The sequence below is a fragment of the Anser anser genome (assembly GCF_964211835.1).
Source record: "Anser anser genome assembly, chromosome: 4".
Lineage (NCBI taxonomy): Eukaryota > Metazoa > Chordata > Aves > Anseriformes > Anatidae > Anser > Anser anser.
The window spans coordinates 67,688,393-67,760,481 of record NC_139724.1 but is presented as its reverse complement, the minus strand read 5'-3'; the positions used below and the strand labels follow the sequence as shown (position 1 = coordinate 67,760,481).

The following is a 72,089-nucleotide window of genomic DNA, read 5'->3' as shown; positions in this document are numbered from 1 at the left end:
GTGATTCTATGATGTGACCCTCTCAACCTGTCCCTCTCTAATTGAAAACAAATATACTGAAAATCCTCTTTCAGTTCAAGGCTCCTTTTCTTTGTTTCCTGGCTCTGGGGTTTTACCAGTAGGACATTTAAAGTGATGCAGGCTTGGCATTGGTGGGATTCCTGCTGAAGTCCCCTGGAGTCAATAGCTATGAGGTGGTGCCCATGCCACCTCAGCTACACTGCGTATGCCTCAGTGCAGCTTCCCTGGCATGGTAGCATTAAGCTGTCTGTACCTTAACTCTTTGCTGGAAACTGCCTTTGATATAGTTTCCCCAAAGAGGCAGACAGAACAGTAGCATCATCCTGTACACATAAGTAAATACTAAAAGGACAAGACATGAAGAAGCTGTCGCAATTTTTCTTTCTCCTTCCACCCACAGTGAGTAGTTAACCAAGGAAGAACTTCCTGAATATCCTGTAAGCATTGAACAACTCCTATCATATTACAGATCTTCCTCATATTAGGAGCTCTGCTGGCACATCGAGCTGAAACTATATCCCCACATTTGAAAACCTAAATACTCACGTGTACACTAGACACCTGTACTGAATGGCAATGGAAGAATAACCATCACAAGAGGGCTTTTTCAAGCATCTTAAAGTAGCTGATGACTTGGGCTAGGAGTATATAAATTGATAGTTTCTATGGCAAGATGTTTTTTTATCCAAGATAAAGGTCAAGCACATCTGGAAGACATAATGGCTGTGTCCTATAGAGACTGCATCAACTATCTTGCTGCCAAAATCTACTATAAACAGGCACAAAGGGCCAATCTGCTGATTTTCCCAGCTGTCACTGGTTTATTTAAGAGGCTAAGTCAGTTTTCAATTATAATTCTGTTAAGAAAAAATGAAATCTATTGTACAAGCTCTGTGCCAAATTACCGTTACTGCATGCTACAATTCCTTGAATTTTGAAGAGCTCTTTTTTCTGTTGTCCTGTTTATCTCCTTGGACTGTATATACTTAAAGGGTCCCAAAAACCTTTTAGCCATTTCACAGAGCAAGACAAAAATATTTCCTTGACATAGCTTTGCATGGGATCTGCTTTAAATAGGACAGCTGTTTACTGTCCCAACCTACACTGTCCATTGCACCTTTTGAACATGCCAATGCTCATTCTGACTTTATTTTTGAAGTGTTAATCTAACTCAGTGTAGTTATGTTACTCAAAACCTCTTAGCACAACTATGGGTGGAAAAGGTATAATATGCAAAAGCACAAACATAAGTATTATAAGCATGTAAATGTGCTTTTATAATATATATGTATCTATTATAAATCGGAATGAGATGGTGCTGTCTTAGCGGAGCACCCTTTTTGAAACAGCATTTCAAATCTGAGCAAAAAGGTGAACCATCTCATCTGCCTGGACATATAAAATGGAACCAAAAATGGCAGAGGAAAGACCAGAAGGAAAGATCCAGAGTGATCTCTGGAAAGATCCAGAGACACTGGAAAGAGCCAGTATCAGTGCCTAAAATTAAGTGTTTGGTGTGTCAGAGATCAGGAATATCCCAGGCAGCAGCGAGGAAGACTCTCCCAACAGGCCCCATGCTCAGGCTGAAGCCTGGCAGGAGGAGTGCCATCAGCTGTGTAAATGCATCACATCTCCTGTGAGGCTACGCTTCCCACCAGGGTCTGCAAGAGCTACTGCAGTTTGAAGAATGATCCGTTTCCTCTAGACTAGAAACTTTCCATGTATTTCAGAAAATTTGGAACAGCCTCAGTCTGATATTTTGTGATTTTCACTGATCACCTGTAAAGTAATGTGTTGCTTGAGCACTTAAGAATTGGCAAAGGATTATTAAATGCAGAGAAGCATTAAAATGGACCGACTTGCAGCAGCTGGGGTGAATGGGCAGGCAGGAGGTGCAGGACAGCATCAGGCATGGCCTTTATTCCTAGAACTAGAGTAAGTGAGAAACTGACGTTGCAGTTGCTTTTTGTCACCAGCAATTTTACATCCTTGGCAGGCAAAGGAAGGAAAGAGATATAAAGAAAATGAGAAAAGAGGAGTCAAATCAACTTGCAATTTCTTCCACTAATTCAATGAAAAGATAACACTTGGTGATAAAGCTTCACCATGTGTTTGCTAAGGATTTACAGCATGTCCCTGTGCAGTTGCTGCCTGCATACTTGCTTGCTCGAGGCCTCAACTAAATTTTAGACTGTTGTCTCCTTAATTGGGCCCTTAGTGAACTTTTCTTTGGCACCAAACTTAATTGATTTACCAGAGTTTTAGGTATATAGGGTATATAGTATGCATGAACACAAAGGATATATACATAAGGAACAAGCTTTCTTCCACTTATTGATCAGCATCTTTGTAGTCTATGGATACACTTTGCTCACTTTGCTGAAGCAGGACAAACTGGCCACGTACGGTATAAAAATCTTTTTATACTTTTTTTTGTTTGTTTTTTTTTTGTTTGTTTTTTTTTTTTTTAGACTAGGGAGATTTAAACATTTGTGAAAATGATTAATCAGCTCATTTATTTACAGAGAATCTCTGTAGATCACCAGAGGTGGAGGATGATTAAATGCTTGCCTTATGAGGTGATTCGGGAAGAATGATTTGTTTTCCTGGGAACACTGGGTTATTGGAAGCAGTAAGGTCTGGACTCACATCCAGGAGAAAGGGGAAGACAGCACCACCAAGCAAGGGGAGAGGCTTTGATGAATCAGCACATCTGAGACAACAGCAAACCAAGACCACAACCAGTACATTAACTGGGGCCTGCTGGAGCAGCAGGTGCACGTTAGTCAGCATCTATCAGGAATATTCACAAACTCGAGTCCCAGCACCTCCAGAATTAATATGCTGCTCTGAGCATGACTCCATCTCCTGAAAAACTGCCAAAACTGCTAATTCTGTGGAAAGAAAAAGGAGGTCTTCCTGAAATACGAGTCAGGGTTGAAGGAAAACTTGGGTTAGGCCTGCAATCTGGACATCGGCCAAAGGGCCCTGAACACACTAGGGTGTGGAGGGACTTCTACAAGAATGAGAAGATTTAATCTCAGATTTTTGTTTTATGGACAGTGTCGGAGCAAGGAAATCACCTAAGTTCTGTAATACCTCTTCAAGGTACAAGATGAACAACCTTCCATGTAGACTTAGCACAGTGATTTGACATCTGATCCAGCCTCTCCTGACCTTAGATATTGATCAAATAGTGTGGCCGAGATGATCTTCTCAACTCCCTTTAGAATTACTGAATAGAAACAGGCACTTAAATGGTATGGTTTGTCACACCTGTTTCAGATTTCTGTGCTGGAGTGAGATGAATAGCACTCCCTGCTGCATATGAAGATCAAAGACACTAAGAAAGGTATTGATTTCTGGACTGGAATATCTGTTAGGTGAAGTACCTCTAAGTCTACATCTACATGTCCCCAGATCTGCTGCACTTGCAGCCAGACAGACCCAGAGAGACCCAGAGACAAGCCTCTGAATATCCACCCACATATCCCACAGATGGAATGAGCTTCCCTCCACTCCTGAAGCACCTTTACTGAGCAAAAATATGAACACGAACCAGAGAGAGAGGAAGAAGATGAAAGCAATTCAGATTAACTCAATCCAAGTATATCTCAAGGCATGAAACTTCAGGTGACAGATCAGGTTATTTGGGTGGGGGTTTATTTGTTTAGTGAAGTCCTATATTGAGTATTGGACTTTTGGGAGTGCAGAACTGCAAGCTTGGTAGGACACAACCTGCTTATCCAGGGTCTAACATAGGAGGGATGAATCAATTCCATTCCTTTTTGAGATGTGTTATCAACAAAAGAAAGAAAGCACACAGAGCCAACCTGTAGCTGCCAGCAAAAGGCGCTATTGCAGACTCTGTTGCACCTCTGCTAGTAAATTAAGCAAGTTCAGAGAGCTGTCAGGCACCCAAGCCAGCTGGCACAGAGCAAGCCCTGTCTGCTCGTGTCACCTCCCAGACAGGGCAGCTGCCTGTAGCCACCACCTGCCAGGAACGGCCCCAGGAGCAGCCAGGACATTGCTGGAGAGGACTGCCTGAGGCTGCAAAAAGACATTTCAGCAGAAATTTTCAAAAATGGAGTAGCCAATGGCATATTGACTTATTCTTTGGAAGTGGCAGCACGTAATGAAAATCTCTTGCCTATAGAAAGAAAGAACGCTGTCAAATGCACTGGGATCATCAGAGACGGGAGAAGGCGAAGAGAACTGCTGTTCATAGTCTGCAAACGTGCCTTGGTTTCAGAGCTGGAAAAATATCCAGTACTCCAGATGCAGAGCAACTTGAAAAACATTCTCTGTTTATATTTATTTATTCACTCTCATGGTGTCCTTGGTTGCCCAGAGGAGCTACTGAGAGTAGTTTCTACTGTGCTGGTGGTTAGAGTTAGGTTACACATACTTTTAGAAACTCAGCTGTCTGCCACTAATGAATTGTTCAGCGTAGCTAGAGGGTAATGACGCAATTAGCAGAAGTAGGCCAAATCCATCCCAGGTGAAACACTACTGATGTCAATGGTTTTATTCTCAATGATGTGTTTGTTCCAGTGCGTGTAGACAACATGTAGAAAGAGAAGTCTTGCAAAAGGACTTACATGGATTTCCTTTGTCTTTTCTAACACTAATCCTGAATGAAATGCAAAATTGCAACATTTGCTTTGACAGCAAAAGTGCTTTTCAGTGGACCAAATCAAAAGTTCAGCCCATTAACAACAGATTTCTATTTGTAACTGGGTCTTTTCTAACTATACCTACAGACTCATAAAATAAGGTTTGTTCTATTCCTTGGCTACGTACTTTTTTTTTTCTTTTGAATTTGCAAAATTAAAAACAAAAATATTTTTTGTTATCACTGGCTGTTTTACAAATGGATTTTCTTCAGCCAAGGCCCTGTCTAGGCATGGTAGGCCAAAAGAAGGATGAATTTTGCCTTCATTTCCCTCCTGAATGGGGCATTGTATGAAAAAATTAATAGGCTTTCCCTGCCCTAAAGACCTTTACATTCCCATCCCTCAATTATTTACAGATATGTTTTATTGCAGTGAAGTCACCATGGCTGCAGGACTAGTACCCTAATAGATAAAAAAAGGGATTACAGATCAAAATTGAAAGCACAAAACAACCATTTCACTCAGGTCATGCAGTAAGTCTATGTCAGAACTCCCAAACCATTCTGATTCAGGTTTACTCACTTAATTTTTCTGTGTTTTCCTGGAAACTTGTATCACTGTTTCCCTGGTAGCAAGCAAAGCTTTGATACAGGTCTCCCCTGCCAGACAGGTTCTCCAGGCTGCTTGGAGCATTTGCCTGCGTTAACATGGGAGATACCACCATCTGAGAGCATGACAAAATCCAAGAAAATCATGGTCCTGGTCAAGATTTTGTCCAGAGACCACCACCAGGGGTTTAGCATCTTAAGTAAAGAGCCATCCCTCCTTTTTTTATTACTTTCTAAACAAGGACAGTAATGAGGACAAATTTATGACTATCCGGGTAGTCCACTTGATACTAATCCAAAGAGTACAACATACAGTCTTCAGCTTTATTATCTTTGAAAGAAACCACCAGTGTTTTTATAAAGGATCTGCTGCTTAAGTGTGACCTCTTAAATTATCTCTGCTAGTGGGTTGTAGCAACAGTTCCCCAGCTGTGCTGTTATTCATCAGTAACCATAGAAATTAAAGTACTGCCAAGTATGTGCTCTTTGTTTTTTTCGAAGGGCTGAAAGATGATGCAGTGATGTCTTTGCCTCTCCTGACTTAATTCTGAACTCAGCCACTGGCAGACTTAATGGAGAGGTAAAGGCAAAACTTGCTGTCATTGGAAAGCTCAGTTGCCAACAAGCTCAGTCAACACCAGTTCTGCTGGTGCATTTTTCAAAAAGCCTACAGCTAGAAATAGGATGTGGTGGAAAGTCATATCCTGTTATTCAGTAATTGCAGTCTTTAATGAAAAACTTTCTTGTTTGTTTGTTATTTTTGTTGAGATTGAACTGAAGCAGTGCAGTTATTTTTAGCCAAATTATTTATTTTGGAAAGAAAAATGTACAAAAATCTCTCTTGAAGGGATGTCTTCAAGTTAATTATTGATTGATGTTAATTTTTGATATTGAGTTTTTATGTGTTATTCTGTCATTAGGTTAGGATTTTTCCCTTCTGGTTTTAGCTGCCCTGAAGTGGAATCCAGGCTTTTTAACTGGTAGAGAGAGGTAAAATTGCAATAGGCAGCACTCAACATCTTAGTGTTAAGGAGATTAATTCTCTTTTTCCACGATTATAGACAGAGAAAATTAGGTAAGACTAGACTTTTAGGCAGCTACAGGCACATGAGAGAACTACTCTTAGTGGCTTACTACCCCTTTACTCTGCAATTTAAAGACTAAGAAACCGTGGTATTTCAATTTGCATTCCACTGCTTGCTTTTCTGCCACACTTTGTATTGCTCAATAATAGCTGGTTATCCACAGACCATGCCTCACCTGACGTGCTTTTGCTTTTGGTTGAGTATGCAACATCTCTTCTATAAAAAATGAGACTGCTTCCTATTCACCCAGGAGAATTTAGAGAAGATCTACACCTGCAGGGAAGTGTAGAGCAGAGATTTCTGCAGGAGTATTTCAAGCAGGAAATCATACATATCAACTCTGTAATTTGGCTTAGCAGCAATAAATAGATGTACATCAACATCAAGTGTCCCTGAACACTTGGGATTAGTGTGGGAGGAAGTAACTTGCATATCTCTACAACCAGAATGAAGGTAACAGCACCTTAGATTTGCTTATTGAAGTTAAACAAAAAGGAAAGATTTTGCAAAAATGAGTAGTTCCCTCTGTCAGCTTTTGAGGGTTAACTAACACCTAGTTTGACCTCTTCTTCACAGGCACTTTTTCTAGGGGGCAAAGTCTGATTTTAAATTTTGACTTGCAATTGTCAGATTGTCCATGCTGATGTGTACCAAAAGTATTGGATCACCAACATGCTTGGAGTTTGAAAAGGAAAAAAAAAAAAATACATCCCACTTCATATTGGTTCAAATAAGGAAATGATGAAACTGCCAACTCCAGATTCCAAATGAATTAAGACGTTTATATTTAGCTCCTACTATTTCTGTTTCAATTATAAAGCATTTCTTGTTGAATACACACCACCATCTCAAATGCTCCAGTCTACATAGTTACTTGGAGCCCCATAATTCATCTCTATTTTTAGTTTGTTCAGAGATAGGGGCAAAGGACAGCAAGGAAATGATCCAAGCTGGTGTTTTTACAGGACCTTCACAGTTGCTGCTCTAGGAATTGCTCTGGAAGAGACTCAAACCTGGCCCAATTCCCATTGAACAATTTATCCTACTAAGGTAACTGTCACAGCTTAAGCAACCCTTTCCCAGCTTTTGGAAGGGTGGGAGAAAAGTGTTCTCTGGTAGAGCAGAAGAAGCAGTTTTTCTCAGTAGGCATCTTAGACTTACTAAATGGTACTTTGTGGCCATGAAGAGAAGAATTAAAATGGTCACACCTTGAAAGAGAGAGACATTTAATTTGAATACCAGGCCTGGACATTAAAGGGATATTAGTCTGTTGGAATCTTTTATCCCCACTATTCAGATTTTCATGAAAGATTTGCTATTCCCTAATTGTACATTAGAAACAAAAGCATTTCCATCTTATATACACTAAAATTTCCAGAGACTTTTAAAAATGCTTAGTATGTTGCATGTAGACTGCAGTGTGCCACAGAGCATTTCATATTTACCCGTAGCTTGGACTCAGGAGGTGAAACACGGAGTGGAAACACAGAAATAAGATTCGGTCCCAATGAAGGTAAATGGCAGTGGCTGCAATGGACTGAAGAAGACATTTTTTATTGGCTAAAAATGCAAGACTTCAGTTTTGTAAGTAGAAAAAATCAATTTCTTAGCAGCTGGCATGAAGAGATATTAAACTGATGGAAAGTCTGGCTGGATGGCGGAGATACGGGCCCAAGATGTGAGTTTTCACTTAGACTTACACCAAGATGTGAAGGTGTTTGGGTCTCAGAAACCCAACTCAACCCTTGGGAGAGTGTTTTAGCTTTACCATTCAGACAGGTGCATGGGGCTTTTCCAAGTTCAAGGGAAATTAGACTCATCAAATTTGAATTTAGCCAGCATAAATTTGGCTGAACTAGGTTTGGCTCAGTTGCTTGGTGTAATTAGATGAGCTCTCATAGGAAGAAGTTAGGAAAATTTAAACTGGAATACCATTTCTACTGCTAAAATGAAGTAGGATTCTTGTGTCTGAAATATTAATAAATGAAATATATAATGAGATATATATATATATATATAAATAAATGAAATATATAATCTGGACCACACAAAGTCCTAAGTACTTGTCCCATGAACAATCAAATACTGGCAGGAACATGGAAGGGATAAGGTAATGTAAGATAGATATCAAGGCCCTCTTCAAGGTACGAAGAGGGAGATGCATATCCCCAGTATAGTGTAAAAGACTGGCAGAGAGGTTAAAGGTTATCTCCAAAGAAGTCAGATCTAATTGACTAATACCCTAAAGTCATAGGTGGGATATAGAAAACTCTCATTCAGCAGCTGTTAATCCCAGAAACAGCTACGCTTTACTGTTAGCGTAACTTTTCTCTGTAAAGTCTCCCAAGTGCACATGCGTGCTTTCCTCACCACGACAGACCAGAGGTCAAGCCTGGCCAGGAGCGCTTTTAAGTTGCATGAAAACTTGGAAGCCCTCAAAAGGAAGGAAAAAATAAATAAATAAATAAAATCAACTAACTTTTGAGCTCTCAATTCCTAGCCCAATCTGTAGGCATTAGGTTATGACCTAAAAGGTTAATGTTGGCTCAACCTTCTCTACCTCCAGCTACTTTTGAGAAGTCATCTCTGAGCTGTTTCTTTGTGAATGCGTGAGTTTTACCCTGTCTTCTGAGGCTGGAAACCCAGATGATGCATGCTAGTGCAATGACAACACATCTCAGTGGCCTCCACGGAGGCTTTCAGGAAAGTCTACGCGTGAAGGTTCTGGTGCTCAGTGGTTCCCAGTGCCCATCTGTGGTGCTGGGTGCATTTCACCTGTCACAAGCCCCACTCTGCAGTACCAGCCCAATGCATGTCATCTCCACCCTACCAAATTTAGATAAATTCATTAAGTTTGAATTTCAGTCTTAATTTAGCTATTCTGTTAAATATGGGCTTAAATCTCCTATTAGAGCTACAGACAGGATCATACACAACAATGTCGTATATCCAAACTCAGTCCTAAATATTAAACTACTTAACTATACTGGAGTAGTATGTATATACAAGCTGTCTAGGAGGTAGAAGATAAATGTTAATGTCTTAGTGTTTATAGGAGAGTAACAGCACTTTCTTCATAAGAGTAGTTTGAAACTTACAATACAAAATGATCACTAGTGTGTTTTGGAAAAAAAGTATTTACATCAGAAGGTTATCCAATCTGATTAGAAGGATTTTAGAAAGTAAGTTTGGCTTGAAATAGCTGCACATCAAACAGCTACTATCTCAAACAAAATTAATGATTAGAGAATAAAGCTCTATATACCAATATGTCACATACAGGCTGAGTTAACAAAATTGTCATAAATGTTGCAGACAACATGAAATTGTGTGGGAGGCTGATTTGCCAGAGGGTCATGCTGACATCCAGACCTCAACAGGCTGGAGAGGTGGGCTGACAAGAGCCTCATGAAGTTCAACAAGGGAAAGTGCAAAGTCCTGCACCTGGAAAGGAGTAACCCCAGGCACCAGTGCAAGGTGAGGACCACCCAGCTGGAAAGCTTCTCTGCAGAAAGGGATCTGGGGGTCCTGGTGGACACCAAGTTGAACATGGGCCAGTGATGTGCCCTGATTTCTAAGAAGGCTAACGGCATTACGGCTGCATTACGCAAAGCTTTGCTAGCAGGACAAGAGAGATAATCTTTCCCCTCTGCTCAGCATTGGTGAGGCCACACCTGTAGCACTGTGTGCAATTCAGGGGCCCCCGGTACAGGAGAGTCATAGATATACTGGGAAGAGTCCAACAGAGGGCCACCAACATGCTGAAGGGCCTGAAGCACCTCTTCTGTGAGGAGAGGCTGAGAGAGCTGGGACTGCTCCTCCTGGAGAAGAGGAGGCTTGGGGGGATCTTGTCAAAGTCTATAAATGCCTGAAGGGAAGGTTCATCGGGGAAGAAGCCAGGCTCTTTTCAGTGGTGCTTAGGGCCAGGCTAAGAGGCAATGGGCACAAAGTGGAACAGAAGAGGTTCCCTCTAAACATCAGGAAGCACTTCTGTGCTGTGTGGGTGAGTGAGCATTGGAACAGGTTGCCCAGAGAAGCTGTGGAGTCTCCTCCTTGGAGATCTTCAAAAGTTACCTGGACATGGTCCTGGGCAACCTGTTCTGGGTGGCCCTGCTGGGGAATGGGGGTTGGACCAGATGGCCTCAAGAGATCCCTTCCATCCTTGAGGTTGGATTCTGTGATTCTGTGATTCTGTCTCCCATACTAAACAATAATTAAATATAGATTATTTTTAAAACAACTTGAAAATTAAGAGAAGCTTGACACTGTAGGAGATCATTTTGAACAGCAATATTTCTTTTAGCAGCATATATCTTATAAATAACCAGAGAATTAGAAAAGTCTTCTAGGAAATATGAAAGAACTTTTTAATAAAATAATCTTACAAGGAAAAAAAAAAAAAGAACAAAGGAAAACAATAGTGATGACTTCATTGTGACCACAGACCTTGACTGAATGCTGAAGTTGCACTTGCAAAGGTATTTGTTTTGCAAACTATAAAATTTTCTGTAGCCTGTTCTGAACTGCCTGTGTCTAGCACATTTATTTTATCAGTGTTCAAATAACATCTAATGTTTTTGATCCTCTGGAAGATATTTGTTTTGTAGAGCTCATCCAAGTCCACACACCCAATGATGTCTCTTAGACTCCTTATCCTCATACGACAGACTGATTTTTCATGTGTTGCAGCAAATTCCTGAAAACATACAGCAACCTGGAAATCATCCTAAATCAACTGCTTCTCGGAATAACACATACTGACTTACTGCATTATGAAGGACTGAAAATACATAACCAAATTTTGTAATAGATTGTCCCAAATGGCTTTGAGACAATTCTCCAAGGATTTTTACTCTCCTCAAACTGATATCATGCATTTATTCCATCTCAGTGTGAAATCTGAGCAATATAATGAACCATGGAAGTGCAGATATTGCACATACAGACTGACTAAGAGGCTGGAACAAACACCATGAAAAACAACACCAAAACATCCACAGACCTCAATGAACTTTGGGTCAGACCTTGAAAATTCTCACTGTTTTGTAAGATGATTTTCTTCACCTGTACACACATTCACAACCAAATTCCTTTATCTATTAGTCAATTATCTGAGTTGCAAATAATACTATGGACATATATGCAATCCAGCTGGTCATTACAGATTCTTCTGAGATGATTAGACGATGTGCCACATTTCTCCATTGTGTCTCTTCACTAGTTTGGACATGACAATGTTGCTTCAGGTCCTAAGAGAACTCTGTGTACTATTGAAGAAGCACTGTTGGGTGAGGGCAATGCTCTCTCACAGGATTGTACTGACCAACAGTCTTTTGTTTGTTTGTTTGTTTTTTGTCTGAATGTCTTTGACTTTCATTACCCTGCAATTGGACGCAATTGAAATAGAATAGAGTTTTAGTGGCTGAAGTTTGTTGTTGTCTTTTCCCTAAAGAACTAAAGTGTCAAGGATTCATCAAATAATGGTTATGCTTGTGTTATCCAAAATCAGATCACAGACAACACATTTCTAATTGCTAGTGCCAGATTACCAGCATCAAACACTTGGCATACTTGCCATAACTAGCTTTTGAAAACACTACACAAAAATTGAATGTTTACAATATCTCTATAGGAAGCAAGTCTTCCCTTGAAACATGTTTGTTTAAGGACTGTTCCCCAAATGTAGGGGAGAGAAAAGTGATTTATAATTTGTTCACAAAAATGCTGTCTAAACATTAAGGTGGGTGTCATTTTGGTGTATTCTGAAGAGATGAAGGACTTATGCTTGCCTAGATGAAACACTATCCAGCTTTATCTGTGCCTGGTAATGGTATAAACATAGCTGTGCATATATGCATACGCTTACACTTGTATAGCTGATTTTGGCCACGGAAAGAATTATACCAGTAAAAACTTTTTATTAATATACATTTTTATCTCTCTCCAAACTAGCTTTATGCCAGGATATATACACTGGAAAAATAATAACGTTCTTAAGCAATCCCAGCTTCATGATTATAAGCACTGCCTGTCTCCCTTGATAGATACTTAAGAAGCTTTTGATCCCTCTTCTGAATGCTTACTTCAAGGATGAAACATATAAAAGAGGATTGCTCTCTATCTTTCCTGCAGAAAATGACATGGGGAATGGACCATTTAATGCCTCAAAATAACATTAAGTGGACCAAAAAATTGAAGGTTGGATTTGGCATGTGACACGTTAGTAAATCAGCTTTCCCTTGCATCAAATCCTCCATTATTTTTAATAATGAAATTAATGTTTTAGCTTTTGCCTAAGTAAAATATTCACTTAATATCACTGAATATTTCAAAGAAGTATTCAAGGCAGGACTGAGATTGTTACGCTATGTATGTTGTGCTTAGAAGCTGAGGAAAGTCTCAGTCTAATGGAAACCAGTAAGAGATTTCCCAGAGGACTTTGGATGTGATTAGAGCTATTCTACAGGGCAGGTGAAAACAGGTGTACATGGTGAGGAGACTTTCCAGTGGCAGAGCAGAAAGGTCTGCCTCAGCCTCCCTTGCTTGCTCCATCCTCAGAAGTATTTTTGTATATGAAGTTGATTCCAAAATTATTTTTATTGATTGTAAGAACTATTTAAATTTGTAAACAATAAAGTGTGCACATAAAGTTTAAACCTTCAGTTACCGTTTGGAGGGTTATTTTCTAAGAGATTCTGGCAAATTAGGAAATTCCTCCTGCAGCTGTGAGTCCTTCTATTTGAACATCTGAAATTCCTCAGCTATCAGCACGTTAGCTCAAGCCTTGGTGACTTGTAAATCTTTCTTGGCATTTTATTTCACAAGGTCTAGTTCAAGCATTACATGGAAATTACATTTGCAAAGAGGCCATAGTTGAAAAACCTGACTCAAAGAGAGGCAAATGTTTGTTTTTTTCACTTTAAAGGCAGCCCAGGTAGATACCAGTGACCATTTAGAAAAGCAAAGATGCATTTGGAGCTAGACAATCAGTGCAGGTCTTTAACAGGAAAAAAAAAAAAAAAAAAAAAGGAGAGATTTTCCTCATTACTAGTGACATAGAACACAAGGGATATCTGAAGATCTGAGACAAGAACGCACTGTCTGAAAATCCAAACTTGAAGGCAGGCACAACCCTGACACAGCATTTACCTTGCCAATAGCTGGTGACAAGCAGATCCGCCCACCGAAAGAATGCTGTTTCAATTCCCACTTCTTCAGCCTCACTCTAACACACCCTGCAGGCAGTGGGAGGGCTGCCTGCAGCAATTTGAAGCTATCAAGGGCTATTTGAGCCTGTGTAGGAGCTTTATAAACATCCATCCTGAGCTGACCTATGATATAGGTAATGGTATACACAACTGAGAAACAAGAAAACTGTTTCTATGATGTTCCCGATGGTTTTTCTGTGAGTGCCACCCTGAAATCCATTTTCCCTGGTCGTTGAGAGCCATGACCGACTTGTGCCTGTTCAGAGACCCAGTTCATTTTTTTCCATATCACTACTGCATGAGCGTCTCAACTCACCCAACACAACCCCTTACCCCTTGGTTAGGGACTCCTGCTCAGACGCATAAACCTGAAATTTCCTGAACTCTTGAGAACCTAGATCAGGTCTTCTGCTAATCTATTCTGTCACTGGCCTATGGATTGTCATATTCTTCAAAATGTATGTTTTTTGTCCCCTTAGGATCCAGAATAACTTTTTGCTAGAATTAGACCCCAGCTTAGCCTAGCGCCTTTCAGTGAAGCACCTTAAATGAAGAAATAGATGCCTCTCATTTCCAAATATTCACACAACCTGTGTACTCATTACGTAGGGGACCTTGGTTTGCATTGCCTACATTCTAGGCATGGTGCCTTAGCAAGTGATGGCAGATGGTATTTTCACAACTTTCCTCCACAAAATGAGTGATTTTTCAGTAGATATCCACAGCGTTATATTTCCATCACAAAAGTCCAAGAGCAGCCCAATGTTTTGAATCCCCTCTGACAGACTGGCATGCACTCACTCAGACATGCACTTGTTCTTGGATAGATGATGTTCACAAAAGACTGAGGGGAACTGCAGATGTGAAAGGGTTCAGTGACCTTCATGAGAACATACAGATATCCTTAAATTTGCCTGAGTTGACAAGAGAGTGTCAACGATGGAATGCCTTGATCATTGCTCTGTCAACAATGAAAAAGGGATTTCACCTTCTGCTCAGGTTTTGTTCTGCGCAGAGTTGGAACACGTCCTGAGAGAGAGGGGACATGGACCTTAGGAGGAAGACTGACAAAACATGTGAAGCCTAGGGACACCGAGAGGACTTAAATACTGATCTGCTAACAGGATTTTGAAAGAAATCCATATTTCCAACACTAACAATGTACACTTCTAGAAATCTGCACAGATGGGAATTCTATTTCTTTGAAAGATATGAAAAAGTTCCAAGGATCTATGTTTATTATTTAAGTACCTTACACTCCTTTGCAGACTTTGGCCTTTCCTTTTTATTTCTGACACTGATGTTATTCACAGCTTCCAGATCTTTACAGGGAAAGTGACATAGTATTCTACTATGTGCAGTCAATAAAAATGCAATCAGAGATGCAAAAGGCAAAAACCTTTTTTTAAACCCTAAACAGGAATTATGTATTATTTAATGGACTACCTGTAGTGCAGGGAATTGCTTTGGGGCAGTTGGAAACAGGGTCCAAAACTCCTGCATATATTCAAAGCAAATTGTTTCCAGACAATGACAAAATTTTCAGGATTAATAAAAAAGATGATATAGTTCAAGTAGGTGGCCTGGCCTTCAAAGAGGTAAATTCTCCACCCCTGCTTCTTGAAAGCCAGCTGTGGAGCTTTTGACTGTGGCACAATCCTCTCCAGTGAATTTGCAGGCAGATGTTGCTGTCAGAACATTACGTTTTTCAGAATCAGTGATATAAAGTCGGATGTGGGACACAGGTTGCATTTGTATGCTAAACTCCAAAATGGTGGCCTTTTGGTGTCTCCATTTGCATCAGTAACTTATAGGCCTGGTCAACACCTCCCACGTATGCTCTAGTACTGACAATGGAGAAAAGTCTGGCACATCAGTTACCTCAGAAGACAACAAATTTCCTTTTCTCTCTCTTATATATTAAAGATTTTTACAGCATGTCTACTGGGCAAGGTTCTTCATGGAAATGCCAGCAAAAGTTTTGGCGGTTGTAAGGTTGATTTGTCATCCATAAATGTATTGGGCAGAGCACTCACGCAGCCTGTGAAACACCTATTTCCAGTTGTGTTTTTTTTTTTTTTTTTTAGCCTAAGAAATATCAAATACATGTGTCCCAGGAATGGGATATAAACATTGAGCTGTTGGAGGATGATTTCATGCACCCCTCTAGCCAGCCAAATTTCCCTGTAGTTATAAAAGAATCACTATGCCAAAAGAATATCCTGCTTTCTTCAGTTTAAAGAATTCCTTTGCAACGGTGGACTTGGGTTCCCGTCCTAACTGTAAGAACTGTTTAGGTATCTTGTCTAGTTACTATGGATACTGTAGAAATAGGATGCACAGTTCTCAAATGCAGTAAAGTTGGAAGAGTGTCTTCCAATCTTTCAGGGAAAGGACCCAACTACTAGATTAGAGTGTTGATTTCATTGCTTATTCTGCCTCATTCACTCTTTCTTGGGCAAGCCTTAAGAATGTGATCAACACTTATTACAATACCATTGCCAGAAACTTTCTTTCCTTCATCCTTAAAGGTTCACTTCATTTCTAATTTGCACATTCCATAAGCATAGCATAGGAACATACTCTGTTGTGTGCTCTCATTGTTTTATAAAACTAGTTGAAAATAATACGACAAACAACAACGGCAAAAAAATCCTGATGATATTGAGCTTCCATTGCCTTCCTTGCAAAATATTTCAATCTGAAGACATTTAGTATTAAGCAATACTTTTAATATTCAGCTTATAGTTACACTGAGTTCATCCTCCTTACTCATGCCCCTTGGGCTATCACTCCCCTTGCTGTTTTCATCCTTAAACAAATAATTTTAAAAGGTTTTCTTTTATCTCTTATTCATCCTTAGGCCAAACTTGATTTTTTTTAAACTTTCAGTGCATGATTTGTTGAATTAACCCATTGATTTCTCATTCAATACTGTTCTTCAAATTCAACATATATTTTTATTATTGTTGCAATTAAATTATCTAATACCTATCTGATTTTTACATATTAAGCTCTAAAACACTCTCTTGAGTGTAAGTACATTTGAGTCTGGATGTTTTTAGTGTTAGAGGTTTAGTTTTCACTGCATGATCCTTGTTAAATCTTCTTTATTGAAGCTAATATTTTAAAGCATCTTTCTCCAGTTGAATGTCTTAGTTCAAAGCAAATCAAATGGGGAATATAATTTCACCTTTTTTTCAGATTTAATCTTATTTATTCAACCTGAAACTATTTCAATTATCTAACTACTACAGTCTTCCAGGCTCTCTCAAAATCTATACTGCTTCTAGACAGCAGGTCCTTGCTCTTAGTCTGGTTACTTCTTTTTGAGTTACCTTTTTCTCTCCGTTTTTATCAGGAGAATTTAGAAAACTATCATGTTCTAGCAAGTAATGCTCAGATGGCTGAAGCTCGGCAAGATGACTTCTCCATCTTCCACCGGTTTTGGCAAGTGCTTTGATTTCAGTATAGTTTCCAGTAACAAAATAAATAATGGCTTTTAGTAAAGCTGGGCCTAGCACCAATTTTTGCAATACTCCTTATGTTCATCTTCCCTTCCAAATTGGTACTTTGCCATTATCATTAACCTTGATTTATGGTCCCTTGTCTGCTTGCCAGCCTACTTGAAAGCATAGTCATCCAAGTCATTTTTAATTCATTTCTAAAATGAGACTCCATGCCATGCTATTATAGAGTCCAGATTCAGCAAATATTCTGAATTCCTATTGTATATTAATCCTGCCACTCCACTTTACCAGAGATGTCAGTCTGAGGAGAACACAAAGTCTAAGGAGTATTAAGAACCAGCATTCCCAGAACAGAAAGAATAAGGGAAATATGTTTGACAGGTTGAAGAGATGACTCTAGAATTCAGAAATACTCATATGCCTTTTATGTACAGCAGCAGTACAGACCTCTTATTTTACCATTATGCCAAGGAATCAGCTTGACATTGCCTTTATTCATTTTCTTCAAGAATTCATAAGTGTGAGCTCAATTCATCCACATTATTAGAAACATAGTTTATTTGTCTTGGTATTAGTCTTCTAAATACCTTCATGAAAGTTGGCATTCTGAGGGGGGAATTAGTTTAGTATGATTATCCTTGATTTATTCAACACAATCTCATTGTACTCTAAGGACTAAATCCTCCTCTTTTTCAAAAGCTTCTTTTACAATAGTAATTGCTCTCAAAGGTCTTAAGATTATATTAAAGTTACCCCACCCCATCATGCCCTTATTGCCCTGATTATTGTTTCCTGTTACTATGTAGTAATCAGTGAGAAAGGTGGTTAGCTTTCTCCTCACTGAAAATCCATCTCTGCTTGATTTTTTTCCACCTTCATCTTTATTGATAAGAGCAATGGAGGGGATTGAAAATCTGATTCATACATGACTGGGAGTGCAGGAACTCTGAACCTAGGTAAGGAAAACCTTGCTCTCTGTAGTAGGGAGAACTAACAACCCATCATCCCACAGTAGAGCATAAGAATGCAATGCAGTGGTAGAAATTTTTTCCATCAAATCAATGGGGAAAGGGAGCTATAGAGAAGCACCTCTTCCCCAAACCAGTAAGAAGGGGGGATTTTCTCCAGCCTTTTAGGAATGAAAAGGAACCAGCATCTGCTTTTGTGTTCCACTGAGATGAAGAACTAGAACCAGAGTCCCGAAAACATTAGGTATTGGTGATATACAGCATTTCAGATATCAACCTGCTAGTCCTGTATCAACAACTGTAATTAGAAATCTCTAGTATTTTCCTAAAGATAATAAAAAATATAAATAAAGATAGGAATAAATTGGCAAGCAAATCTTTCTACTTGACAGTATTCCTCATTCCTTCTTCTCTCAGTTTGGTGAGCCTTGTTCTGCTGGAAAAGCATAATTTGACATATTTTGATATAATATAATAATTTGAGATAGTGTTAAACACAGTAATAAAATTCTCAAGGGAGTAAAATAATTATCAGCAAGGATGGTGCCGGAGTAGTTTGTGCATTTGATAACATTGATTCTGGAGAATAAACACGCACCAGTGGGAAGAGGTGAAGAAGAGCAAAGCTTCAGTCTCAGTTGGGAGCCAATAGTTGTCATTGCACTCCAGGAAACCTGGAGCACAAAATCTCATTAGGTGCTCTTTGATTCAAACAAACTGATAAGACTGCTGTGGCCTTCAAGCTGGTGCTTACAGCTGCCTCTGTGCAAAAAGATAACAAAAGTAGTATAGGAGCCTTACATAGGCAACATTAATTCTTAAAAAGCAACAAAAAATGTTATGCAAAGCCATAAAGTGGCAAGAGGAAAAGATGTATGTGAGAAGAAAGGACATTAGGTGCCCAAGAGAAGGTTAGGGATTAGCTAAAGCAGGTAGAAGAAACAATGTGATTTGGCTCCATCAGATCTGGGGATCTTGATTGTCTCAAGAGAAAGTTGTGGCACCTGTGAGAGCTTGCCCATTTCATGACACTTTTTTTTTTTTTTTTTTTTTGGAGAATCCCAGATTCGAAGAAAGGGAGAGTGGAAGAGAAAGGAAGTTGAAGAGGAGGGAAAGAGAGGACAAGAGAGGGGGATGAAGGAGGAGGACAAAGAGAGCGGAAAAGTGAAGAGAAAGGAAAAGAGAACGGGGCAGGGAGAGGGAAAGAGAGAAAGAGGGAAAGAGAAAGAGGGGCCATCATGTCATTGGTTTGTCCACCAGTTTTATCCATGAAAAAAAAACAACACACTGTTTTGATCTCTGTCTTTTCATTCCACTCCCCCTTTTGTTTGCCCAGCACAGTTTCAACATATACTTCAGAAAACTTTAGTGGACCTATTTGTCTGAAACAACTGTGCTCTTTTTTCTTTGTTTTCATCACTTTAACAGCTGCTTTCCAGCAACTGACAAAGAATTTAGGTCTGCTAGATATTAGTTATTACACTGCTCTCTTGCTCCAACCTCCATATGCACACCCTGATCCTGCTCTTCCTTATCATAAAAACATCACAGAAAATACGCTACATAGCTAGAGTTACAGTAAAAATGTTTCTACACACAGAGGTCCCTATTCAGCCGTTGCTCAATACTCTCTCAGGGAAACTTGACTTCAGTGGGAGTTGGTCATGTAATGACTGAGCAGAGATTTCAGGGCATGAACTGCAGAGCACAGGAACTCCCACGGAAATTTTATTTAGAAGATCAAGGTAGTGAAGCTTAGCCAACAGGCTGTTGTGGGAATAGAAAGACCAAAACTGAAATGTTTCAACTTCTGCCTCTGGTTAGGATATATTGCAAGTTCAAAACCCAAATTTATATAACAGTTTAAGCATTTAAAAAATTTTATGACATCTCAGGTTCTATTTAAACATGTTTGTTATTGTTTTAGTATTATTTTTTTTTTACCATGATCTAATTTATAGACCTAATAGTAGATTTAAGATATATTGTAGGTGGAGTTGGTAGCATTGCCTACTATTAAACTTTTCTAACACTTCCACTTATAAGACCTTGTATTCAACAGCTGATATTTTTGCCAAACCTGAACAATTTGTGCTAAAATTTTACATGTTGCATGGAAAAATTAGCCTTGGGCTAAATTTTACTGGAAAATATAATCCAGAATTGCATAACTGTTCAGCTTTTTCCAAGGACAAAACTGCAAAAATAAAACATTTTTTTTTGTGACGTTAAAAGTATACAGATATTTTCTTGGAGAAGCTATAAGTCTACATTACAATACGTACTGGAAACACTTTGAAAAGAAAGCCTTCTTACAGGGAGAATGCTTTCACTATTTTCCACCAAATCTAGACAAAGTTTTACAAGGTATAAATTTCTATGAAATCACAGCTTAAACGGGCTCAGCAGAAACAGCTTCACTTTTAAAATCTAAACAGCATCAACTGTCCTCACTGAGCAGTCTTAAGCTTCTTTCCTTTCCCACAGTGCTGGGCTTTCAGAATGAGAAATAGGATACCTGTCTTCTCCAGATTCCTTCCTTTTTGGGGCACAGACATTTTTTGGTAGAGGAAGCTAGGTAATGCAAATGGAGAGGAAAAATGAACTTGGATGTGAGGGAACAGAGAGGAGAAATTGTCTAGGGAGAATGAAAGAGGAGGAAAACACAGACTGGTGAAAGGAAAGATGCTCTGAAAATTCTTGAACAAAGATTTAAACCTTTGCTAGAGGATGGGAACTGGGTCTGGCTGAATTACATGGAATAAGAAACCCAGGAGAATCAATGCAGTCATATGAACATGTTGGAAAAGGTGAGACGCAAAGTGACAAGTTGGGAGTCATAACATACTTTTTTTAGCTTGCAATGGGCACCCAGCTTCCTAAGTCTCATCTTTCTCTGTTGCCAGATAGTAGCTGGGAAACCCATTGGGGTGATCTATGTGTATTTTCCTCTTCTGCAGCTGGTTTCTATGAATGATGTCAATTTACTTCTGCTATAAATTATTAAGCTACTTGACAGCACCCTGCTGAGTTCAGCAATGACATCTCTCTCTTTCTTTTACAAGAAAAGAAATAGGAAATCAGGCCTTGACAGAAGTGGGTTAGGTAGTTTAAGATGACACTGTCCACTCTACCAAGAAGTTGATTATTTTTTCTCTTGGGGATTTAATTGTCACCACAGCTGGACCATCATTAGATGAATGTTAAAATATTTCATATGTGCCTACATATAGTTCTTAAAATATAAATTGTTCGTTGTGCATTATTTCATTTTTTTTTCATCACATCAGCTTTCCTTATCTGTGTCCCTCATGTAAGGATTTTTATGCTGGATACCAGACTTTATATTGCCCATAGTTCAGTTCAGTGTTCATTTATTTGTGTAATCAAAATACAAAATGAAAAATCACTCTAGATACTTTTTCCAATTTTTATATACTAAACCACTACAAAAAAAAAAAAAAAAAAAAAACAGAAAAATGACAGCATTTTAACTTTGTTGCCCACCAGTGCCAACAAAGTTTTCCCTTTCATTCAGCATCAAACACAGGAAACTCCATGGAGGTAAATTCTTCCTCTTGCCTACAGCAGAAAGATTTGAAGCCTGTCTTGAGCTAAAACAGCTTACATTTTGTCTTTGCTCTCCAAGTCTTCATACTGCAAGGCTCAACAGAAAGGTTTCAATTACTTGCTAGCACTCTGATCAAGAAGCAGCATTGGTTTGGGATTTTCTTAGAAAAGCCTTTTCACCTTCCTGAAACGGCAGAAATCTGAGAACAATTATCAGAGGAGGAAATTATCTGCAAGCCTAAGAGCCTGCAGGCTGAATATTAAAGCAGTACTATGCATTTGAGGAGCAATGGCTTTGTAGCAAGGCTGAAGGCTAGGCTGAGGTGATCTGATTGCCCAAAGCCCTGTCCAGCCTGACCTTGAGCACTTCCAGGGATGGGGCATCCACAGCTTCTCTGGGCAACCTGTGCCAGTGCCTCACCACCCTCATAGTAAAGAATTTCTTCTTTATATCTGATCTAAATTGACCCTCATTCTGTTTAAAGCCATTGCCCCTTCCTTATTCTATCACTGCACTCCCTGACAGAGTCCCTTCCCAGCTTTCCTGTAGCCCCCATTAGGTACTGGAAGGCCACTGTAAGGTCTCCCTGGGGCCTTCTCTTCTCCAGGCTGAACAATCCCAACTCCCTCAGCCTTTCTTCACAGGAGAGGTGCTCCAGCCCCTTGATCATCTTTGTGGCCCTCCTCTGGACTCATTCAAATGCATCCATGTCCTTCTGTGGGCCCCGGAGCTGAAGGCAGGGCTCCAGGTGGGGTCTGACAAGAGCAGAGCAGGGGGGGACAATCCCCTTGCTCACCCTGCTGGCCACTCTGCTTTTGATGCAGCCCAGGACACGGTTGGCTTTCTGGGCTGCAAGCACACATTGCCGGCTTGTGTTGAGCTTCTCAACCAGCAGCTCAGGTCCTCCTCCTCAGGGCTGCTTTCAGTTCATTCTCCGCCCAGCCTGTATTTGTGCTTGGGATTGCCCCAGTCCAAATGCAGGAAACTACTTGTGTATTTAGCACACAAAGCAAGGATTTTGGTGGAACAAAGGCCCCAGTGCCCCAAAATCTCAGCCTAGCTGTTGCCTGCTGTCAGAGCAGCACTTGATTTGCCTGAGCAGTTTTTTAGCACTGACAGCTGTCCTAGCTGGGGCTGCACGCTGCCCCATGCTCACCTGGGATGAAGGAACAACTCATTCCTCTGCTTATGCTCACAGAGGTCCAGGCAGCTGATTCTGAGAGATTCCTAATTTCAAAAAAATCCTAACCCTAAAAACAAAACAAAACAAACAAACAAACAAACAACAACAACAAAAACCACCAGATTACCGTTTGTATATTTTCTTGAGGTTTTCTTCCTACATTCTGCTCAAATAATTTTCAGTGAAAATTTTAGTTCTGCTAAAAGATTTCCTCCTTCACACTGGGCACAAGCTGTGTACCCACCTTTCTTTGTTCTCTTCTGGACCTTGGGAGGATCTAGCACAATGGGAAAGGAACGGGAAAGTTCCAGTTCCCCACAGCACAGCCCGTGAGGCCAGGCCACTTGTATGAACAACATGGTCAAATACCTTACATTCAGTGCATGTCTGGACCAGCAGTCTCTCATTTTCCTGTTAAGTCCTTAAAGCATAAGAGCATTATATAGAACAAGAGCACCACTTTTTTTTTTTTTTTTTTTTTTTATGAGCCTTATTCTCTCAAAAAAAACAGATGTAAATGTCTAGCCACAGAAGACCCTAGGCACTAAAATGAATGGATACACCATTCTGTAGGCTTGAATCCAGAGTTTATGCTCTGGAGAGGGATAGTATTCATAACATATAAAATCCTTGTTCTTAATTTTTCCTATTGGTTAACATTAATCTTCTCCCTGCTTAATGCACGTGTTATGTATTATCCAAGATGTCTAATTTTCCTTCTGCTCTTCAAAGGGAGCCTATGTACTTCATAAACACTTCTTTGCACTCAGAGGGTCATTGAACTAAAAATGCTGGTGTCTAAAGGTACCAAAGTCCTCCTAGGAAACCAGCTCAGATACCTCTTGGGTAGATTCGTATCATGAAGTTTCTTGCCTGTGTGTGTAACAAAATTTGGTTTCTCAGTTTACTTGGCTTATCCAAAACATTCACAGCCTAGAGACTTACCATCAGAACAAACAAACAAACAAAACCCCAACAATGAATATTTACAGAATATTTACAAAAGATATGACAGAATCTAAACACTTTTTTTTTTTTTTTTTTTTTGGACACAGAAACGGAGGCATAAAGAACCTTTGTAACACAGTCACAGCAAACCATTGGTTGGAGCGTTGCCACTTTGCAATTCTGATTAAACACTTTTCCATCCACCCACTAGAGCCATCCAGCATATTCCACTGAAGGCTGTGCAACTAGTTTGCTAATACTAGGGGTTGAACTAGCTCAATCTATTATAGCTTCTCCTTAATGTGAATGGGACTACAGAGACAAATGCTATTATACTAGATTCATCCACATTTTCCAGTTATATTCCTAAGTGTTGCAAACACCTAAGCAGAAGAAATTAAACTTCTGTTTCAGATTCTCTCAGCCACATCAGTTATACCATAATCATAGAAATGTTGAGTGGAAAGGACCTCTAGAGGTTATCTTGCCCAGATTCCTACTGGAAACAGGGTGGTCACCAGTGCTGGATCCAGTCACCTGTATTTGTCCAGCCTAATCTTGGAAACCTTACAAGAATTAAGACTTTAACAACTTTGCAACCATGAGTCGATCTAAGCAAATTTATCACTGAATGGAAGGCACCTTCCCAGAGGGAGAACTGGCTCTGGTCATGTAGTCTAGTATTTTGTCTTTAAGAATACTCTGCAAATGCTTAGGGAGAATATGTTAAAAAAGGAGCACATAGACTGATACTCTTACAGCAGCTGGGTAAATTAAGGAAAGGGAAGTGTTTTATAAGAATATTACTGTACACAAAAATACAGATATAACCTGAAGCTCAAAATCCCCACATCACAGGGGAATATTTTTCTGGGAATATAACACAAGCACAAAATGTCATTGATTACTTGCCCTGTTCTTACTCTCTTTCTTTATGAGATGTTACTGGCCATTGTAAAATATAGGATACTTGGCTAAAAATACCTTTATTCTTTCCATACCCTATGAAGTTCATCATCTGGGTTTTTGTTTCAAAAAAAAAGAACAGGCTGAAAACTGCCAGGTTTGGATCACAGTCTTTAATCTTATACTACTAAGAAAGACAAATGTTCCAACTCGTGAGATTGTAATCACATTGATCAAGATAGAAAACTGGGCTAAGACATTTAAGAAGGATTTCTTCAGTGTCAGTCTATGACATTGTTGGTTTCCCTGGGTAGTCCTAAAAATTGTTGTATCTTTAAATCTCTCTGCCTTTGCATCACAAATTCAGTAATAACACTGCTCAGACATGTTTCAAGAATATATACCTAATCTATAGTTACAACCTTCATATGTCATGCTAATAATTGTCATTAATAAATACCCAGATAAAAAAATTAGAGTTGTATCATCATATATTTGAGGTACACACATTAAAAGCATGGCCCAGATCAATTTACAAAATAGAGAATTTTATAAAAAAATAAAATAATTTAACTTTATCTTTAAAATGGTGAAGCAATGATTATTTCATCTCCAAGTCTTTGAAGAGCAGACAGCATCACATAGATACTGAGTATTCTGAGTTTATGTAAAGTTATGAAGACAAATTCTGTCAGATTCTCTTTTCCATTATTTTCTTCTTTCTGTACCAGTATTGTTTATACACCCCTTGGTTTCTCCTTTCCTGACTCAGACATGCATCATCTCTACTTCTGGGAAAATATTATTGACATTTAGTCCTTGGGTGTCTGTCACTGGCGGGGGGCAGGGCGAGACTATCTAATGCATGGAATGTAGGTCATGAAAAGCTGAGGGCATTCAACATGTTTTTGAACCAGAAAACAGGCTTTACTGGAATGGGAAAATAAGAAATTAGACAGCTTCATGTGATTTAATTTTAGATGCTTCATGAAACATCACAGCTGCTCCGCTGGTAACGTCTTCTCTGGAGACAATGAGCTGAATTTTCTTACAATGGCTTACTGCTGGTAGGCGAACTAAGCAAAATTCAGTAATTAAACAGAGAACAGAGCTCTTTCTTTTTTTTTTTTTTTTTCTGCAAAAATACTGGGGACTCATCATTCATTTTCTCCGGTACAGCTTGAGTGTGCATGAAAGCTGCTACGTATATGTTGAAGCTTAGACGCTACCTCATCATCTCCAGCCCCATCCAAGGTGATTGGTAAAGAACACTCAACGTTACTGATGAAGGAATTTGGGACAGTTGGAAAGTGCTTCACAAGTTTTTTCCATTTCATTTCTTCTTTCTGGGCGGTCCTTACCAAAGCCTGCTTTGGGCTTTGGCTCTTCTCTACCCAAAGCTGGCCAGAATAACTCCAGTTATATAACATTTGCCAGACACTCATCTGTTCTTCAGACTTTTCCTTTTCACCACGTTACCCCAGATTTCCTACCTGCCTAATAGCATTTCCTCCCCTCCCTACTTGATCAAATTCTTTCCTCAGCTGTCACGATCTCTGTGAAATCCCCTACATAATATCTGTAATTATTTTGTGTCCCTAACTCTTACTTCTGGACTCCAAAGATAAAACATAACACTGCTCTTTCTCTGACCAAAATTGAATGGATGCCTAACAAGTTACAAAGGGAAATATTCATATCTTAATAGTTGGTACTACCTTAAGAAGCTCTCATTTCCCACAGAGTCAGTGGAAAATAATGTTTTTTCTAACTTGGGCACATATACTAGACACAGTGAGTATCCTTAAATAATCCAAAATTTGTGATACTGAAGCCTTAGAAGCATTCATGCAGGAAACATAATTTCTTTCTAGGAAAACAGAAATCTCTTTTTTGTGGTTCTGTATTCCTGCTAAATTTTTAAGGAGTGAAAAGGACTTGCAATGTATAAATATAAAGCCATTGGTCGTTGCTAGTGGTCCTTTCGATGTTCTGCTCCTCTCCTTCTGCCACTTATCAAGTGATGTGTGCAGAGCATCCCTTTGGCTGCCAGATGTCACGCCAGCTCAGGTGTTAGTCATAGCCTGGGCATGATCCTGAACCCACATCTCCCAAATGGTCACTTATGTCCTGAAGTCAGGCTTGTACTCCTAATTTCTAACGGTAGCCAGGTGGTTACTGAGGATTTTGAAGACTACTGATCCTACTGATTTCCAAACCAGTGTTTATACAAATGGGAGGCACAGGATGTTTAACGTCTGTCTGCTGCACTCTAAGTGCAGTTACCAGAAACCATGCAATCCTCTATCATTATTTAATAGCTCATTTGAGAATAACAGGGTGATTCTCTTTTCAGCTGTTGTGGCACAAAAAACACAGCACAAGATTACATAACTTCAATCACCTATCGACAGATTACAGGGGAATTAGTTAAAAAATTATTTGGGGGTTGGATGTTTCTGATTGCATGAGTCTAACCTTAAACCAAGCAGCATAAAACATTATCAGGAAATAAGAGACATTTTTCAGAAGTTACAGACAAATGCGTATTGCAGGTAATTTATCAGTAAAAATTCCTTTTATGAATCCTCAACTTTGTCTGCAAATGTAATAATGTCAAGGAGAGGAAGCAATGCTGTAGGATAAATGACACACAAAGATCTCTGCACTGGCAGTAAGAAGAATTATATCACTTAGCCATTTGAGGATATGTGTTGTTTCTCCACCTGATTTTTAACAATAAGGGGAAAGAATTAATAAGAATAAATTTTAAAGTGGCAGTTCAGATTTCCATATGTTATAGTACATTTAATTGGCTCTTATGAGGATTGGAAGGGAACTATTGCAAAAGATGGATCAGAACAGAGTGTTATTAAAGAAGAGAAAATGAATTTGCATATAAAAATCCCTTCTGAAAATAGCATGTCGAAGGCCTAGACATTTCAGATTTTCCCGTAATATCCAAAGACAAGAGAACATACTAAACTGACATTCAGCCCAGGGGAAAAAATTTGGATGGAGGCACTGGTTAAACAGAATGTAACTCCAGATATGAGTGAGGCTGTCAGGATAAGTTTTCCTGGGTAATTAATCCACAGAGGAGAAAAGTTCAGAGGTAAAGCAATTAGGAATGGCTGTACCAAACTGGAGAGAAAAGTTAAATCAGATGTTTCAGTTACTGGCATGGCTGTATTTCATGTGGATTTTATCACCCAGTTTACTACCAATAAAGAATCTTGAAAAAAAATAATATATATATATATACATATATATATATTATTGTCAGCCTTAATTTAAAAATTAAATATAAATAAATAAATAAATGAATAAATAAATCTGATTCAGCTAAGGTATAATACTTAAAACTCTCAGACTGTTAACTTCTATCCCAGTTGTTCCAGCTTAGACTGGAACCTTTGAAAATTAACAGACACCCACAGGAATGCAAAATTTCAAAATACAGTACTGAGTACTGTTGCATGTCTTTTTCCACTCATCTACCTGATATAAAACTAGTAGATTAAAGTAGAATTGCATAGCAGTTTGAATTTAAAAAATCTGGATATGTTATTAAATTCAGACAATAAGCAGTAGCAAGCACAGAGGGAAAATTCTACAATTCAAGCCATGATTTTTCTTTTCAATAACATTTTTGCAGCTCTGCTCTTTATACACACTGAGACTCCTTAAGTTCAGCCTTTCCCCTCTGTAACTCTTTGGCGATGCAGTCTGCAAGCACACGTACCAGTACTTTAGATCCTTTGAAACCAAACCTTTTCAGCTTCTCCCTTGACAAGAGCTAGTGTGACAGCAACACCAGCTGCTCAGACTTGAACTTTCTGAAGAAAAATCCACAAGCACACCAAACAGTCAAAATGAGCCTGTAGCAGATACATGCAGCCTGAAAATTAGAGGTAAGTCAGAGCTCTAACACCTATAGTGGGTGTTTGTACTATGTAGTTAATGTTAGTAATTGGCAGCATCTTGCTTTAAACAATAAATCAGAAATCTCTTTTACTTGGCTGAGTGTCAGGTGGCCCACTTAAAGAAAATAAGTGCCTGCAAGACTGAAAAGTTCTCAAACTGATAAGAGGTTTACATTAAAACAACTTCATGCCAGATTTCGCCACATTGAATGCATGCAACAGATAACTTACACATCTGCTAATGGCATATGTCATCCCTCGACAACTTCAGTTTACATTACACTTTCTCTTAAGGAAAAAAAATCACAGATTTTTTAAAGCTTTATTTCTTGAAATTTCCCCTTTCCACTGGGTTTATTTCTGACAAAATAGAAATCTACTTTACCCTGGAGGCTAGCAGACAAGGGGTATTTCAGAATATGTATTTGGCTCTAGAAAATAATTAATGGACCCTGAAAGGTGTTGTCTGGTCAGTATTGTAGTCACTCCATTTTCATGTTTCCTTGGTAATACAGCTGAAAGGCACCAAGATTTCTCTTTGGCTGCTTGCAGTATCTGCACTATGGAATGAACGCAATCACTGGAGCAGCAAGATTGGCCATGGCTCTCATGTTGATACTAATGAGGTTCCCGGTATAATTTCCATACCCCCTCTAAGCCGATGCTATAAATAACAATCAACACAGCCTTACATGGCTAGGTCTTGATAAAGTTTCTGATGGTGCCAAAATATCCCATTTCTCTGCATGCCAGATGCTTTTAATAAAGCAATTTCCATATTATGGAACTGTGTTTGCATTACTCTCATCCCTCTGAGCTGCTTGCAGTGATGGTTACCCTTGGGTCAGCTTTTTTCCCCTTTCTTGCCCTTTTGCTTCTGTATAAGCAATAGCATCATTATTCTCTGGAGCCACCCACAAAGAAGAAAGGATGTGTACGGACAACCTCTTTCTGAGCATACCTCACATTGATTTAGGACTTTGTTCCATCAGGAGAACCCATTCAGTGCTCACTTCTACTGTCTTTAGGAAAAAAAAAAAAAAAAATCACTAAAACCAGCCAGAAACTCAGTGCAATTAAAAAATCAGGAGATAGGAAAGGACTCTAAAGCCAAAATTAACCCAGGAACATTGCATCCAAGTGACCTGCTGCAAAGTACCTTCTCCAAAGCTGAGTCCAGAGCTCTGTGCTAGGTTCTGAGCACCTGAGGAACATCCCATTTAAAACTGTCTGTTTTAACAAGCAGCAGTGTCACAAGTATACTGTATTGAAAGGGTGTATGCAGAAGATAGCATGATCAATAATGGAAGATTTAGAAGACTCCCATAAAATAGCTTTAATCTGATCCTCGGCAGTGTGTATGTTTTTGTTTGTTTGTTACCTTTAAAAAAGAGGCATGGAGTTTAGACATTTCTCAGCATCGATGACACTTTAGAGAGATTTCAATATTGTGATACTGGACCTCAGTACTTAATCTCAGTTAAGACTTAATTTGAGATAATTTATCAGATCCTACTCCTCATATTCTAGTTTAATCAGATTGGGTCTTCGGTTTTTCCTTTGGGGCAGAAATCACACTGTGCTCACAGGATACTGAGTAAGAAATTCCATTTTTCCCCATTCTTGCTCCTAATGCAATCAGCTAACGTATTTATTGTGATTCATGAAACGGATCTGTTGAGAACTTAAAGGTCAATCAGTCTGAATGAACTAATTCCATCTCCTATGCAGAAACGAAGAAATAAAAGTCATGGAAAAACAACAATAACAACAACAAAAGACCTTTTCCATAATGTTTGTTTTCCACTCAGTACAAAAGTGAGGCAATTGCTGTCTCTTCCTGCTCTTAATGAGGGAGGTTGGACCTGACTACAGCACATCTGCTGTATGGGGTGGACTGACAGATATTCCCCATAGCCCACACTGGGATAAGGTCTTCAGCACAATATCAGGGAAGCTGAGGTGGAGATGAGGGCTTGCACGCAAGCTTTAGGAATGATCCCAGAACTGCTCAGTCCATGACAACTTCTGTTCACTGGCTTCTACCTCTGCGGCTCTGCAGTTGCACTATAGTCAGTGTTAGGGAATTTCACAGATGAAGTCTTTTACTATTGATGAGGGAGAAGTAGAAAAAAAAAAAAAAAAGAACTGTATTCCCACACTCTTGCTTATGCTCTGAGACATATGCCAGGCACACAAACAGTCTCAGCCTAAATTCTCAAAGCTTTTGGGAAATATATCAAACCACAAATCCAGGTTCAGTCACAGTGAGTGTGTGAGTCAATACACTTATTTAGAGTTCAGTAATAACTGGGCTCAGACCATAGACTTCAGGCTTCGCATGCAGAGTGGTCAGTTACTGCTCTGAAGAGGTACCAGTAGGAAAGAAGACCCAATTCAGTGCAGTACGTACAGCAGTTACATGTCTAGTTTTTCAGAGTAGTATTTGTATTCACTTATGTACCAGAAAGAAAATGAAAAAAAATCTAATAATAGTTGCATCAGAACTACATCTACTTTATTTAGAACTGGAAAGTAGGGTTGTAAAGGTTATTTTCTGAGATCTGATAGCTCTTTACTAACGGATAGACTTTTATTACACACTGCTGAGGATCAGATTAAAGCTATTCTATGGGAGCCTTCTAAATCTTCCATTATTGGCCATATTACCTTCTGCATCACCATAAATGGGTTTGGAAAAGTAACAGGAAAAAAAAAAAAAAAAAAAGGCTGATCTAATTGCAGAAGTAAGTAAGTACAGACTCAATATTCAAGGAACAATAAAATGCTATGGGCTATTTTTTCAGTTTTCAGCCAAAGATTTAAGAAACCTTTTTTAAAAAAAGTCTTGCAGTAGGTCACCAATAATTGTGAGATTCTCCCAGGGGACAAAACATCTGTTGTAAAGAAACAGTTGTCACAAATTCATAGAGTTAAAAAAATACTTCTATTTCATACTCAAAACCTATTTGAACAATAAGGTTCTGTTGCAAGAGATGGCATGTAAATAATTTCAACATGTATAAGAAATGTGTCTCCAGGCTATAACAGACTAAGTGTTGTCACTGAAGTTAAATCTTTCTGTTCGTATATCCTACTCCACAAAAACCATTATGAAACTGACTTTCCTATTGGTTCATATTTTATCTTGCTTCGGCATCTGTATTGAAAATCCAGTCCTGTTTATTCCATGTTTATACATCTGGGGTAGACTGACAAACTCTCACAGTATTAGAGACTTGGACCAAAAGTTGCTATTGCAACTTATACTAATTTCTCTTTCAAGTAATCACAGTTACTTGTGCCTTTATATTTCTCACTTCAACATCAGCAGCGTTTATGTCTTTAGTCTAAAAGCCTTCATCCTTTAGGAAATATTAGTGCAAAATACTGTAGTCCATCTCAGCGACAGCTTGGGTGCAACACTGACTCCTCACATACTTTAAATGAAGCTTAAGGTCCTGATCCCTTTTCTCCACAATTGTCAATAGCTGAGCTAAGTATATTTATAATTCAGGAAACTCTTAAGCTATTATGGAATTCTTCTTGATCAGGGTAAAACTCTTTTGAATTGATTTAGTTAGAAACTATAGATCATTGCTTAATCATGGTACTTTTATTGATTGCATGTTCTCCCTGAGAAGAGAATCAGAGAATAACAAGCTATGACTGCACAGTCACATTTTTATTCATTATGATATTAAGGATAGGACAGAATAGATCAGAGCGGAGCGGAGCGGAGCGGAGCAGAGCAGAATAGAATAGAATAGAATAGAATAGAATAGAATAGAATAGAATAGAATAGAATAGAATAGAATAGAATAGAATAGAATAGAATAGAATAGCCAGTGCTCCACATTTAGTTTGTTTTATCTGCAATTTGATCTTGCAATGTTTCAAAGGGATCTGAACATTTTTAGCTTGGTTTCTTCAGAAGGAGTCAAAGTAGTAATTTATACAGATCCTAAAACTGGCTGTATATTTTCCAGCTGGTCAGCTGGCTTAAACCCAGGTCACCCCTTCATGTAAAATTATAGCTGTTTTGTGACAAATGTAAAAGGAGTTTGTTGCTCTTAGTCCAGTTCTCAGCAGCTTGCAATTGTAATCACATAGGCAAAAACTTGTCTGTAGTTGCAAGAAAGAGGAAAGTGATTGATTGGTGTCTGGATTTATTTTTTGTCTTCTTCATATTGCTTCTCTGGTTCACCACTAAAACTGGAGTTCAGCAGTATCTATAAGCTTATCTTTCCCCCTAAACTGCCAAAAAAAAAAAAAAAAAAGGCTATTTTGAGGAATTTACTATTTTCCATGCTAAAAGAAAGCTTTTTTTTCACGTAGTTTTATTTCACTAGAACTAATGAATAAATACCTTACTAAGGTATTTGATTTACAGTATTGTATGTAGGTAATAATAATGTAGAAACTCTCATTAAAAAGAATTTTCTGCTCTGGGACTCCCTTTCTTTGCACGATACTTCCCCATGCTTTTCTGCTGCAATTATTTGGAGAAGATGGATTGGCAAAAAGGAATTGTTGGTAGTGGGAAGGCAGGGTTCACAAAGCTAGAGGCTATTTAATTTGGCGACCTAACGTAAGTGGTGAGGCACATGAAATATAGTTCTAGTATGATCTCTAATGGGTCTTCTGAATGCTTTAGTAGCAGGAAGGCTGGATGCCTTCTTGCATCTTGAGGAATCAAAGAAAACGGAATAAATCTTGTCTTCTATTTTTCTCCTGAAAACTGGCTTGCTCAGAAGTCTTGCCAGTATCAAAATAGCTGCCTGAAGAGTTTATACTGCATAATGTGCACAAATTACTTGCCTTATATTAAAGTCACCTGTTGCTATATCATTTCGTGCATAAAAATAAAGAATACCAGCCAGTTTGTGCATAATCTGCTTTCTAACAGATTTACGAGGAGGCTGACAGGTGACTCGTAGTTAGCCACTTCCAGCGCACCTTAAAGCTGTCAGCTGTTTTTCATAGCGCAAACACTCCCAGCTTTCCAAACAGCTCCCAGATGTCTCCGACCTTCCAGAATCAGATGCGTTGTTAACGTGCGCAGATATTTATGAGGATTTTTTTGCTGTTCCTGGTTGTTCACATGTTGAGATACTTTGCAGATGGCCGATAATGAAGGCTGTTTGCCAAAAAAGCCGACCGTTTCAGACAAGCGCCTGCTCTTGTTGTTGCGGATCGTTGTGCAGATAAGATCTGTCAGCACAGGCACAATTTCTGCACAATAACACTTTACAGAGTCAGCCAGGCCCTTTTGCTACTGGCCACGGGCACACTTCTACCTGGTTGAGATCAGTCTGGGGGACACACCATGTTCAAGTTCTTGACACAACCTAGAGACGTGATTAAGGCCATGGACTTCAAGAACTTGCCATTATTTGGTGCCCTTTTATTTTCTTGGATGGTAACAGATCATATTAATGGACCTCTATATCCAAATATTAATGCAATCTTCTTTAAATATTTCATAACATGTAGGAAAGAGAGCAGCAGGTCACATTTTACAAAATATTTCCCATTGGAGGGAAATTTCATTTGGGACTTTTTCCCTTCAAGTCCTATAAAAATGGAGGGCATCCTTTCCCTTTGACTGCTTCCAGTTTTTATTCAAGTACTGGACATTTCATCTCACAAAGTTAAAAGAAAGTGGAAGATCTTCAATCAAGGCTGAATTTATCTTGTTTGGCATTAGCTCTGAGTTTTTCCTATGAACTACATTAGTTTACAGAGGTTAAAAAAAGAAAGGTTCAAGGGATACTTTAATTTTTTTACTATTCTATCTTAAAATTATAAGAGCCTTAATACCCTGTTTGAATTTTCTGGCTGAAAATTGACACAAACCAAACATACATAAAAGAAAAAAAAAAAAAAAAGTTTTCTGACAAAGGAGAAACAGAGAGCATGAAATGAAGCCAGGAAAGCAAAACCCGTTGGACAACGGATTGTGGCTTATCAAGATTAAATAATAATAATCAATGAAATTTAAATTGTCAGCTGAAATGCAGTCCAAATTAAACATTGGGAGGCTTAGAGACATCATCCTGGGTAATTGGGCACGTTGCCTTTGCCCCGCTGAGACACTGAATTCAGACATCTATAAAAGCACATATTCACAGTCATGAACTATGGTTTCAGTGACGAGACTGAAAACCAGAGAGGAGGCAATCTCCATTTAGACATCTATCTTGTTGTAGACCACACAGGCTCACTGAGCCTCTTTTTTTGGTGGTGGTGGTGTTTTTCTTTTTTAATCACACAGAGACAGCATTTGTGATTTGATAGCAGAATATTATTTGCCTGAGTGCTTCATGTCAGTAACCAGTGACAGTAAATGGATGGGGCTGAAGCATAAGGAGTGTTGAACAACTAATCCAGCATCAGTCACACTATGGAATATATTTGAATTGCAAACCTCCTAATTTTCAAATGAGTTGCAGAAAACGTTTTATCTGCACTAGAGTTTATTTACCTTAGCCACCTCCTCCTTTGCCTTCATACTGTCACAAAACTCATTCCTGTGATCTGCATAAAATGCAATCAAAATCTTTTTTTTTTTTCTTCCCCCAGACATTCAGATCAGTTTATCATTTCCAATTTCAGCTCATTATATGAGCTTCTAAGTTATTAGCATGACTCAAAGATCTCATCACAATCTACCCTTGGATGCTTATTTATATGCTTATTAATTAGAAGGCCTTAAAAATGTCAGGGATCTTCCAGTCTCACCCGGAGCAATCCATGGAGCATCACTACAGTTCAAAGGTTTACAGAAAATTAACATGAATCATTAGACAGCTTATAAAACAGCTGGATAAGAGTCATCTGAATCTGCTGATAAAATAATAAAAAATAAATAAAACAAAACAAAAAACCTAGCTCTACATATAGCTGTCTAACTGCACCCTGAGTTACTGTTAAACTACAAAGAATTTCAACACCATCCTATAAACTGATCACCACATGTGGTGTAATCTCATTTGATAATACCTCTGCACTAATCACAGAAGGAAATACCTGTCAGACGATGTGTTTTCTGCACTATTGCCAATACTCTGAGCAGGGTGTTTTATCTGACAAGGGTCAGTTAGGACAGCTGTTTTTAAGTTTCCAGTATCAGATATGTTAACATCTGCAAGGTACAGAATTCATCTTTCATCTTTGCATTTCCCTGATAAATACCTCTGCAATTCTTTTATTCTTCTGCATATTCATCTCCTTTTTTATATGTTATAAACATATAGACTGTACACATGCATGTGAAATGAATAAAAGTGAATGCATCTTGTATGTTTTATAGTATCTATAACCTGGGGTTAATTAGATTTGTGTGCTATGCTGTCACTCATAAGATCAGTGATACCATGGGCTTGCTACCAGTGGCAGACGAAATACTTGTTGGAACAGCAAACTGTGATCATTCACTTGCAGAAATTTGCAGGGATGTTTTAATATTCACATCGTGAGAATTGCAGCATGGCCCAGACTGCAGAGTTCACTGATGTACTGATCATGTGCTTAACTTCTAGCATATGTTTTACTTCACAGATTTTAGGATCAGGCCCTAGGTTTCTAAGGTGCACTCATACTGGAGCCACAGACAGACTGTTTATTAAGCACCCAGCTCCAATGACTGGAACTCTTGGGAGCAGATGAGTATTAATTTAATGGATAATTAATCTACCTGTTTTCTCTTTCAGCTTTTGAGCTGTATTACTTTGTCAATAATTCTTCCATTTCAAACGAGTCAAGGTGGTGTTTACCAAGGCTCTTGAGACTGCATGAGGAAAATGAGCAGAGTTATTTTGATTCATTGTTGTAACAGATTGTAAACCTCTCCTCTGTTTTTAGAAACATTTACCATAGCAGCTGAAAAATGATTTTTCAAAATACTATTGCTACTGCCATGGGATTAGATTTTGGGTTTAATCCAAAACACCCTCTGTGCAGTTAAAATCCCCTTTCCTAATCTTCCTAATCTCTGCATACACAGAAGAAGAAAGTTAAATAACACATTTACAGGATTTTTCTTTTCTGTTTTGGGTGGATAATTTCAATCCAAACCTACCGTACCTGCGTAGCACATTACATTCCACACAACTTTCTATTTGCTAATCTTGGCACAAAAACAGGTGGGGAATTATCAGTGAGAATGAGATTAATCATTTTTGGTACCAACAGCAGAAACACTTCTGCTACACAGTGTTTGTCAACCAGTAAGCCTTAACTTCATGCAGTTCTTTTGTATTTTGTGTAACTTTAAAAACTGGACATGAAGCAGATTCTCAGAATGGTGCAATTTAATTTAAGACTTTTATTAGAGTGAAATTCGATTTGTTTCCTATTATTAATGTATACCTGCCATTAAAAACCTGATAAATTGTGTACAATGTCAAAATATGACTCTTATGGTTTTCTTTTGCTTGATTGTAGGAGACCAAATATTGGTAAGATTTCTTTACCTACTGCTCACATATAGTGTGGGATTAAGATATATCATATACTTATTAAAAAATTTCTGTGCATTATAATAACTACCCATACACAAAATAAAAATGCCTCCTCTCTCCCTATATTCAATCCATGGTCTCAGTGGGCTCTGTGTTGTAAAGTACTCTCATTTCTGTCTGAGCTACTGCTCTGGTTTTGGGAGATAAATACATATATTGAAATGTTTCAGTGTGATTGGAATTGTCAAAATGAACTGGTGGGAAATCTTAGCCCCAGGAAAGATGTTTACATTCTGACTTTTTCTCCCCTAAATCAGGACACAGACCAGTGCTGTGGTGTCAGAAATTGTCACACATATAAATTTTATTTTACGGTCAGTCTCTAGCAAATATAGTACCCATGAGCCACACACGGTGAATCACATAATCTATAAGGTATTCAGAACATACCACCTACATCTTCTGGAGAACCTGGACCTCAAATGCCATCAGAATAGGTTTGTATAAAGACACAGACAGATAAATAAATCTCTGCATCATCCAGCCACTCCTAATCCCAGGCAGAGCCCGCTGACACTTCGCTTCCTCTTCTTCTTCTTCACCCATGTTAACAGAGGAAAGGGGTCAGTGTGTAGCTCTTTTTTTTTTCTCAGAGACTTCTTCCTTTCTTTTTCTTCTGTAAAACAAACATACAAAAACAAAACAAAAAAAAACAGGACCACAGAGGCTTGATTTCACAGAGGGTGCATCTGTGACTCATAAACCCATGCTTGCACATACAAAATTTAAATGTATCAACATCAAAATCTTTTCTGTTCAAAACCTAGGATTAAACAGCAAAACTCCTTGCTGTCCGTTCATTGACCTGAGCAAGATGATAACTGTAGCAAATTTTTACCTTATAGAAGAGGAATGGCAGTGTCATTAAAGGGGAATTATAGTTTTATTGGAAAACAGAAAACACTATATTTTATAATATTTTATCATCTGCAGAAGCACATTCCTGAACTTGATCAGATGGAGGTGGATAAGGAACCTCTTTTACATGAGCAAGCTGGGAGAGATAATTTCTGCCCAGATGTTGTAATTAATAGCAATTGCTGCAAACCCCCACAACCATTACAATTACCTATTGGCATCAGGCAAAGGTATGCCTGACCTGCAGCAGCCCACAGAATTACGGTAATCTACCCAAAATCCAAAGAGGGTTTTGCTAGTTGATGGGATAATTTTTAGGTGTCCTTTAGAGAGCCATTGTGCCTTAATCTTTCATTTGCCTGACCCCATGCCATTATGGTTGACAGCATTAGCAATTAACTCTACTGGCTCATATTTCCTCAGTACTATGCAAAATAAATGTAGTGTTATGAAAATATGTCCCAATGAAAAAAAAATACTCTTAGACAAGGTTCACTTTTCTGTTAAGAAAATACCAATTTTATTTAATTACCTATCCTGTTTTGGAATACAGTTGTTCAAAAAGTATGTTTTGTAAATATTGTCCCAAGTTAAGGTAAAGCCATAATGCCTATCAGTGCAAAACAAGTACAGATTCCATTTTTTCTTTTCAACACATATTAAATTGCTTCAGTGGTACAACTAATTTGTAGAAATGCTTGCTGTATTTTAAAGGGCTGGTGGTGATTTACAGGAGTTAGGCAGGCTGCTTTCAGAGGCTGCTCTTTTTCAATTTGCCAGGATTTACTCATGTCTTTCTTTTTTCTGCAGCTGCCGTTGCAGATGTGAGGCCAAAAAAAAAAAAAAAGAAGAAAAAAAAAAAAAAAAGAAAAGAAAGAGCTCCCTCAGCTCCCTCATACCATGCTAGATTTCTGTTTGTGGTTGTTTAGCCTCATACCAATAACTTAATGGTATTGGTCTGCAAGAAATCAGAGAACTTTTACTTAAAAAAATCTCACTAGTATTCAGATAATTTATTTAAAATAAATAAATAAATAAATAAAAACAGCAAAACCAGCAAAAACATAGACCATATGTACATACATTTTGGTGAAAGAAAATGTGGAACAATGGTACATATTTATCACTGCACCTCTCATCACTTTCTCACACTCTGCCCACTGATTTCGTCTCTTCATATAACATCTGACATCCCAAACCACTGAGAAGCTCTAAAGGGCTTTTCAAAATATCAGAACTCCCTTGACTGACCACAACATTTTTCCTGCTTTCCCCTGAATGTGGGATTTCATTGTAAGATTTATAGGCCAGAATGGCAATATTTTAGTACACCAGAATGGCAATATTTAATCCCAGAGGAGTAACATATTTCATATGTTGAAATCTTTCTGTAGAGGCACAGCTGGCAGCTTTATGCCCCTAATGTAAGCAATAGCAGGTTTTTCAGGGGGATATACAACTTGCAGGAGGTGACCTGCACAACTTGCAATGAGAAACAGCACCGGTGTCTGATCACAAAGACTACCAACATAATGGACTTTCAAGCTCAGATATTTTTATGTACATAAAAAAGGTATTTGGGAGTATTTTTTGTGGTTTCAATGTATTTTTCCTATGTTCCTTGCATCTGGACTTACAGATGGGAAAGAAACAGCTTGAGTAGTAACATGGCTAGAAAGACGAATGTAATTAATGTATTTCAGACTCTGATCGGATAACTTCTGTCAGATAACATTTTGTGTAAGGTAGGAACCATCATTTTGTTACCTTCAATTAAAAAAGGTATCCAATGCTTTTCTGAATATACCTTCTAGACAATACCATGAAATATCACTTATTACTACACTCAGAGTTCATTTTTCCCATTGCCCCAGAGCTTTATGAATTACTTCTCCTGGACTTGAGACAACATTCAGAATTTTTTTTACTTATTTGAAATTAGGATTGAAATTATGCTGGTAACCAGAGGCAAAACCTTTGTTACAGCCTGCTGTAAGATCATTGGGTTGAAAGTCACCTCACCAACCTTGAGATTTGTATGACCCAGACATGTACATCAATTCTAGTCATCTGTGGTTCTCTTTACGGGAAGGACGCTTGTAGTAAATAGCTTTAGGATACAATTTTTGGATCTGTTTTACACTTTCTGAGGAGAAGAAACTACCATTTCTTTATCTTGATGCTAAGGGACATCTAGACAGGTAGCTCAGATGAAACAACTGGCAGTCTACCTGACATCAACCCTGATGTGGGTTTCCTCCTGCCCAGAAGGAGAGCAGACAAGTTGGCACTACTGCTGTATCAGTGCATATCTTCAAGACCAGCTGAGAAGCTAGAAAATCATCTTCAAAGACATTAGCACTGTATTCTCAAGCTTTACTGTCTCTGCCATTTAGGATCTTACTGAGAAGATTGTTGAAGGCTTCTTGTTTTCTTGTTGTGCATTGGGTTAGTTGTCAGGGTTTGATTTTGTTTTATTTTTCCCAAGCTGTATCTGGGATTTCAAGCTGCAAACCATCGTGCCCAGATATTTATAGCTATGGAGGTAGAAGTTCTTTTCATAGTGGAGCACAACTTCAGATGGATGCAATCGAGAAGTCACTGAACTTCGCAGCTGTGCAGCTGCGTCACCAAACCCCTCATGCTGCCCAATTATTTTCCTTGGCGACTGCTTCCTTTAAGAACTTGTTTTTTCCTGACTATGCCTCAGTTGGCTGTTTGCGAAGGCTGGCTGGTGTTTGTTGAAGAAAGAAAGAGTGAGCAGTTGCTTCTGTTATTCTCTAGAGAGCCTTACAGGGAAAATGCTGTTTAATATTGACATATTCTCACAGTCTCCAAAGGAGCCCTTTGACGGAGAGGGAGGGGAAGAGGAAGGAGGAGTGGGGGAGACCTGCTTTGTCTGATCTTTCTCTCCAGAGGATAAAAATCAAAAGAGAAAAAATAAATACCTTTTTCTCTCTCTCTTTCTTTTTTGTTTGTTTTGTATTTTGTTGAGCACTTTTTGGTAGAAAAATGCAATATAACATTGCCCTGCATGCTTGCCAAAAGATAGAGATTTAGACCAGCCAACAATCTCTTCTAAACAGCTCTGCTTTGACTGCTGGTGGTTCTGCTTCTTTCTGCCTAGGTTTACACTCCATGGCATGGCCAATACGGTTTTCTACTGCACAACCCCAACAAGCTGTGTCTGCTGATCCAAGCACTGGGAAGGTCTGGATACAAGACCAAATCTACTATTTGTGGAACACCAAAGTTGCAAAAATAATCTGCTACTGTGGGAAGAAGGATGAGGACAAACACAGACCTGGACGTTTCCCCAGGCACCTTCAGTTAAACGAAGATTACAGGAACCCAAGTAAATAAAGGGAATAAAATAAAATAAACATGCTGCTACACCCCCTTTTCCTTCCCTTTTTTGGTCTTCTTCCCACTTCAAAGCAATCCTCAGACTTTAGCCCTAGATGTGGGTACAGGGAGCACACCCATACTATCCATAACACCACCTCTGGGATAAACTCTCAATCTTGCATGTCTTTGAACACCAGTTCCTGGCTAGCAGTGCCTGAACAGAGGCAGCATCATTTTCTATATCCTGTAGTGTCTTCAGTTTAAAAATAAAATAAAATAATTCACCAAACCACTACCCTACACTATGTTATCGTCCTGAAATGCTCAGCAAAGCACTCCAGACTTCAGAGCTTATGAATAAATAAATAAATAAATCATATTTATTCTTGATTTCTGGTAAACCAACAAAGCCCCAAGCAAGAAACAAGTAGTCAAAACAAAATTAAAATAGTGTGAAACTGCTGTCTGGGATATATGGTGCTACTGAATAGCTGGTGCAAAACCAGTGGAGAAAAACAAACAGAGCAGCTGCTGTAGAGGGCAAAATGCAGAGGTGCAGAATAGCCACGTTAGAAGAAGCTGTGCAGAAGAGCTTTGCAAAAAGGAGCCAGTTCAGGAGCAGTCAAAATAGATATATAGAAAGGAGGGACTTCTGGCTGCCTGTGGTTGTGCAGAACAGATACTGAACAGCAAGCAAGGAACAGGTTCTGCAGAAGAGCTGCTGTGCATTGATTTTCCTTTGTGACCACTGAAGCTCCTCAATAGCTCATATTTCCACAACCTTTTCAAGACTTTACAGATCCCCAGAGGACAAAATTCCTGGAGGTGCGGCGAGTATGGCTGTCTGGTGTAGAGCTACAGACTGCAGATCACTCGCTTTCCTTGCCTGCCTTTTACATGCAGCATGCTGCAACTCATGCACCTTGTTTCATGTCAGTTCCTTCACAGAGCTACAGAATCCTCTGTAAGCGGAAGGCACTCCCTTGTTTTTCATTGCTTGCAAATAGAAAAAGCCTGTCTCTCCACTGACATCATATTTTTGAACTGTTATCAGAGGTACAACTGTAACGGAGCACTTGTATAGTGGAGAAGAAAATAGGCAGAGATCATCAACCACAGGAGCTGCTGCTGAGGATGGGGCTTAAGAAAGGTGAGAAGGCGTGTGCCCCACTGACTGCAGTCTCTCTCTCTATTACCTGTTCCTCTCAAGGAGAGTTGTGCATGTTTAGGGATGTTACCTCTCCCTCGAGCCAAACTGCTCTGAGGTTACAGAGATAATAATAAGATGCCAACCCTGCAGAGAGGGGTTTTCAAATACCTAGTTGAGGCAGCTGTACAGCAGTCTTGGCCCAGTGTCATGCCCATGTAATTATATAAAATATTTTTTTTTCTTTAAAAGATTTATCTCCTACAGGGAATATTTTTTTCTTGTTATTCCATGCTTCGTCCCCTTCTTGTTTTCTACTTCACACATACTTTGTAACAGCCACCATTGCCATTTACTAATGGTGTTGTATGCATGATACCATCTCATTCCTGTCTTCTAATGTACACTGAACCTGGAAAGTTGTCTTTAACTTCCTCAGTCCCACAGCAGCCACAGGTAGGCAAGGACGGTGAGAGGGAGCTTGGAGTCAGGGGTTAGACTGCTACAGTGCTGTGCAGGCCTTGCAGGCCTTGTAGGCCTTGCTGGGTTGCAGCATAGAAACTTCCCAAAATGCTCATGTCCTTCAGATTGCCTTTCAGCAAGGCTTTTGATACTGTCTCCCATGACATCCTGCTAGCAAAGCTGAGAAACTGTGGGATAGATGAATGGACAGTAAGGTGGGTTGAGAACTGGCTGACTGGCCAAGCTCAGAGGGTGGTGATCAGTGGCACAGGGTCCAGCTGGAGACCTGTGACTAGTGGTGTTCCCCAGGGGTTGGTGCCGGGTCCGGTCTTGTTCAACATCTTCATCGACAACCTTGATGAGGGAATAGTGTTCACCCTCAGCAAGTACGCTGATGATACGAAGCTGGGAGGAGTGACAGACGCCAGAAGGCTGTGCTGCCATTCAGTGAGACCTGGACAGGCTGGAGAGATGGGCAGGAAGAAACCAAATGAGGTTTAACAAGAGCAAGTGTAGAGTCCTGCACCTGGGAAGGAACAACCGCATGTATCAGTACAGGCTGGGGGATGATCTGCTGGAGAGGAGCTCTGCGGAGAAGGCCCTGGGGGTCCTTGTGGACAACAGGTTGACCATGAGCCAGCAGTGTGCCCTGGTGGCCAAGAGGGCCAATGGGATCCTGGCGTGCATAAAAAGGAGCGTGGCCAGCAGGTCAAGGGAGGTGATCCTCCCCCTCTACTCTGCCCTGGTCAGGCCTCACCTGGAGTACTGTGTCCAGGTCTGGGCTCCCTGGTACAAAAAAGACAGGGATCTCCTGGAAAGAGTCCAGCGGAGGGCCACAAAGATGATACAGGGCCTGGAACATCTTCCCTATGAAGAAAGGCTGAGAGACCTGGGTCTGTTCAGCCTGGAGAAAAGAAGACTAAGAGGGGATCTTATCAATGTTTATGAATACCTGAAGTGTGGGAGACAGAGGGATTTGGCCAACCTCTTTTCAGTGGTTTGTGGGGACAGGACAAGGGGCAATGGCCACAAAATGGATCACAAGAATTTCCGCACCAACATGGAAAAGAACTTCTTCACAGTGAGGGTGACGGAGCACTGGAACAGGCTGCCCAGGGAGGTTGTGGAGTTTCCCTCTCCGGAGATATTCAAGGTCCGTCTGGACGCCTACCTGGGCAGCCTGCTCTAGGGAACCTGCTTTGGCAGGGGGGTTGGGGACCCAATGATCTCTTGAGGTCCCTTCCAACCCCTACAACTCTGTGATTACTGATCTCTCTACTTCCTTACTTTTGCTCATTAGGCCTTGCAGAAACAATGAAGTGGCTTTAGAAATCTTTGTGGTAATAAAAGGGTTGTTGGACAAATGAATACCAAAAATTTTCATCTTCCCAGCCCAAACTTGACTTGGAAAAGCTGTAGCTGCCAGTTTCTTTGAAAGATTGAGATCAGACTTCTGTAAATTTTTTTTTTTTACTTTTTTTTTCTTTTTTTACCTTTTTTTTTTTTTTTTTGAATGAGGGACAGGCAGTAATTGCATACTGCAGAAAAGTTGCCTGAATATTTCTTTTTGTAAAGAGACACCAACTGCCATTTTATACGCCAAAGATCTTAGCCCAGAAACAAAGATAATAAGGCTGTATTATAGATCCAGTGTTAACTGCTGGCATCGGTGATGCTGACTCTGTCTTATGACAGAGCAATTAACCTTTTCAGGGAACAAGTGGCAATTAATAAAATCCGCTCTCATATCTCAGCAGCTAAGGGTCACACAACAGCTGAAGTGACACATACACTATTGTGTAGAAAGGAAATGACTGCTTTTTTGTGTTCCGTTTTCTTTTTTTTTTCCTAAGAGAACCACATCTGACACATTTCCTCAGAGTAAAATCCCCCCAATGCAAAGGCACATGACACTGTTGGATGTGTAAACTCCACAAGATTTTCAGACAGAGCTTTGAAAAATGGGAAGTGTTGGTGGAACACAAGAGTTTTAGATGAGTAGTGTCTCTCCTCTGTAGTGTGATGACTGAAAGGCCAAGGCACTCTACAGAGTGCACTGCTTAAATGTTAACATTACTCTGTCACTTTCAGACTCTGTTCAGTATTATTGTAACAAGAGTTGTAAGAAATTTATTTCGAAGTCATTGTTGTGTTACCAGGAAGCAATAAAGCTTCTGTTACAGTAAGAAGCACCACAGATATGGCTAATCACTCTGTTGATCTTACCATATACTCGGTCAAAAATTTGAAAAATTAATAACTGTTGAGAATATTTAAACTTGTCTAATATTAATAAGTGGATACAAACAGTCCAGCATCCTTCATGAACTATAATATGGTAGTCCTAACATGGTACACACTTATGTATAGGCTTGAATTTAGCTGTGACAGTATCTTTCTACATGCCACAGTTATCTTAAATTCAACATACTTATGTTTTTTGCAAGCTTAGATGCAAAGTTTGTAACTCATGGGAAAGTAGTTAATCCCCCTGAACAGGGAATACTATACAGATATAACTAAGTCACATTTGTTGACAGGGTTAACAGTTCACATTTTAGTGACAACATGGGTGTCATGCCATTACCAAAGACATAGGCAATAATGTGATGGAAGAAAAAACACATTCACTTTCAGGATTAATATAACCTATCTTTCAACTGTATAGCTGCAGTCACAGATAGCCAGCATGTAACATGTAACAAGATTTCTCTTTTCTACATGCTTGCTATCATACAAACACAAAGGCACAAGACTTGTAATAAGTTAGTTGGTATAGCCTGCATGTCTAGAGTTGACTGCTACCTAAAGAGGAGCTTCTAGTTGCCCTAAGGATTTTGGTTTGATGAAAAAATGTCTTAAATAAAGACACAAGTAATCTAGACGCAAGTCTAGAAACCACAGCTAGATGTATAAAATGCTCTAGATAAATACTTGCTGTCTCTCTCTTTGGTAATGGTAGCAATATTCACTAAGAAAGAAGATAGGTATCCTAAGCCTCAAAATTAGATCTGGATTTAGCTTTCAGCAATTTCTGTGCTGTATTTATTACACATATCTCACATGCTCTAGCTGGAGGTTAATAGTGCTTCCTTTCTGCTTCTTGTCACGTCTTTGCAGAATAGAGCATAACAGGAACCCAGCTAGATAGTCTCTAAATGACATCAAAGCATGATTCATAAATATGGGAAAAAAATAGTGTAAATAAATGACTTGTGTACAAAGCATTTCTAAACATAGCCTAAATACGGGCTGAATAATCATACCATAGGGTTGCAAAGGGGTTTCATAGCATCAGGGCCCAATTTTCTGCAAGAAGATTTTGGCTTGAGAGAGTCTATTCCAGTCTGACAGAATAGGGAAGGTAGAAAACACTTGTTTAAAAAGAGGTTTACACCAACACTTTATTTGTGTAAACTTTAATCTCCTTACAGTAGAAACTTACACAGTACAAGCCAAAAGTAGTATAACAATTTTACAGCAAAGCTTACCAGTAAAATGCAAAACTAATTTGTATCAATTTTTTTAAAAAAACTGTGCACTTTCTCAAACTTAACTTTGTTCAGCACATTGTTTTGATTTATATATAAGGCATTAATTCTATAAGAATCATTTACTATATTCCAAAATCGCATGACCTAGGTGTAACACTCTATAGCCTGATACCATTTTTGTTCCTTTTGATATTTACAGATTTAATCTACCTGCGTTGACATGTAGCATACAAGCACTAAGAACAAATACAAGCTTTGCCAATAGTAGTTTCACATTGAAGAAGTTATACAGAAAAAAAAAAAGCTCAATTGCAATAGCTTGGTTCTGCTGCAGCTATGACTGTAATTTAAGAATAATTTACCCCTTTGGCGTGTTTTCTAGCTTCCAGTTGTATTTTCATCTTTCAAAACGAAGAATTAAACCTGCTCTGAAATCTCCTCAAACTGGAAGTAGGCACCATTTCCATCAGCTACCCAAAACTTACTTTCCTCCTCCCCAACCCCAGAACCTGTGTCTTAAATTGCTTTGAAAGTCAAACCTGCAATACGTGGCATAATTGAATTCATTCTAGCTACTATGTACAGAAATGGTTCAGGCAATTAAGTTAGTCCACCTTGTCATTAGTCAACAGGAAGTATAATTACTGTAGCTGTAAAGGAGGTATCTAGTGTTCCAGAATAAGTGAGTTTAATTATGGTGGGAGCTTCCTCAATTCTATTTACATGACAATTTCAGGCTCAATGTTAAATAACAAGTCATCATTTCCTCTTCGGACTTCAAGTAGTAGAGGTGATTCATTCATCACAGCCTCCTGCAGGTCACTGGAAGTCATCAAAGGACGCCCATTGACTTTAACAATAATATCTCCATCTTGGATCCCTCCTCTGCAAAGACAGAAGAAACAGACAGTAAGTATGCCTTCTGTGTAGAGAAGTACCAAAACTCACCACCTCTATGGCTGATGAAATGAATTTTTGTGTGTTTTAGTTTCCACTGAAGGGGAATTTCACCCTTCTGACTGGAACAGAATAAACTGTAGTGCTGCTAAATGCAAAGTTAGTCTTGCAATATTTCATTGAGGATTTTCTTCTAAAACAGAAAACAGACCAACAGCTAAAGTAGTCTAATTCTCTTTGTCTTCATCAAAACTACAGCAGAGGAGAAATAGAAAAGACTTTTAGCCAAGACTTCCTCACTCCATCCATTTACAAGAATATGTTTTTATCTCTAGAGTATGTACGTCAGGCATTGGAAATCGAACACTATCAAAATTTCAAGAAAAGCAGTGGTGTACCAACTGAACAATAGGCAAATTATTTTTCTCTTGCTGTTCAAAGGTAGGCCACAATAGCCAATTTTATTGCCTTTGCATCTTTTCAATAATTCCTGAAATAATTTATAGAAATGCTATTTATTTTCCGGTTTTTCTGTAAAATAGTCTTTTCCTCTAAGATAAAGCATTGTCTCAGACAATAGTTCAGACAATATCTTATGTGAGTGCTATCCTGTTTCCTGTTTAAACTCAGTCCAAGTTTCTATTTATAAATATTCAACATACTTTTCCAACACAAATTTGGTTCATTAAATGTAGGGTGTTGTTTAAATTTGCACACTGTTCAATACTGCCTGGTGTCATTTAGAATAGTTCTGATATCGGAATATTTCACTGCACTAGAATCTTAGCACAATTTTTTTTTTTTTTTAAACCCACAGGCACTATTTTAAATTGTTTAAACAGAAATCAAGACTGCTATAATGATGTACTTGAATACGAATAGGAATACTACCTACTAATATCTGTTTGGAAATTTGTTTATGATGAAGAGAATAATGTGCTCTACATACCTATGAGAAGGTGAGTTCGGAACAACCTCGTGTACATAAATTCCACTTCTGACATCAGGAAAATCAGCATTATTGTGTTTCAGTTCTTCCACCAAGCTAAAAAGAACACAATCACATAGCATTTGATTCCACTACAAAAGCAGTAGCATTCAAAAATTCATATTTAATCTCAAATTTATTTATTCTCAAATGTTTGTGACTAAAAATGAATGTAGCACAGAAATAGTAGCACTGTGTCCTACGCGCTACAGAGGCAAAAGACATTTCTGCCCTAAAGAGTTAACATGGGCGATAATGCAGAAATTTGCTAATGTTTTTGCATTTTTACATTTTACAAGATAGTCTTAATTCATATAACAACATAGCTTTTGACAACTTCAGTCATCACGTAGGAGATTAGAACTGTGAGTTTTCCAGGGAAACTTCATCTTCCTCAAATTTTCTCACATATGAAACAGGTTGTGCTTGCCTTTTTAAAGAAAGACGACAGGAACCAGCTGCAAAATAGAGGCACTAAAAACATCCTCTAATTTCTGAGATGACAACATTATTTCAGTTCTGTGTACTGTGTGGATTAAAACCCACTTCCAGAAACAGAGAATTTTTAACTAATGATGGATTTCTCTGCTGTCAGTCATGAAAACCTGGGATCCCTCAGATTGAAAGGAAGCTCAAATGGCTGCACAGAGCTTCACTTTGTTTTATTTTTTATTAAGAAAGCTAACATAATTACATGACTAAAGCAAACACATGGAAAGAAATAGCCTTTTCCTGAAAATAGGCCTGGAGACATCTTACACTGGTTCATTAGACACCTCAAAGCCAGTAAAATCTCACGTTGTGTTCATGTCATAGTTACACAGAGAAACATTCTGAGTTCCTCTTTATTGGTGGCAGTCCAGTGATGTTAATGCCATTCCACTGATTTGTTCCAGCTGAGGATCTGACACTTTGGGGAAGATTGCAAGAGTCTAACTCAATAAATAAAGATGGCTTTACTACAAGCCCAGCTGGAAATTGTCTTGTTTAATTTTTTAGTCTACTGCCACTTTGGAAACGTGCCTACTGCTGAGAAAGAACAAAAGTGTAAGAACCCTCATTTGTAATCCCAGGATCTGTCTGGATAACAGCAAGACACAAAGCAGTATGAGAAAGAAAAGAGTAAAAAAATAAAATAAAAAAATAGGAGGAAGGTGTCCATATCCTGCTTTTGTTAACATGTAAGCATGAAGCTTTAGTTTTGAATTTTAGCAACTACTTTCTTCCCAATTTGTGGTTAGACATAAAATCTCACTTCATATAGCCTCTACTGGCACTGAAAAAAACGTCACCAAACCCTCAGGCAGCTAATCTGCTACTGGCACTCAGAGTAACCTGAATGCAGCAGCTTGTTTAAATAACACCTAAAACCTGGTGTCACTGCAGACATCCTTGTCAAGAACAAAAGGAAGTATTCAGGCCCTCCCTAATTTCCCTCAGCTTCCAATAGGTCATTCACAATTCCCAGTATTTAGAGGCAGTGCTTTTTCAAGTCTGAGAACACACATTTCACCAATACAATTAAAATGTTAACAGGCTTCCAAAAAGCTAACTGTGTAATCCACATACTTCTGGATTCTCTGGAGATTTATAGCAAAAGCTGAATGGCAGAGTTCTGAACCACAACGTATCTTGCCATTGATGCTATGCATAGTCATACAGATTACCTTTCCAAGATACTTACGCCGGTGTTATTGTCAGCATTCGGATGCCAATGAAACGCTTCTTGCTATCTGAAAATAACATAAAAAATATTGAAGAAATTCAGACAAATACTGCAAAAATAACTATTTTTCCCCCAAAGTACTTGTCAATTAAAACAGGAAGTATCAAATCTAAAAACGAGTCATACACATCTATACTGAGGCCATCTTTTCTTTCACTTAAGCTTGGTATATGGAATGACAATCCTGCTCTCTGCCAGCAAGTATGAGAAACTCATTTATGCTTTGTAAGAGTTTTCCTTCAGGAAATTCAGGAAAAATTCAGTGATTTAGTATCATACGACTTCAGTAAATAGAAGATTTTATAACCAACTACCATTTCATCTGAAACTGGTCAATACAATTTAATCATACAGTATCCTGATTAAAATTGTAGAAATGGGATTTAAAGAAAGGGAAATTTCCACCTTTCAGAGAAAAGACAGCCTTATAAAGATGCAACTGAAAGGCTCACAGTGAATTCTACTCCAAAGAATGAAAAGTAAGTTTAAAAAATAACAAAACAACAGCATAGACCTTACCCAGGACTCTACAGAATTTTAAATCATCCAAATTCACTCCTTCAGGAACAGCACCAAACTCCTGTAGTTGCCTTTTAGCAGTCATGATATTGCACAGCTGTTTTGTGAACAAATGCAGTCTGATGACTTCCTGAAGTGAGTGCTTCAGTAGTTAGTTATATCCGGTATGAAACAATATTTCCCCTTACTTGTTCCAGCATAACTACTCCACAATTTCTTTGAGCTTCCCTATATTCTCATGTGAGGAAAAAGATTGAAGAGGAGTTGTAGAGCCTCCTCTAACTCTTATTCTTTCCAAGAAAAATAGTCCCAAGTAAAAGAATTAGTCCTAAATTTTAAGCATGTCCAATATTCCCATTAATGTCAGTGAAAATCTTGAGTACTAAAACAGGGAATTTACAACACTCTAGACAGTCATATCTGTAACCGTCATCTCTGCTTTTCCCTGAAATATTCTGTCTCTCTTGTATTCTCTTGTATTAGTGAAACTAATGAGATCACAATCAGCTATAGCAGAAGCATCGTGACGATGTCCTATTACTCAAAACTGAAGTCTCATAAGCTTTGGGCACAGCCATGAACTAGCACACTCATAGTGCTTCACAAGTCTACACAGGGTATACAAATCTTTAAATGTTCACTTTAAAAAAACAAAAACAAAACAAAACCTAAAAATCGTAACTCCAATACCTGAAAAATACCCCACCCCCCACCCCCACCCCTTTTTGCAATGTGGACAGTTAAATGATGAAATTGTGAAATTGTCTTCCTTAGACTGCAGTCAACCACATAGATGACAAATTCTCTCGGGACAGTTTACTGTCTGCATTAAATACTTTGCTGTCAGTCATTGCCTGTGCAATGCAGAATACAAACAATAAGCTATGAGCTATGGGTTATTTAAGCTGCAGAATCTAGATTCCTCCCCTTCCCAATCACTGTCATTTTGTAAACCAGAAAGCTTCAGGTAAGAAAAGTAAAGAAAGTTTCAAGCCTTTTGTTTTGCTCATGTCCATCCAATTTAAGCCAAGTCAAAAGTCTTACGCTAAGTTTTCATGAACAAGTAAAATTGACTGTTTGTTGTTGTTGTTTGTTTGTTTTTTAGAAATATGAACAGAGACTGAATGGGCACAGACAACCAGTTATACTATCTTATCATCCCAAGGGGCCTTGTGGTGGGTCAGGATTGAGTCATACAGGCAAAACGATATGTGGCACCTGGAACTACCTGCCAAATATTATATTTCCTCTGCAAATAAAAAGACTCAAAACCTGTCATTTTGGCAATTTGTGCAATCACTAGGCAGAAGAAAAAAATAATTGAGAGAACCGGAATAAAGGGAGGTCATACATTTAATAAGCACATCAACCAGCGTGAAGTCCCAGCAGAGGTTAAAAGAAGGTTAATATATTACAACAGTCAGGTTGGACAATTGTGAAATCACTGCAGCTTAAAGTTTTAGCAGAGCATGGCAGAGGGAGAGATTCAAATCACATTTAGTTTTTGTGAATACCTGGTCAGCTTGAACACTGATTCCAGTGGTACAAAGTCAAGTAAACTAGCCTCAGCCATCAGCTTAAAATTAAATCTGTTTTGTGTTAATAGAAAGTGACAAGCAGCTGACACCAAGTATCTAGATGCAGTTCATTATTTAAGGAGCTTTCTGTTGCACAGTAAGGAAAGCATTTATTTTACTGTTAAGCTGTTTTTAACTGATGCTTCTAACAGTATACATAGATTGTATATAGATATACAAACCAGCTAGATAAACAGAGGCTGAAGACAGAAGTGTTTATAAACTAGCAAAAAGAACCAATAAATTTAAATTAAGGAGTCAGTCACTCAGACTCTTCATGGACATGAACATCTGTCACATGAGCATCCCCATTACAGTTAATATCAGTGGGGCCAGGATATCACCAAGATCTGAGTGAAGGAACGAAACCTGCACTCTTTATTCAAATGGCAAACACAATTCCTACTTCTCCACTTGCTCCTTTTACACTTAGATCATCTTGCAGGTTGCATGAGCAGTCCTGAAAGCACTTACAAAAGATATTCCATCGTCAAAAAGAAATCAGGAAAAATAACTCCAATCTATAATGCTGAATTATGTGCAGTGTATCTTCAATACAAACTGTATAGCTTAATTTATTCAATAGCAAGAAATTCCTATTGGTTACTAGCAAAAGGCACTGAAGTAAAATGAAAAAAAAAAAAAAGTGAATGCCAAAATATATAGACTGATTTCCACACGTAAAAACACAAAACACAGATGACTAAAATTGAGACATAGATGGAAACACTTAATTTCATGCACCAGTTTAGGAATTCTTAACTATAGAAGTAGGCTGACATTATGACTTAAATTCAAAATTAGCAAAATTAGCAAAGTTTCAGACCTTTCAAGCAGTAAGCATAATCTGTACAAAGCACGATAATTTTTTGGTCAAAAATACAAAATAATTTCTAATGTATCAACCATACAATACATTAGGTAACAAAGAATGTTTAGATAATTCATTCAAATGCCATTCTCTTCTATTTCCGCCACGCCCCGTACTTAGGTAGATTATATATTTGTATATTTCCAGGTATATAACGGATGAGACTTCGAGAATTTATGCCTTCTACATGAAACTGGCAGTTAACTGATCAACTGAAATTTAAAAGACTCAAATCAGACTTATTTAATGATACCCTGAGTATCTCCTATAAGCCAAAGTGAATCTGGAAAGAGATGTTTCCTCTGGGAATTTTATCATCTTCAGGCAATATGATATTTACAGCAAGATGGTAATACCCTTAAACTTATTTCTATGACCTAATTGTACCATAAGGGTGGATCCCACTGAAACTACTGAAATGTAACTGGAGCAAAATAAAGCATGATAAAAACATCCCAAAAATTCTACTTACATAAATTCTTTATGACAAGAAATAATGTCTATAAAACAAAAATTAAAACTATTACCAAATGCCTAAAAAATGCAAACTAAATTTCAGACATTATGAAAATATCTGCTAGAAGTTCTCCTCCTCTATGCATCATGGGCTTTAAATGACTACTCTTCTAACTGAAGTGAAAGTACAGGGTTCTTCAATAAGTAAAAAAAAAAAAATAAAAAAAATTGCCTGTGCCAAGAGCCTCTGCCAAGCAGTGGAACTTCATGATGCTAAGAGTCAGTGTGAATCCTTTTCTTTTGATTACAGGGTAAAAAGAAGCATCAAAAATCATGAGTGTCACATGCCACCTAAACTTAAATCCTTCACTATTTTTTTTAGGGGTCCATAGGCGGCACCATCTCTAGGTCCTCTAGCTGGGCCTAGCAGGTACACCACTTTGCAGAAGCAAAGGTGCCTGAGGGTGCCTAAGGAAACAAGAGGGCTTGTTTCAGTGGTGGCATATCCAGCCTTCACCTTCCAGCCACAGTGACCAAGAACCCGCTGGCAGGTGGTAGGCTTTCAGCCTCTATAACCTGCAGGGTAGACCATCACTCTGCCTTGTCTTGGAGCGAGCAGTTTGGTTCTGCAGGGCAGCATCACCAACAATATAGGCTGCTTCTCTCAGAAGGCAACAGAAATGGAACAGTTGGTAAACTGAGTAAAGAAACAATTTTTTGACTTGTTGACTGAAGTAAAATTATGTCAGCTACCTTGAAATGCACTTTTCAGTACATAATTAGTAACTATTTTCATCATTTTTTTCCAAATCAACAAGGGAAAGCAACCTGATTTGGGGAAAGCAGCAAAGCTTGAATGAAGGAAACCCAGTCAGAACAGTGATGGTCTCAAATATATAGGCAGATGCATAACTTTGAAGTCTCTAAGGGAAGTTTCTGAATTAAAAGTGTCTGATGGAACACTGAGCGGACAATGGTGTAGGGAAGCAATTCTGGCATCAGAAACTGGATGAACTGAGGAAGAGGAGATTAAAATCAAAAAGATTCAAGAAAAGCAGCAGCCAGCAGTCATGAAGAAAGATGAGTAGGGTGTGGACAGATAAGTTGGCAAACAAGGGAAAAGGTTTGGCCTAGATGAAGTATTGCTAGATCAACGTTGGCTGTGTAGCACATACTATGACACCTACTAGTACAGTGTTAGACACGAGGCACATATGAAAAGCCCAGAGCACTGTAGTCGCTGATACATTTAGAAGTATATGTTCTTTGGTTCTGAGATATTTTTTTTCTCTCCTGTGAATCCCCATAGAACCCACATAGTTCTTTAGGAATTAGCACGTAGTTGTTCTTCCCCATGGGTCTGAGGATCTATCACAATATTCAGTTACATAGCACAGACACAGATGACCAGGGCAAAGAAAAATCAACAACAGATAACGTGCACACCACAAACCATTGTTGGATAAATGTTTTATGAGTTTGCTCCTTATTGTCCACAGTACATCTTAATATCCTTTTCGCTTGGACAATATGTGAAAGAGGAGGAGAAGACTCGTTGAGTCACCATCTGGTCTCAAGGTCATTTGAGACTGTCATGACTCATTTGTGACCACAGAGGTCCTTTTCCCCAGATTAACACAAGTAATATCTACTCTTTGGGGCTGTTAATAATAAAGCAACACTCCCTCTTCTATGAAGAAGTCTTCTATTTTCAAGTCCAAGGTGTTCTATATGGTAAAATAATGCTACTTCTTTCAGCAGTAGGATCCCAGACCTGTGCCTTTTTGCATTTCACCCGGACTTCAGTTAGAGTAATAATTGGAAGATAACAACATCACTGTATCTTGCAGACCTTACCTTTATTTTGTTTGTCAAGTGACTCTGTAAGGAACTGAGTGATGCGGTCTGATGGAATAGCAAAGGAAATTCCAGCTGTAACCTTCAAGGTGTTAATTCCGATCACTTCACCATCCTGTTGGGAGACAGCACTCAATTAATGTGCTCCTAAGTGACAGGATTCAGCTCACAACCTAGCCTTTCATTTTAAAGTCTGGTGTAAGTAACTGTAGAGTGTTGTAATCACTCAAGAAATAAACATTACTTCTAAGGGAGGATCTGGGCTCTGATTCACAATCCCTCTCACATTTATCTGTGATGGCCAGAGAGATTACAGTACAGTTTGTTCATCCAAGGTACATCCAACCACTCATCAAGATTTCCTCTCTGCCAAGCAGGCAGTGGAGTCAGAATTCACTGATCTACAAAATCAGAGCTGGTTTTAAGTAATCTATTTTAAAAGCAGTTGTGTAGATTGAACAAGTCCCATCTTTGCCTTGTACCCCAGGTTTCAGAGCATGAAAGAAAATAACTGCTCCTACCAAAACCTATTTTCCTCATTGCTGTGTAAAATTTCCTGTACACTACAGGGGAATGTTTCTTGAAGGTGTATGAACTGAAACTCAATTTGCGTTGCTTGTATTAGCTTCAGGTTATCTGCCCACCATTAGCCTGAATAGCTGGAAGTTGGTGTAGTCTCTGAACCTTTTGAAAGAAATATTCTTCCACTTATTTCAAACACTTTCTTAAAAAAGAAGTCACCTGGACTTACCAGATTAACTAGAGGTCCTCCAGAGTTGCCATACTGTAAAAATGACATAAGGGAACAATAAATTTTTGCTTCACTGTAGGAAATGAAGATTGCATTTCAAGTAGTATTTTGTTTGTAAGCAATTGAAAGAGAGCAAGACATTTCTTAGGCAGCACTGAAGGATTCAATACTGATCACAGAAGATTACAAGTAGGTTTTACCCCACCTGCTCACATCTCTTATGATTTTTTTTTTCCTTTTCAGTAAATGGCATTAAGCTAGGAGCAGTAACTTAAAACTCAGAATAGTTCTGCCTTAAATTTAAAGAAGAATCACTAAATCACTAATTAAAATGGGTATTTTGATTATTCTAAATACTGTTAGAACAAGGTTTTGAAACAAGTAATTGCTGGTTAAAGTTATATTTAATTGAGGTACATTCAGCATATGCACAGTTTTTAAGTAGTTTTATTCATCAGTTTGGTTTGTGGCACTGTCAGTCTCTCATTTTCCACTGGGGAGAACACAGTGCTTTGGAAGTTTAATCACCTATGAGGTAGGTTCTACATGAGGACTGATTTAATAGCCACTGAGATGCACTTCCCTCTAGGGAGAGCATATAGCAGCTCTGAGCAATCTGAAATTACCTAATACCTAATGTCCTTCAAAGGAAACATCCAACAGGACTACAGGAAGTGGGAGTTGGAGAATTTCCTTGTCCATCTTCATGTTGGCTCAACAAGTTTGCTTTTGAGCAAGGCCAGACTTTTCAAGTAGGTCTACTGAACAGCCAAAAGCAGCAACTTACCACTCAAAATAAACAAAAGCTAAGTGATGCATGACAGCAACATGAGCCATATAAACTGTTTACACTTAGATAGCACTGAACAAACCTTATAGATTCTCAGAACAGTAAAACAGACATTAAAGTTTTAAAATAAGCTTCAAAGTTCACGTTTAAACAAAGAGATCAGTTTCTTACAATGTACCTTGTCAGTGATCAGAGGTTACACGCTTGGTTTGTTTTACGTCTCACTGACACAAAAGAATTGAGACTGATTTTTCAGCCTTGCTCAGCCTACCATCTTTGATCCACTTGTCCTCTGCTTGAAGGATCTGCTTAGTGAAAGAACTTTAGCACAAGCAATATAGCTCCATTTGGGAGCTTACGGCCCTGTTTTCTCCTGCTCCATGTTCCTGCTGTCCTAGCATTTCTCAGAAGGCAGCTGCATGCACATTCCTACAGTAACGTTTTGGCTAAGCCACAGGAATGCTCTAAGTAGACCAGCACTCAAACTCCTCCCATTCTCAGGAGAAAACTAGTGCATTAGCTAAGTACACAGCATCCCTATGCCAGGGACTATCTTCATGTTTTGTGGTCTCTGATGGCAACTTACACATGTTGTCATTTTTCTTACCTACTCTACTATCAGTATTCCATTTGCTCTAGTATTATCTGATGCACTGTTATCCTTGTGTAAACTTGTCCACTAGCTTTTGAGTGCAGTGAATGCCTAAGTATATGCAAGGAAGCAGTCTGATCTTGAGGAATGTGCACAGGCGTGAAGTCAAGAATCCCATGTTCTAATTTTGCCTCTGCCACCAATTCAGTGTGTACTTCCAAGTAAACCATTTTGCATAAGTTTTCCTGTCTTCTTTTTACAACTGAAAAAATTAATTCCAATTACATGTCTTAGGACCTTCAGCTTCTGAATCATACGAAGACCTTTTTCAAAAAGTTCATTTTTATGTCATATCTTAGCACAAAAGTGTAGTTACCCTTGTTTTTTCATAAAATTTATCTCAACAGCTCTGTGAGAATACGTATTTGTCAGGAGCTTTGCATGTGTAAATGAGTCATAATGCTTAGTGTTTATGTGAAATTTGGTATCGAGGTCCAGCAAATAAATGCTGGAAGTATTTTTCTTTTAATGTATAACAGATTTAAGCTGTAAAATTTCAGGCCATTTCCCACCTCAGATATGCATGCAGTGCTCTTTTTAGAATCACTACAAGTTATACACACACCCAAGGACTTCGCTGAAGCACTCTGGATCTCTCCAAGCTGAAGATCTGAAGAGGTATTATTTTCATGTTTTTCTATACAACAGGCAACACTAGGGGGCTTTAACTCTGTACAGTATTTCAAAAGTTTAACTTCTTTTACATCTAGACTCTTATTTGAATTATGTGATGCTCAAAGGGAAAACAAAACATGAAAACACCCTCCCTCCCCCCTAGTCTCCTTAAAGAAAAACAACAGAAAAAAAACTTTTTCTTAAGTTCTTACCTTGGTGTTCTCATATTAAATTCAAGCAGATGCTATCAACTTGATTGCTCCATCTGGTTCTAATGGATGGAGATGAAAGAAACTTTGGCTCTATTCTACAGTATGCTGGGCCAGACCAGCTGAACAAGCACAGAGAGAAATGTGTTGATTTACTGTGGGTCTATATAATCATGTCTTACTGCACAAGATCTACAGAATGAGATGGGTCTGTCATATGTAACATCTTCATGGACAAACTCAGAGAGGTCCTTTTTATTTAACATCCCTTTTATGACATTAATGCCTGAGTGCAACTAACAGACAGTGTGTAGTCTTATAAAAATAAGTGCCTATCACTGATTTCAAACACAGGGTTCATTTGGTGGATTTATCTGTTAAATAGGGAGGGATTTCAAAGTCCCAGGACTGTGAAGCTCAGTTTCTCTTGTACCTAGTACTTACATTGATAATAGCATCTGTCTGAATGTAATCCATATCAGAGTCCCGCAAGCCAAGTTCTTTGCCATCTCGCTGAGCAGTGCTGACAATACCTGTTGTCACAGTGTTCTGTAAGGCAAAAGGGCTTCCAATTGCCACCACAAATTCTCCTGGTCTCAGATCAGCAGAATGCCCCAGTAACAATACTGGCAATTTTTTCTTAAATAAAACACAGAAGAAAGAAACAGCCATTAGTTTATATTGATAGTAACTTGCTTAGAAAGATAAAAAACTAGCATGAACTTAGGAACACATACTTTCCATTACATTAATGTAACTCTCTAGCATATGCCCAAAACTTACATCAGATACCATTAGTATACTACAGGGCATTACTGCCTTAAACTGTCTTCAGAAACAAACTGCTAGCAGCAGTAATTCCAGAAAAAATGTTCACAAGAGTCTGAACCAGATTTCCCCATTTTCGAGCAGATTGTTCCCTCCTCCTCCTGGAAACAGCATATAAACCAGCTAGAGATCAGCCTGCCACTCCCCCTACATTACCTGCCAGGGCATGTACTGGCTCTAAGCTAGAATGATTAACTAAGACATCCTGTGTCTTCAGGTAAAGACAGGAGAATATGGCCACATACTAGCTGAGCTATATTCCAATCTCCCTCCCCTTTTTATTTAAGCATTTTCTAGTACAAAAGACAAAGTAATTTAATTCTAAGAGAGGAAATTTTTTCCAGCCCAAGAGAAACTGTTTGTTCAGTACATTGTTGTCTCCAGACAAGGAATCCCTAAAGTACATATTCCAGTCAATATGTCTGCACTAAATGAAATTGAGATAAAGTTACCAAATTAATTCATCCAGGTCTTTTTGCTACTCACCTTAGGGTGAATCTTTATTGTTGCAATGTCAGATTTCTTGTCAATGTCTCTGATGGTTGCTTCATAGGTGTCTCCATTCTGTAGCTGCACTTTCAACTGTTGTCTCCCTGATATAGCGTTGGTACTTGACACCACGTGGGCATTGGTCACAATTAAACCAGAATCAGACATAATAAACCCTGATCCACTGGAAAGTGGGACATTTCGACCGAAGAGAGGGTGCCTATACAAGAAGCAAGTAATTGTAACTCAAAAGGGAAACATAACTTAGAGATGATTACATCAGAAATCATTTACCACCTTTTAGCCAATAACAAAGCATTTGATCACCGATGTTATAACCATTACCAAAGCAAACAACAACCCCACAAAAAAAAAAAAACAACAACCCCACAAAAAAAAACACATTGATGGAGAAAGTATTTCTTGCAGACTGATTGCAGTCAGCCAGGGAGATAGAAACTGAGCTTTTTGGATGCCTGGCATGGTCCTTTTCCTTTGGTTTCCAATTCTATCTTTATAGGTTTCTTTGCAGAGGGGCTAGGTGACAAAAATGGAAGGAGGAGGAGCCCATCTGACCCACTAATTGCTGCTTCCATATGGGAAGAAAATGACAATAGTAAGGCTGACAAATGGACTGATCCTCTAATGGGAAAAAGCTGACCAAGGACAAAGAGGAACCTTGTGGCTGGACAGAGGAGCAAAGGAAGAGGTGACGTCTCAGGGAATCATGAGGCACACGTGGAGAAAGGCAGGAAAAAATATGTCTGGAGACTGAAAGGACTGGGAATGCAAAAGACAAAAGAAATGAAAAACACTAACAATGGGTAAGATTTGGTAGAGAATGACGTTTGTTGCAATATAGACAGTTAAGACTTTATAAACTGTTTAGAGTACTATGACTTTTCTCTGTGAACAATTGACGTTATGACCTTAAATTTGTTAGGGGAACAGAAAATGCTGCAGGAGATGAGAAAAGGTCCACAAATTCTTCCTTCTTCCAAGATGTGGTCCGTATTAGGAAATTGTTTGAAAGTTCTGGGCTATTCAGCATTAAAGAACTGGAGTCAATCCCAGGCAGAAGGCAGTGCTACAATTAGCACCCAGCAGGCTGCTGGACAAACATTTACTTATAGGGAAAGAACAAACAATCTTTACTACATATAAAATGCAAAGATCTTGAACATATTCAATTGTAATGTTCTCTCATAAGACCAATAGAACTATGTGCATAAAGCAAGGTCTCAGAAAGCCTGATTATCTTGATTTTGCATAATAAAAAAGCCTGTAAAAATATCTCCTGGGTAGAGAGATATTCAGGTAATGGAACATCTATAATATTTGCAGTAACTTGTTCTGACAGCTGGTTGGCTTGAGTACTCAACATCAAACCTGGCTTCTCAGCTTCAGTAATACTGAATATCAGTATGTCTTGGTCAGCAAATTTAGAACATTTTTCCCTATCAGAAATCATTCATGTGTTTAGATAGGTTAGAGATGGTCAACAAGGCTCTTAATGTTCTCCCTGACAAAATAAAAACAGCTGACATTATGTCTCACTGAAAGTGGAATAAACAACAAGGTGCTATGTTTTTTCAGCTTATTTTTGGACTTGTTTTTTTAAACTCTGGAGATATTAAACATAATCTAATAAGCAACACATCTTAGTTAAGGCTGAAGAGACATCCAAAGATGGAATAGACTTATTTTTTATGTAAAGTACTTTAAAGACTCTAAAACCAATATAGTAGATCTACTAAACAGGAGCAAAACACAACTTGGGAATTGTGTTATTCATGTTATACCTCAATTTCACAATCTTTGTATCTTCCTTCTCTGAATAAACGAGTCTGCTGTAATGTTTCAGATTATTTTGTGAATGTCAAGAACTCAAAAGTTAGCACACCATTCAACTTGGTTGCAAACAGAGGAAAAGGAAAATATTTAGACCTTCATTAAACTATGCAATTACAACTCAAAGACTTCAAAGCATTACCTGAGGAAAAGTTCAATGTGCACAACTGCAGGTGCAATCTTTTCCACCACATCCGCTATGAAGTTGAATTTATATCTTGGGCTGCTGGACTGTAGGTGACCTATACTAGCAGAAAGAATTGGATATGTTAATAAGACAATACCATTTTTACTAAGTAGGTGAGATGAGGAAGAGGCTCTACATTCTAATTTCTAAATGACATCAAATTATCAGAAGCAATGCTTTGTGCCACCATGATTTGCTCTAAGTTCAGCTCATGCTGAAGAATGACCTCACAGTAGGTCTTGTACTCCAAGTCAACACCTGGTCTTCAGGAGTACTAGATTTGCCTATTTCTAGATGACATAACATAGTAATAGGTACAGATAAAGTCCCAAGTCTTTAAAAGGAAAGGGGGCATGGGGCATCACCCAAAAAGGAAAGATACACAGAAAAGAAAGAAAGAAGTTTGATAAAGAGATCTCGTGCATTTTGGTATGCTGCATAGTTCTTAATTTAAAGGTCACTTTCACCAATCCATATCTACAGATGTATTACTGACCATCAGGCCGCACCTCGAGTACTGTGTTCAGTTTTGGGCCCCTCGCTACAGGAAGGACATGGAGGTGCTCGAGAGAGTCCAGAGAAGGGCAACGAAGCTGGTGAGGGGTCTGGAGAACAAGTCTTACGAGGAGCGGCTGAGGGAGCTGGGGTTGTTTAGCCTCGAGAAGAGGAGGCTCAGGGGCGACCTCATCGCTCTCTATAGGTACCTTAAAGGAGGCTGTAGAGAGGTGGGGGTTGGTCTATTCTCCCACGTGCCTGGTGACAGGACGAGGGGGAATGGGCTAAAGTTGTGCCAGGGGAGGTTTAGGTTGGATGTTAGGAAGAACTTCTTTACTGAAAGGGTTGTTAGGCATTGGAATGGGCTGCCCAGGGAGGTGGTTGAGTCGCCATCCCTGGAGGTCTTTAAAAGACGTTTGGATGTAGCCCTTAGTGATATGGTTTAGTGGAGGACTTGTTAGTGGTAGGGCAGAGGTTGGACTAGATGATCTTGGAGGTCTCTTCCAACCTAGACGACTCTGTGATTCTGTGATTAAACCTTTGTATTCAAGTTGTTTACGAGTTACAAGATTACAGCACCATGGAGTCTAACCTATTTCCAAAAAAAAAAGTCTTCACTGATCTACCCGATTCTTTGAATTAATTCATAAGATACTAGGTAACAGAGAGCCAGCTGTAATAGTTTACATCGTCTTTCAGATGGCTTTCACAATAAAGTGTTAAAGGACCTACAAAGTCAGAAAGTGAGGGACTTTACATTAGCACAATATCTAGACAATATCTTGAAGCAAAGACAGGAACTTTGGAACTGACACACCACCAGTATGAAGGAAGAAAGTATTAAAGAAACCAGATCAAGACAATTAGGCATTTCTCCATAGAAGTCCATGAGTTCTTTTTCCTGTTACTGGACATGGGATTTACTTTTGAGGGTAAAGAAACCATGCTTACATTTACAAGCTAAATTTATATGGTATGGTATAAACAGACAGAACAACTTGGCAGGAGCAGATTCAGCCTATTATTTCTATGTACATTCTCACGCACTCTGAAAAATCCTTCCAACCAATTGAATATACTTCTTTCAGTATTTGGTTTAAAAGAAACACTGCAAACAGGAATAGCAGAGGTCAGACACATGTAAGCACAATACACTTATTTATTTTGCTTTCTGGGGCACTGAAGATTGATCTTACCTTCAGCTCACAAGCAGCTTGCCAGATTACGCAGTATATCCTTTGAAGTCTACTAACATGACTTTAAATGGTTGCATACACAGCAGTGTACGCTGACAGGATATAGTATTATCATCACACTTATTATAATAGAAATGGCTACACATCTATGAGAATCAGTTGGCAGGACCCTCAGCTGATGAGCTATCAGAAAAGTGGGGGGTAAAGCATTGTGAATGCAGGCTTTTTTCAGTTGGTGTACATCAGTGAAGCTCTATGTGAGTCAGGGCAACTACATCGCTTTGTATCTATTGAGTGCTGAACTGTTCCACCCGTGCCAAATTGTCACAGCACCGCACTCGGCCAAAAGCAGAGGAGGAAGCCTGCCAAAGAACTCAGCTTCACACCACTGCTGACCCACCACCACGCAATCATCATGGGTGGCAGTGGCTTTCCAGGTACAATTTGGGGTAAGCAGAAGGATAAAATCTGAACGAGACAGCGGATTAATGTAAATATTGAAAGAGTGGAAGAAAATAACACGCAGTAAAAAAGAGAAGAGACTGTAAAACTGAAGCAAATCTTCTCTTCTTTCCACACCACACTGAAACCATTTCTGTCTGAGCAAAGTCCAGAACCTTGGTGCTGGGGTGAGAAAACATGAACACTCAGACCTGAAGGTGAATCCAAACCTGTCTTCCTTGGAGGAAGGGGAAATTTCAAACAAAGGAGATTCAAGAATAACAGACATGCAAACTTTGAAGGAAAAGTCTAGCTGAAGATCTCCTGGCCTGATGAAAGATGAACTGTTCGTATTAGTTTCTGGTGGGGGCTAAATACTGCTGAAAACTAACTTACAATCTTGAGATGCTTGCATAGAAACTGACTTTTCTTGAATCATTTTCTGCAAGCTGGGAGTGACAAGAAGCTTTAGCCACATTAGATGGCATCCAAGGAAGCTCAAACTGTGGACCAGGAAGAAGTAACTGGCAACTAATACTTGGTCTCAGATGTACAGACTGATTTAAGGGAACTAAAGTGTTGGTTATTATTAAGAAATAACAGTGCATTGCACAGTTGTTAAACCACTGCTTTTCATCAGAAGTTCTCAATCTGCTTTAAAAGGCAGGTATTGCAGCCTGAGAAGCAGAAGAGGGAATGAATGTACAGCGTTGCCTAAGCTGTATAAAGTCATCCTCAAAGAAGTGTCACAGCTGGAGCAATAGAAACAGGGTTTTATGTCAGACCTTCAATCTATCCTTTAATTTGCATTAGGTGGTAAGGACTAGCTACTGTTCTTACTAAAACATAAAACTAATCACATCTTTTTCCTTCCTCTCCCCTGCCAGACATTCTTGCTGTCTCTCAGTTTCATGCAGCTCTCAGACCTCTGCTGGACTGAGAATGTAAAAGCTCCACTTTTACAGCAGCTTCAGGTTTTTTGACCTATTGACCTAATGAGATTTCCTGCATATTTTTTTTAAAGGTCTCTTAATAGCATCCATTCTTTTCCATGTTATTATTGCATGTTCAAGATCATATCACAGCAGTCAAAGCTAATTTATCTTGGCAGAAAGGCAGAATATGATGCAATTAACTCTCTGTAGAACAGCCAAGACATGAAAAGTGTTGTGAGCAGGTTGTACCTGAAGCAAAAACAAACGTACATTGTCAAAGTCTTTAGCTCTCTGCATCTTTCTTAATCAAAATAACTAGATTTTTTTCCAATCCATACCCACAAATCAACCAGATTCAGCAGATCTGAAATCTCATCCTACCATTTAAATCAAGTGATTAAATCTTGATAAGCTTTCAGGCACCTCTAACGGAGAACTCAAATTCCAGACTTGGGTATAAGTGTATGAACTGAAGTTAAAGATGTTCAGTCTACTCTGTTAAATTTGATCTTGCGTTTCCAGTTCTATGGGTTCCAACTACTATAGATTTACATCCAATTGGCTAAAGCTAAGCAACCATCAGGTAAGAGCCCATTATTACCAGCTAAAGACTTGGATAGTAGCATTATCTACATCATATGAGTTCCTTTAATAGCTTTATATCTATTTTCTTGCGGAGGAAATAGACTCCCTCCAATCACATTAGCACCAATGTAAATCAGGAACAACTTCAACAAATTTGTGGAGTTAACTAGTATGAAAAGAACTGGAAAAAAAAATTAGTAGAAATAAATTGTCATTATCTCACTGAAGACAATAAAGCTTGAACTGTTTACAGTTGCAGAAGACCGAAAGTTTCTGAATATCTGCCAACTTATTCCCTGTGGAATCAAACCAAATTGTATTCAACGCCTTCTTAAAGACAATACATTTTATCAAAATCCACAAATTTAAATTCATTAGGAATTTGTGAGCCTGGGAAACTCATTCTTTTGAGGCTGTTCCGCCATTACCCTTCTAAAACCAGCTTCAGAAAGGATCTGTATGTTCAGCAAAATTATTATGTCTAAGGGAGGACTGCAACCTGGCAGATCCGATCACCAGAGATAAACACTGTCCCTACTGCGCTTTCATGGAAAGAAACGAAAGACAAATAAAAGATTATAACGTCTCTGCTTAAAAAACAGAAACATCTGCTGGAAACATAGGTTCATGGGCAGCTTTTCTGATGAATTCAGCATTAAGATCAAGTTGCATAGCTGTGCACTGACCATAAAGCCTTGGTGGGTTTAATGCCACTTTATGGTTCAGGCAACTTGCTTATACAGTGGATGTCTACCATGCACAGATGAAAACAATTTTGTGACCCAACACCAAAGTGGCTTTCTTGTGCAGTACAGCAGTCACAACAGCCAGACAGAGAGAGATTGGCACATGCCTTCCTGCACAGACACCTAACCACCTCACTGACTTCAGAAGCTTGTTATTCCTCCTCCTCAAGTGACTCTCTTAAGGAGACGCAACAAGAACATCTTTTTCCTGTCAGATATCTTTTACAAAAACAGTGAAGTGCTACACTCTGAATATATACCAAACATTGTACTATGTTCATCCTCACCTGCAGGAACTCAAACCAAACTCAGACATAAAGAAAACAATCAGTAAAGGAATGTGACTAGAGTTTATTTCCAGCTAATACCCTGCAATGCATTTCCCTAAATACAGCTGGAGGCAGGTGTAAAGCTTTGATGACAATAATACCATTAGGAGACCTCAGTATCTCTTACTGGGCCAGTTTTTCAGAAATGCAAGTAATGATGTCCTCAGTTATTCCTCTGCATCTTCAAGGTTACACTCTTGCATGCTCGAAATGCCCTAGGCAGAACAGTGTGCAATGACCCTGCTCAAATTTTAACTGTATTTTCAAGTGTTTCTTTTCAGGAATGAAACTTCTAGACTCCTCGCTTGCGAAGATTTGACTGACATGGGTAATGTTTTATATCATGACTGCTTTCTGACAGTGACTTCAGTTATGACTTCAATTCACAATGCAGAGGGCAGACTTTCTCAGGCAGAACCCTGCGAAAGATCAGTATTAAGGCCAATGGGTCTTGTTTCCTGGAATTTATTGAATTTATTTCCTCAAAGGTTTTCTAATTTTTCCCTTGTTGCACTGATGAAACAACACCTTTATTTTTCAAACAAATTCTTTTTGTTTTTTCCTTTGCTTCTGCATCCTAGGAGAGAAAACCCAAATCGTTTGACATATGACCTGCCTTCCAAGAAACCATTAGCAAAATAACATTGCAGAGAATTATTAACTGTACCGAGAATGTTGTATTGAGAGCTGATAAACAGCCCTCTGTGCAAGAAAAAAAAATCTGACATAATTTGGCAATAAATTGCAGGTGACCTCATGAATACGTTGGGTGAGGAGTTTGACCCTTTAATAGATTGATATGTGACATTAAAACTTCAATTTGCTACAGCGGTAAACAGATCTCTGTAAGAATGGGTCTTTGACTACAGAAGTTGTCTTCCATAAATGTTTATGCCACTACTTACGCGCTAGCCTGTACTGCTTTGTCTTTGTGACAGAACGTGACAAAAGGCAGGTAAAAGCTAGCTGTTTCAGAAAGCTACCATACCATAAGGTACCTTGTGTTGAACAAGGAAAAAAACAAACACACAATTATATGTAGTATATAGTTTAAATATGTCCATAAGTTCTGCATACTATTCCCATCGGTGTCTTCAATAAGTCCATGGGTTTGCTCAGATGCATAAGGCTGATTGCATGAATAGCCATTTCAGCACACAGGCACACTGAAGAAAACCCATAACAGAGTTCCTGCATCTCCATGCAGTGCCCGCCACCTTGCAGTTCCCTGCATCTAAAACTTTCAACGTAGCATGGTGTTCTTCAAGCTAATACAGGTCCTTAATAAGGAAAAAATCATTTTAAGGTTTGTCAGCTTTGGAAATATCACTTGCTTTGTCATTCTAGACACCTCCCTGCCTTTCTGTACCTACTACTCCTTTTTTCATGAGCTCATTCACCAGACTTCTGTCACTATGAAACAAGGGCTAAATTTGCTTAGCCTATCTTGGTTTATCACAGCCTGAATCTAACTTAGCTTCAAGGTAAGCAACTGAAAATGGACACAAGCGGAAGTTTCAAGAACTGCTCTCCAAGTCATTGCATGTTCCGAAAACAACCTAAGTCATGCTATGTAAGGCTACCATTATCTAAGATTGTTTTAATGTATGCATGGTTAAGTAAAATTGGATTTACATTGTAACTAGGTCTCCAACCTCTGAGTCATCTGAGGCCAGATTTCTTTCATGAACAGGGAAAATAGAGAAACTCAACAGCAATTTTAAACTGTCGATTTTCTTCTAAAGCCTCTCATTACAGCCATTGCATGTTATTGTTTAAAAAAAAAAAAACAAAACATAATTGAGTTCTATTCCTGGCTCAACCACCAACTCAGTTTGACCTTGGGCAAGACACTTGGTTTCTTTGAGCTTCAGTTTGTGCAGCTGAAGAATTGAATAAAAAAAATTAAAACTTCACAGAGAACCAGATGCTTCATCTAAGCTGTGGTTTACTGGGACAAAAAATAAAGCCAAAATAAAGCGAACACTAAAATAGTTGCTTGGAAAAAAAATTGTTACCTCTACCTTACTGCTCTGAATTCCTAAGCCTATTAAACAGTAGACTCAGGATTCCTTAAAGAAAATGTCATGTATACCAAGCCCCAAGCACTCTGTAAGCCTAAGATGCAGGCTAGCTCACCCATTTTGGTTAAACATTCTTGTTATTTTGAGTGGATCAGTTCCAACCAAATATTAGGAGTACTAAAGCTAACGGATGCTTATGAGAAAATGAACAGACAAACAGCAATTTATGATTGCTAAACACTGGAGAGACTGATTATCGCAGCTCCAGCTAGCATTGGAGCAGTTTTTGGCTCTGACAAGCCAAGAAGTAACTTCAGGAATACCATTTTACCCCCTCCCTCCTTCTGCCTCCATTTACTTTCTCAGAAAAGTGGGATATATGAAAGCCCTCCTATTCACAGAAAGGTTTTAAAAGGCCAACAACAGTTGCCCTTTTCCCTCCGACTCCTCCCAATAATTTTTAGCAAGCTTGCAATCTATGAATAAACAGAATGGTTGGTGGTTCACCTGACATAATGGATGCACTAATACATGATTTAAAACCCCACTATGCATATGACTTTTCTTTCCAGGAACGGTATTAGAAAGCTAGTAGAAGCACACCCTTAAAATAATATACAAGGAAGTATGGAAAAAGAAACTAGCAATGTTAGCCCTTCCATAAAGTGACCAATTTTAGTAACAAAAAACAAAACAGAACTCCAACATGGGTGATTACTAAGCTTTCTGATGTTATAGCCTGAAGTTACCACTGATATTACAATATCGTAGGTCAAGCAAAGGCCTTAGTATGTTATTGCAAAACAGAAGACTGCTTGATATCGTGAGTGTCGTCATTTTAAACCATAAGGAAGGTTTACAGGCATCCTTCCCCCTTTAAACTCCACAAGACTCTAGCTATAAGACTTCTTGTGAGAAGAAAGTAAAAGAGACAAAAGACTACATTTAGATGTTTTACATACTACCTGGTGCTTTTTTTGCACTGTCTGAGCTACGCTACTTTAGCAGGCACTTTCTTGCCAGGATACCTGTCAGGGGAATCAAACTAACCTCTGATAACATCCCCAGGGACAGTCCCAGAGCAGAGGCATTTCCAGCTCTGCACCCTGTGCAGGACATGGCACCATGGTTTTGCAGCACAGCCCACGCAGGCGATGCCATTAGCAAGCATCAATAATGAAATAAACGTGATGCCAGCAGTACTGGAGCAAGCTTGTAGCACTGCCCGGACAGCGTGCCTTGCACCCTGGCTTGAAAAGGGGCGACCGACCTGAGAGCCTAACGCCTGCGCTCACTGCCATGCGACAAACCACGCTCGCCTCATGCTCAGCAGCATTCACAGCACTGAGGTGCCTATGGCCATGCTATCCCAGGGCAGCCTTCCCAATCCTCTAAGCCCACCCAGCGGACAAAGGAAGGGGATTTGTGCCGTTCAGAGAGGACTTGAGCCCCCCACTAACCCCTGCCCCGCACCACAGCGAATGCTGACAGCAGGATGAGCTGCCTTGCCCCTGGGGAGCCTCGAAGCCCTCCAGAAGCCCCCAGCCCCTCATTACAGCCTGTCAAGCAGCACTCCCCACACCACCCACCCCAGGCAGACCCCGCCATGCTCCTACCCGATTCACAGGCTCCCTTCTGGACCTGGGCGACAGCGGGCAGGCCGTGCTGCAGCGCCTTGCGGCTCACCGCCTTCAGCTGGCAGACGTTGTCGTAGGTGCGGCCGTCGCTGCCACACACCTGGGCGCTGAGCTTGCACTGGCAGACCCCCTTGGCGAAGCGCTTGCCCATGGGGTAGCGGCAGTCCAGGCTGTCCCCGCAGGGGGGGTCCTCCTTGCGGCCGCACGAGTCCCCCTCGCCCGCGGCGCAGATGAGGCAGCAGTTGCAGCGGTCGGGGACGTAGCCGCTGGGGCAGCTGGGGCTCGGGCACTTGGAGACATCGCAGCGGGTCGGGCACTTGGCTCGGGCCGCCGGGAGCTCGGCGGAGCCTCGGCTGCAGCCGAGGGAGAGCAGGAGCAAGGGGCTGAGCAGCGACACCCGCATCCTCGGCGGTGAAGGGGTGCGAGCCCGCCCGGCCCGAAGGGAAGGAAAAAGGAGGAGGAGGAGGAGAGGGGAAAAAAGTGCGATCGCGGTGCAGCGAGGGAAGGGAAAGTCGGGCTTGGTGCACACACGGGTGGGAAAGTCCGGACTTCCCCGAGGAGGAGCGAAAAGCGGCAGATGGAGAGGAGGAGGAGGCTGCGGGATGAAGAAGACCAGCTCCGTCCGTGCGAGGCGCGGCGCCCTGCTGCTCCCCGGCACTAGCTGGCAGCGCTGAGGCGCCCAGCCATGGCCAAGCCGCCGCGCAAGGTGGCCGGGGGAGGCAGTGAGGACACACAGGAGCGAGAGGAGCAAGGGGGGTTTTATGGGGGATGTGCCCCGGGCCGCCGCCGCCTCCAGCGGCAGTCGCCGGAGCTCGGTGACCGCCAGGCCCCACCCCGGCCGGGGAGGGACGGCTCCCGGCGGACGGGCGGAGCGGGGAAAGCCTGCTCCCCGCAGCCCGGCCCATGCCGCCCTCCTGCTGGGAAATCACCGGCCAGAAGAGGGGAAAGGGTGAGGGGGTGCCCGGCTGCAGCGAGCCACGCCGCGGCAGGAGGTCGAGACAAAGCGAGTGTCCGTTTGTGTGGCAGTACACGTGGGGTTGTGCTCTCTGGAGAGCAGGGGGTAGGAAGCCAGCCATTTTGTCTTCCCTCACGCTCGACGTTAACGCTGGCAGTGTTAGTAAGAACTTGTCCCCACTGCCACAAAAGATTGATTGGGGTTTGGCCCTTGCCTTGATGGCAAACACAGTGGTGGATGTGAATCCCCTTTTGCAGCTGGGAGGGACACGGCTAGACGTGCCGCCCGGTGATCACTTGTATGGCATGAGGGCAAGTTGTACGGGCTCTTTGTTGTAACTTACTTCAACAGAAGATTTGGTAGCTTCTGTATAATGTAATATTAACTGGAAGTATTGATGAAGTCCTAATCCTTGGGTGATTGTTTTCTTTTTTAAGCTATCCTTTACTACAAAGTGTTCAGCATCATTCTCATTTGGAAGAGTATCCGCCAAGCTCTATTAACTAGCCACTGACAGTCTTCATAATGTGCAGAGTAAAACTTACTGATGTGCACCATCCTTACCAACAAAACGTGCTTTCAGGTAGCTATTAGTTGCAGCTTTCAAATTACTTAATTTAGCTATGGCTCCCAGAAACCTTACCCTAACTTAAGCAGAAAAACTTCCAACATAACTCATCTGAAGACCATAATGAACATGATAAGCAAGCCCTACTCACTGGGTATGACATACACTTCACTTCTGGCTGCAGTTCACTCTTCATGTTGGGGATACAGCTTGCTGAACCCTGCAAGGCAGTGCCTTGGACTTTCTCCTGATGGGATCCCATGAACCAGCTGTAAGTTGGCAATGGATGACTACAGTTTACTGACCATCTGCATCTGTCTATAGGGTCATACCAAGGGAGAAATGCTGTTGCTGTCTTCTAATTAAGAACCTTGAATGCAGTAGGCAGACTCTAGAATCCCCAGCCACAGTTAGTGTTTTGTTGTTTCCTGTGTTATACAGACAGAAGTGGTTCAAGACTGGATTCTCCAGACAGCTGCAGTCCCATTTACAAAAGAAAGAAAAAGGTTAAATGTGATAGCTAAAGACATTAAGTGCCTTGTGATAAGAAAACTCATAGACTCATAGAATA

The 72,089-nt window shown here is 39.5% G+C and overlaps 1 protein-coding gene and 1 long non-coding RNA gene across 2 annotated transcripts; one reads left to right on the top strand and one right to left on the bottom strand.

Annotated features, from left to right (window-relative positions):
* Positions 1 to 40,499: 40,499 nt before the first annotated feature.
* Positions 40,500 to 41,549, top strand: LOC310899654. The gene is made up of 2 exons (XR_014584454.1): positions 40,500 to 40,649; positions 41,021 to 41,549. It is a non-coding gene; the product is annotated as an uncharacterized lncRNA (long non-coding RNA).
* Positions 41,550 to 46,228: 4,679 nt separating this feature from the next.
* Positions 46,229 to 70,830, bottom strand: HTRA3 (HtrA serine peptidase 3). Its single transcript, XM_083833926.1, has 9 exons — positions 69,975 to 70,830; positions 61,563 to 61,662; positions 59,567 to 59,789; positions 58,697 to 58,891; positions 55,987 to 56,019; positions 55,236 to 55,350; positions 49,914 to 49,962; positions 48,191 to 48,286; positions 46,229 to 47,229 (listed from the first exon to the last, which is right to left on the bottom strand). The coding sequence occupies exons 1-9, from the start codon at positions 70,396 to 70,398 to the stop codon at positions 47,064 to 47,066; spliced, it is 1,401 nt and encodes a 466-aa protein (XP_083690052.1). The 5' UTR covers positions 70,399 to 70,830; the 3' UTR covers positions 46,229 to 47,063.
* Between the last annotated feature and the right edge of the window lie 1,259 nt (positions 70,831 to 72,089).

What these genes read in the sequence shown, in the direction of transcription:
- HTRA3 (XM_083833926.1), bottom strand. Translation starts at nt 70,398, where the DNA reads ATGCGGGTGTCGCTGCTCAGCCCCTTGCTCCTGCTCTCCCTCGGCTGC. An exon ending in GAAGGGAGCCTGTGAATCGG is followed by an intron (nt 61,663 to 69,974) that starts GTAGGAGCATGG and finishes CTGCTAGTATAG; the next exon opens with GTCACCTACAGTCCAGCAGC. An exon ending in ACTTGACAAACAAAATAAAG is followed by an intron (nt 49,963 to 55,235) that starts GTAAGGTCTGCA and finishes TGTTATTTTCAG; the next exon opens with ATAGCAAGAAGCGTTTCATT.